Raw genomic sequence first — 67,483 nt, forward strand, 5'->3', positions numbered from 1 at the left:
ACACCTTGAGGATATGGAAGCTCTCTTGACGGAAGAACAAAAACAAGAACTTTTTGACATCCTCCGGAAATATGCAGATGTTTTTAGTTCCAAACCTGGTCATGCCAAAGTTGATGGACACTCCATCAAAGTTACAGAGAACTGTTCCCCTAAGAGACTCAAACCCTATAGGGTGCCAATCACTCTACAAAAGGAAGTAGATCGACAAGTCAAAGAACTGTTAGATATGGGTCTCATTGAGCCAAGTGTCAGTGAATGGGCTCATCCCGTTGTTTGTGTGGCTAAGAAAAATGGAAGTGTCAGACTATGCATTGACTTTAGATTGCTGAATAGTTTTACTATTCCAGATGCTTATCCAATGAAAATAGCTATTTATTATTTGAGGTAGGACAAGCAAGATTTATCACTGTAGTTGACCTCACCAAGGGATATTGGCAAATCCCTATGGAAAAGGAAGCAAAGCCCTTCACCGCATTCGTGACGCATTCTGGTCACTATCAATGGAATGTCTTACCGTTTGGAATGAAGAACGCTGGAAGCACATTCCAGAAATCATTAGATAAAGCACTAGCTCCTCATAAGGCATACTGCCGATCTTATATCGACGATTTGGCTATATTTTCTAAAACATGGTCTGAACATCTCACCCACATAGATGAAGTCTTCAAAACATTAAGAGAGGTGGGTTTAACAGTAAACCTAGAAAAATGCGAATTCGGGAAAAATCAAGTGAAGTTCCTAGGTCATTTGATTGGATCCGGTCAACATTCTCCAGACCCAGAGAAGGTCGAGGTTATAAAAGGTTTAGCGACACCAGCAACAAAGAAGGAAGTAAGAAGTCTACTTGGACTGGCTAGCTACTACCGTGACTACATACCACAATTCTCCCAAATTGTATTACCACTGACAAATCTGACTAAGAAAAGTGTCCCAAACAACATTCCTTGGACTACTGATGCTGATGAAGCTTTTACGAAACTCAAGGAAGAGCTTATAAAAATGCCTTCTTTGCATACTCCAGATCTCGACAAGCCGTTCCAGTTGTATACGGATGCATCAGCAACAGCAATTGGCGCATGTTTAGCTCAAAACAACGAACAAGGAAAAGAATTGCCCATTGCTTTCTTCAGTAAGAAACTAAATTCCTGTCAAATGAAATGGTCAACCATTGAAAGGGAAGCTTTTTGCGTCTTGGAGGCATTGAAAAAGTTTGACACATGGGTATTTGGTGCTGAAATACAGGTAATTTCAGATCATAACCCTCTGACCTATCTAACTAAAAGTGCCCCTCATGGTGCCAAGTTGTCCCGATGGGCTTTAGCCCTACAACGTTATAATCTGACTGTTACATATAGAAAGGGTAGTCGTCACGGTAACGCTGATGCCCTTTCCAGATTAAAAACTGATATAATTAATTAATGCTATTGGCTTGTTTCTTAATAATGATTATATATTTTCTTGATGTTTAGTTAATGATAATTATATAGTTTTTTTGTGTGTGTGTGGGAGCTGCATCGCACCATAAAGCTCTCACCTCATTTCTTGTATTTTAGAGTCAATTACTCGCCTGAGTTTTTTTTTTTAGATGCAACATCGACACTCCTGTGACGGATGTGCTTCCCCCAAAGGGAGCTGTAAAGATTTTTGTCACAAAGACTTGCGAATTCTCTTTAAAACTGTGTACTTTGGCGAGGAGGCGCTGCAGTCGTGACAGAAGCAGACGACGCTTAGGACTTGATTAGCAAAGTTTCCGCTGTGTGTGGTATCCATTTTTTTTAAATGTGCCCGAAGTGAAAGAATAAGTACAACATTAGTGTTTGAAGGCAAATTATAATGTTTTTGTAGTTTCAAGAATCTTGTAAAGCAAGTTTGTGTCAAGTTTTTCAGAAATAAATAACATCACTAGAGTTACATCAGTGAAATGCGTATGAATGTGTTCTAAAAGTATACGTATAAGCGAGCATTCATTCTGCGTAATGATCAAGACTTTCACCAGCTTTACCACTCATCACAAGTCCGAATTTTACTCAAGGTATGAAGGCTGTATAATTCACTTTTTTTTTCTTTTCTTTTTTTTAAATTCTGTATCGCTAAACTTTCTTTGTTCGAAAACCTCAAATGGAATATGGAAATTCCAGTGAAAAACTTATTTTTCTCATTCAAATATACTAACGGAGTCATCTTCATTATTGGATGTGCTCAATTTCATTAGGAAAAAAATAAAATTAAATAAATGAGTTTTTTCACGAACAATTATGCAGACCTCCTCGGGAGATGGACTTCTGTTTCTACTCTGAAAATGCTTCGATACTTTTAAAAACAAAATTATGCCTTAAAAAATAGCTATTTTTTATAGAATGCATATCAGATTAATTCATAAAGGAAATGATAAAGATTATATCTGAGGGATGTTTTCGACGCTTTCTTTTCTTCTTGAAGAAATAGAGAAACATTTCATAGACAAAACTGTACAACTTTATTCTGTTATATGAAGGTATCTGAAGTCACCAGTTACGTGTATCATGTGTATTAATGGAGTGTGTTCGATGGTAGGTTTGTCCGTTTTGTGAATACAAAAATCCGAATTTTCACTAGTAAATGCTGCCACCTCCGTATAAGACAGGTTCTTTTGAAAAAAAAGGAGGGTTCATCTGGATTCTTAATAGGACTGTGCACAACATTTTTTCAATTCTCATATCGGAGGAAGACAAACACAAAATGCATGCAATCTAATGCAAGTGTAAGCCTCACTAATTTATAAGACATCTAATCACTTAATAGAGGTCATTTCCAATCCGTACAGAACAAAGTAGTTCAGAATAGACTTTTAAAGGAAATAATTCGATAAACGCAAGAACTTATCGGGGGGGGGAGAGAGAGAGTTACTCATCACAGGATGCTCTTGGCTGTGTGATAAAAAAAGAGAAAAGACATTGACCTTTATCCCGGGAAGGAAGTTCCTTGTTCTTCGGAAACAAGGAAGCCAGGGATGGGTTATTAGCATAAACCAGTAGCTGTCGTAAGTTGCGTAAGATCACACACACACACACACACACACACACACACACACACATACACACCCGCACGCACACTCATACATGATACCTCATATCAGGTTCAGAATACTTAGGAATCATGGCCAGCATCAAGTACTTGATGAAAACAGTAGCTTTCACTAACATCATCCTATTATTTATTTATTATGAAGTTTATTTATTTACTTCTTTATTTTGGTCTGCGAGTTACACTTTTACCACATTTGATAGTCATTAAGTATGATTGTAGTTATTATATGTTCCCTTTCGAATTATCTGTGCTTTCATCTCATTATTCATGTGGGTTGATGGTGTGGTATTGACCTTCTCATTAAAAAAAAAAAAAAGAAATCAAGGTTGCGAGAATACCTCCATAGTCGAATTGGAAGGATACCTTGGAAAGAGTTCGATGACTTACAGAAGGTGTGTCATTGAAAAAAAAATTTTTTTTTTTTTCAACTGAAAATGAGTTAGGGTGTTATATGGACTGCCCATTGTAAACTGAATCGTTATACCTTTAACAGTATGTATGAAAAACTAAATTTATCAAGCTTAATACTGAGTTTAAGTAGGCTAGACAGTGAAGGTAAAAAAATGCTAATTACTCACATAATTATTGGATATTTTATAGTAATATTACTTTGTTTATTTCTATTGTTATTATTTATTAAGATTTATACTTTTATTTTTAAAATTACCTTTATACAGATATTTCGTAAAAAACACCTTTTATTTTTAGAAATATTTTTTATTTAATTAATGAAGACTTGCTAACCATTAGCATGAGGTTAGAGGGGGAGGAACAATCGACCGTGAGATGCGGTGATTGATTCATTCAATCCAATACCCTTGGAGGGTAATGGATGGCAATGCTGTAGCCAGTGAAGTTCTAACTGAGGCTCGGCTATTGCTGTTACCCTCCTGCCATGATCAGAGCTTTAATAGCTCAATAACACCTTATCCCTACACTGTCCTCTACAGATAACGGGGAATATGAAAAGCATTCTTGCTTCGCCCCTTTAAGCCAGTCCTTATAAGGACTATAAGGACCATTAGCATTTTGAGGAATGATGTAGAAACCCAGGGAGGGTAATGGATGCCAATGCTGTAGCCAATGAAGTTCTAACAGGCTCGGCTATTGCTGTTACCCCCTGCCATGATCAGAGCTTTAATAGCTCAATAACACCTTATCCCTACACTGTCCACTACAGATAACGGGGAAGATGAAAAGCATTCTTGCTTCGCCCCTTTAAGCCAGTCCTTATAAGGACTATAAGGATAAGGACCATTAGCATTTTACATTGAAAGGCGATGTAAAAGATGTTTTCAAGATCATTTCTTAAATGATTGTACACTTTTATTTTATACACCTTTAGTTATGACATGACGTTATAAAAAAGTCCAAATAATGAAGGTTTATAGCTATATTGATTATATATATATATATATATATATATATATATATATATATATATATATATATATATATATATATATATATATATATATATAAATATATATATATATATATATATATATATATATATATATATATATATATATATATAAATATATATATATATATATATATAAATATATATATATATATATATATAAATATATATATATATATATATATACTTCGGAGTAGACGATGGCATCACCTTCTTTGAAGTCATGAAGCAAGCCCAGGAACTAGAATCCAAAAGAATATCGGTGAGTTGCGGATATTTTTTATTTTTCTGGTGCTTAAGCTGAGGAGATGTTTAGAGTAACTCAATAGTCCCCCTTAAATTATGCTATGATAGTAAGAAAATTTAAAGGGGGTGGGCTCTAGTTAAAGAAAAGATCCTGCATCCACCTACAGTTTTGTAAAGATAGTCCATGTGTAATTTTATTTTTTATGATATATGACTTGGTTTTTCAACGATAACTGTGTTATATGCAAACAAACGCGTGGCGCCATGTCTTAATAGGAACACGAAACTATCCCACTTGATCATTGTACAAAAATGTCATAAACCAAATAAAAATAAAATTACACATGGACTATCTTTACAAAACTGCAAGTGGATGCGAGATCTTTTCTTTAACTGCACTGTAACCCATTTTTACAAGCAATAATATAACACAAACTGCTATAACCTGCATAATTCAGAAGGCCTTGTCAGAGGATCGAATTCCAAATGGTTGAAGCAACGTCCTCATAGTATTCATCTATAAAAAGAGAAATTCCCCGTTATTTGTAGAGGACAATGTAAGGATAGGGTGTGATTGAGCCAATAAAGCTCTGATCATGGCAGGAGGGTAACAGCAACAGCCCATCCTCGGTTAGAACTTCATTCGCTACAGCACTGCCATCCATTACCCTCCCTGGGTTCCCATTTTAGTCGCCTCGTACGACATGTATGGACTGCAGTAGAGCTATTCTTATCCCGGCCACCACAAGGGGAAAGTTGAGTGCATTGCCACAGCATGGTAGAAAAAGTCCTGATTTTCATAATATTAACTAATATTTATTTGTAGGTATTCATTTATGCTTTACCGTTGAAAACTGACCAATTATCAGACCCATAAATAAATGTCTTTTTTTCTTTCTTCTATCATGATTAACATCAAGTCATTCTTTGCTAATGCGTGTCTATTTATTGTTTAGGATGAAATAACTAAAAAGTTTGAATTGGAAATCATGAGACTTTTTCTAAAATAATATCCTTATAAGGACTGGCTTAAAGGGGCGAAGCATTAATGCTTTTCATATTCCGCGTTGTCTGAACAGGACGTTGAAGGATAAGATATTATCGAGCTATAAAGCTCTGATCATGGCAAGAAGGTAACAGCAATATATCAATTCAAAATTTATATAATACTTATTTTCAATCTGTAAAATGGTGTATTATTATATTATTAAATACTCTGGATCAAAGAAAGAAATTTTAATTATTATGTTATATTAATAAAGAATATTATAAATAACAGAAAATTATATTAATTTTCTCAAAAATTCAATCATTTATTCAATCCTTACCCAAAACAAATCGAAGGTTTGTTTGCTTTTTATCTTATATGGAGAGTATTTTTTTGATTGTCCAAAATGAGCGATGGGAAGTCTGCTGCTGTATATTACTTTATCAGAACCAAATCATTGATCAAAAAATAATCAAACATAACACGATAAACCTTTCCTTTTTTTTTCTGGGGATTTTTTTTTTTTTTCGATTTCATACGTTGTTCAGTTTGAATCAGCAAAAAAATGGCGACTACAGGGTTCTTTTGGAATTCGTACCAAAGTGATTTTTTTTTGTTTGGGGGGGAGGGAGAGGGGCATGTTCAAAAGTATCTTTGCTGAATTTCATTAAATGGTCCACATTAGTCTCTCAAAAATAAATAAATAAAATAAAAGAAAAAATATAATCTCATACACTTCTTAATCAAGCAACCATGGAAGGACTGTATTCTTATAATCAACAAAGTCTGCGTCCTTTTTTTTTTTTTAATCTGTACCGATAGATTTCCTTTATTGAAAGAAAATCTGCTATATGAGAATTCCATTGAAAAACCCATTTTTTCCCCCCTCATTTCCTAATTGAGAATTCTTCACGAACAATAATACAGAATCTGTAGGAGACAGATCACTGTCTCCGCACATATCTTTTTAAAAACAAAAGCATGCTTTTAAGAAATTGTCATATTTTTATAGGATACGTATCAGATTAATTTATAAAGAAATGTTTAACTTTATGTCTGAGGGATGCTTCGTAAGGTTAGGGTTTCGCACTGTACTGAAAAAAGTCATAGGAAAATATATGGCTAAAAAACAAGACAGTAGTTTTGCTAAACAGATCGCGGACCTTTCTTCCCTCCTGGAGAGAAAACAAGGCATACTTCATAAGACTCTCTTGATAATTTCATTCTTTTGTTCTTTATAATTATGGGAAGACAACTGAAGTCACCACTTATGTGTAGTGTGTCTGTTAATGGAGTGTCTTCTAAGGTATGTTTGTCCGTTTTATGAATAGAAAAACCTGAGTTTCCAAGGGGAAATGCTACAATGTCCGTACGAAGCAGCTTTTATGTGTTGGATTTACGGTCGAAGCGACTATCAGATCACTGTATTATGTATGTAAATTGTGTTCTGGCCAGTTTCCTGTTTTGCAATGAAAAACCGGAGTTTTCCACCCCATATGAGAACAGTTAACTCACCTTCAGTTGAAAAGCCGTTATAAAGATTCTTTGTACGTAGTAGTTTACTACAGAAAAGGAACACACAGTACGCGACAGAATGGAAGTCTGATTCTCACAGCTTTGTAGCATGCGGGAAAAAAAAATGCTGAGCTTGTTATAAAATGTAAATTGCATTTAGATTATTCATGTAATAGTAGAATTACCCCCCGCTTAAGGGGTGGTAATCAACACTAATCGCTTGATAAAAGTTAGTTCCCATCAGCAGCGAACAAACTAGCTGATAAGAGATTATTATGGGAAATAAATTAGATAAACAAAGTAAATCCTTATCGAAGAGAGAATTACTCATATCATGGGATGCTCTATTGGCTGTGACAATGAAGAATTTATGACTTCTTTTTCCCAGAAAAACATTTTTTTTGTTCTTTGGAAACAAGGAAATAGCGCATTGGATATATATATATATATATATATATATATATATATATATATATATATATATATATATATATATATATATATATACCAAGCAATTTTTAAACCTGGTTTTACTCCATTTTTCCCGAGTAAGCAAATAGACAAAAATGTCAAGTTTGCGCCTGCAAGTGATGCAAGACTAGCTGATCCTACAGGTAGTGCAAGACCAAGGCAACTCGTGGTAGAGGTGGAACAAGCTCCGATCACTAATCTTAATATTTACCCTTAATGCCAAAACACATCTCCAAGAAGGGGATGTATGATGTTTTGTATTAAAGGCAAGGGGCCACTACCCAGACCGGTTTCAACCTTTATTGAGGTCTCATCAGTGGGAGCTAGGCTAGAAATACCAAGATTTAGTAATACAGAGCTGTATTAAAAGCAAGGGGTAGTGGCCCCTTGCCTTTAATACAAAACATCATACATCCCCTTCTTGGAGATGTGTTTTGGCATTAAGGGTAAATATTAAGATTAGTGATCGGAGCTTGTTCCACCTCTACCACGAGTTGCCTTGGTCTTGCACTACCTGTAGGATCAGCTATGTGTTGGATTTATGTGTTGGATTTACGGTCGAAGCGACTATCAGATCACTGTATTATGTATGTAAATTGTGTTCTGGCCAGTTTCCTGTTTTGCAATGAAAAACCGGAGTTTTCCACCCCATATGAGAACAGTTAACTCACCTTCAGTTGAAAAGCCGTTATAAAGATTCTTTGTACGTAGTAGTTTACTACAGAAAAGGAACACACAGTACGCGACAGAATGGAAGTCTGATTCTCACAGCTTTGTAGCATGCGGGAAAAAAAAATGCTGAGTCTTGATTGCATACTTGAGAAAAATGGAGTAAAACCAGGTTTAAAATGCTTGGTATCTTTAACATAATTATACCCAAGGTAAAAATACTTTCTCTCTCTCTCTCTCTCTCTCTCTCTCTCTCTCTCTCTCTCTCTCTATATATATATATATATATATATAATAATAATAATATATATATACGTTGTCGGTGTCAGGTTATTTTGCGCCCTATTCAAAGTTTACAAGTGCTCCCCTTATTTCATAAACTAAAATGTTTCTAATTGACATTAAACAAAATAAAATTGTCTTTCAGGTTAAATTAATAGGTAAATTAATAGGGCTTTTTTATTTTCTTTTTTAATTAATTTGAAAATTCTCTGTTATAATGCATTTACAAAATAAAGTTATAAAATACAGAAATTTAATATTTTAAAATGTTAACGTTTTAAAATATTTATCTTAACTGAATTTTAGATTAAATAAGTTCAAATCATTTAGATGAGGAACAAAAAAGAACCAAGAGTTAAACAGTAAAATAGTGTGAGGGATAAGGAAAAAGAATCAATACCTAAATCATATATCACTATTTAATTTTGATATTTTAGTAAAGTATGAATTAAACATAGGTTGAAGTTTTGCGCCCCTTCATAGCTTGCGCCCTAGGCGGTTGCCTAGTTTGCCTAAATGGTAGCGCCGACCGTGTATATATATAATTAAGGGAGTAGGGGGTTGGGATTTATGGAATTGGAGGATGAAAAACAACTGGAATATAATCAGATCGTCAGAAATCTGTACCAAGAGGCAACAAGATAATTTAAAAAGGAGATTCCTGACGAAGGAACCTGCAGCTTGGGGGATAGCTGAGCATAAGGACTATATACATCACAACCATGACTCATACAGGTATATAAGGAAGTACACAGTCTTGCAATCGTCACAATCCAACATTAATAGTAAAATAGGATGTACTGAAAAGCTCAGTGACTTTCAACGTCACTATGATAGGATGCGATCTTTGGAACCACTCACTTCGGGAAATTTCTGCCCTGATCAACTGTAAGTGATGTTATTGTGAAGTGAAAACTCCTAGGAGCAACATTAGCATAATCGCAACCTGGTAGGCCACATAAAACAAATCGGGAGCACAAAGTACTGAAGTGCGTGGCGTGAAAAAATCGCCTGTCCTGGGTTGAGACACTCGTAACCGAGTTCCGAAATGCCTATGCAAGCAAGGCTAGCTGGAAAGATGGAAGAGATATACCTCAGTGACATACCAAAGTCAAGTGGGAGTTTCCAAACGATTGAAGGTCGTTATAGCAGCAAAGAGTTGGACCAACTCCGTATGAATGCCTTTCCTATTACACTGAGAGTTGGAATGAGCACAGTCCTATCGCTAATTATTATTTATTTTATTTATTTACTTCATTAAAAATAGAGTGTCGTCAAGTTCTCATTGATGTGTATTTTGGATCTATTACCATCAAGAGAAGTAGTTTAAAAGTAGAAGAAAAAAATAAAAAAAATATTATTTAAAAATATTTTGTGTTCGGAATGTTATGCTTTGTAATAGATGTTTATTATAGTGTATAACTGTTTCCACCAATCATCTGAACTAATTAAGAAACTTTGCTATTAAAACACCATTAAGTAAAATTGTGCTGATTAAAATTAATGAGTGCACGTGATCGCGAGCTGGTGATTAGTAGGAAATGGAAATTTAATTAAAAGTCTGTTGTGCAATTTCATTCTCGAATAAACCACGCGAATAACGATTAAATGAAGCAAGAAACTTCATCTCTCTCTCTCTCTCTCTCTCTCTCTCTCACACACACACACACACACACACACACACACACACACACACACACACACACACACACACACACACACACACACACACACACACACACAGAGTGTTTAATATAATGTTCTTTCCATGATAAAGGTCATAATAACTAATACAAAATACAGTAAAAATAAACGTTATTTTAAATATTAATATTAATATATCGTTTTTATAGAAAGAATCTTAAAAAACTATTAATATTTCACTAAAGCTTAATTAGCATTTTGATCTTATCGTATGAGGGCGCTAGTTCATCTCGAGGTTTAGCTAGCATTCTTAAGTTAAAAACATTATCCCCTTAAAAAATTACGAAAGATATTCAAATATTTAAGACGTAGATGATGAAATTGAAGTAGAATGTCAGTGTATGAATGCTGAGAGAGAGAGGGGGGAAAGGGATGTATACGTTTAAACATGACCCTTTCTAGACAAACGAATGCCACATGGCTCCCCCGTGCTATGAGTTATTTCTTTAATAGCACTACAAGAGGATAAAATTGAAGTGGTACAAACACATTCGGATCACTCTATAAATAGTTGTCAATACTCCTATTCACAGAATACGTCATTAACAAATTATGACGTACTTAAACAGAAGGAAACCAAAATACTGGGAAGGCCCCAAATGAAATTGAACACCAAATATCATAAAATTAGTAGTGTTCAATGCTACTAAGATTAACTTACGATATACTCTTAGAATTAATAATGACAAAGAGACTGCTCTCACTCACAGAGAGTAGCTAGAAGAATACGAGAGAGTTGCGGATAAATTTATTTACTTCATTCTCTTTTTTGTTTGGTTTTTTCAGTCCGAGAGATGCTTAGAAAACCGCTTTAAATTATAGTCTAATAGCGAAATTCAAGTCTTTCACAATTGTGTGTGTGAGGTGTGTGTGTGTGTGTGTGTGTGTGTGTGTGTGTGTGTGTGTGTGTGTGCGTGCATTTTCCTCCCAATAGTAACCCTACCAGGAGGTAATTTATTCCTACACGCTCCCTTCCAAGTACTGATTAACATTTACATTTCTAATTTTAAATCAATATTCATATTTACATTTATATTTTTATATATACATATATTTACACTATATAATTCATACAATATCAATAATTTATTAATGAAATAAAGAGCCAAAAGACTTCAATTCGGCAATTAAATATTCCCTTAATTTAAATAATCAATAATTTATGTTACTTTACAACGACTGGTAGTTGATCTTATTGGCAAATTTAATTAGTTCTGAGTAATACTTTTAAATAAGTCTCTGTTTTGACACCGGTCACTTGTCCCCAGAAGTGATGACGTGTTGCTTTAGGGACATCCGTATGGAGTCCAGTAGCTGACAGTCGTACAGTATGTGGTCAACAGTCTGTTGGAGTTGTGAACTGCAAATACATGATGGTGATTCCAGGATATGGAATCTGTGTAAGTATAGTGTCTTAGTTTTCCATGTCCCGTTAGTAGTGTGGTTAAACTTGAAGAAATGGCATGTTTTTTTCAGTCGGAGTCTGCTTCTGATGCTAGGAAAGAATTCTTTTGTTGATGATCCATTTATTGACGTTTTCCATTCTTCTTTCCACACAAGTCTAGGCTTCTTTCTTCTGCAAATGTTTTTATAGCAGATTTCGAGTACTTTTGGTAACTCGTTTTCTAGCCGCTTCTTTAGCCAACTGATCCGCTCTCTCGTTTCCTGCAATCCCTGTATGTGCGTTCACCCAGCAGAACTTGCTTTTCCATCCAGATAGATAGAGTGAGATTCCAAACCGGCTTTCTTGTCTGTTCTATTAACGCTATCTGTTTTTTTTTATGCCGTCTATAGTGCTTCTATAGACGCCAAATAAAGAGAGTTTTTCTCTTTATATATCTATAACTCAGGTTTAGATATATGCTATACCCCAATAGTCCTCATAATGTATATTGAAGGTCTCAATAGAGCCCATCTCAACAAAAAAAAAAAAAAAAAAAAAAAAAAAATATATATATATATATATATATTTTTTTTTTCTACCCAATATCGAATATATATATATATATATATATATATATATATATATATATATATATCTTCTCTCATTTCTGTAAAGTGGTCAAGTGAAATAGTTTATGCTTCTATTAAGAGATGGCGCCACACGTTTGTTTACATTTCATAACACCCCATCCATCCATCCTTAGATAAAGTACCTTAATTTTGGATTTTTAGGCGCTATTTCTCAGCCGGATTCATCATCTATATGGATCGCCTTATGAAAGAAAGTGGTATTAAATCTGACATCAGAATCTGGCATATCAAACTTACCTCTTTACTTTATGCAGCCCAATATTGTTATATAAATCCGGTACACGTCTGTCAAATTTCCTAACTAAATTGAATTACTAATATAAAGCGAAATTTTACATAAAAATAAGCAATAAAAATGCAAAAAGTCTATTTTTATATCTGCCATTCTATTGATGATTTTCACTGCAGAGAGGAGCATTGAAAACATCAATTGAATCCTCAGTAGAGAACCTGTAGGACAAGTAAAACATTTCAGCTATTTAGGCACAATTTTTAGTGAGGATAACAAATTAAATATGGAAATAGAAAACAGAATTAATAAACCTGGTATGGTAGGAAGTCAACTGAATAAATTTATGTGAAATAAGAAAGAAATTAGTCAAAACACTCAATTAGCTGCAATACAAGACAGTGTTCAAACCAATTTTAACATATGGATCTGAGAGCTGGGTTAGAAATAAAACTCTTGATCTTGATCTTGATTTACAGACAAAAAAATACTAGTTGTGGTGATGGGTAGTAGATGGCGTTGATGTAGATGATTGGTAGTTGAGGTTCGGTGTAGTGATGGAGACAGAGAGTTGTAAAATAGGTGCTCTCCCGCATTTTAGATGCGTAAATGTAGATGCATTTTATTTTCTTTACAACTATAATTATTTATACACACGAGTTAGTAATAATAAACTAAATCACGTAGTATTGTCATAGTATTTGTACACACACTCTTTGAGGATACATGCAAAGAAATTGAAAATGATGTGTATAAATAATTATAGTTGTGAAGAAAATAAAAGACATCTCTGTCATAACTTATTTTTGCTACTAGAAATCCCCCCTGTGTCTCGCTGTAGTGTGGAGGGGAACGGCCGAAATAGGAGATGCGAAATGAAAGGGTATAACCAGGATTCACTTTTAAATTCTTTTAAGGATTTAGAAGTATGTTTTATAATTCTGAGTATTAAAACAACTAATTTAAAAGAAATGGATACCATAAAAATCTCCCCTTAATTAAAAAAAAAAAAAATGCAAATATGAGAAACTGGCTAAAGGGGTGGGTAATCAACATAATCACTCGACCACGGCAGTTCCCATCAGCAGAGAACAAACTATTTGAGAAGAGATTATTATGGGAAATAAATTAGATAAAATGCTTACCAGAGAGAGAGAGAGAGAGAGAGAGAGAGAGAGAGAGAGAGAGAGAGAATTACTCCTATCATTGGATATTGTGTTGCAATGTGACAGCGAAACATGAAATAATTGATGACTTTTTTTTTTTTTCTGGAAAAACATTTTCTTGTTTTTCAGAAACAAGGTAGTAGATGATGGGATATTAACACACACCCAGCAGCTGTCGTAAGTTAAATAAGATCGGTGAAATTGTTTTGTTCCACGCCTGCGTGCGTATATGTATATATATACACACCTACAGCCATACATATTCTGCCAAGTTTATAACCGTTATCAAGTGTAGACTACGTTATATTGTTGGTAACGATGGCCAGCCCTATGAACGTCCTGTTTGTTGTAGTGTTCATTGCAATTTTCAACTATGGTGAGTTGATTTCTATAATATAGTGATGTTACCAGTTTTTTTTTATTTGTTTATTTTGGGCTAAGTATTCTTTTTCGATATGATTGGAATTCATCAAATATGAATGTCGTCATATGTTCTGGTTAGAATTTAATAATATCTATTTTTGTAATGAAAATTCTAAACCAATAAACAAATTGAAACATTTTTTTTTTGAATTATGTGTTGAAACAACCACGTGATATATGCTTTTGCTATGAGCATAGATATTTTGTTGCACTGCAATAGGAAATTTATATAATGCTACATAATTAATAAATATATATATATAATCTCATTACATAATTTATTCTTTTATTAGTAAATAGAATGTTTTAATTTTCTTTTATAACTTTCTTGATATAAAGTTTTTATAGTAAACACACCTTTTTATTATATTAATGTCTATTTTATTTGAAATGCGAAAATTAACTCCCAAGTTATTGGAGATCAGGAAGAATCGATCGACAGTGAGATGCCCATATAGGGTAAGGATGGCAATGCTGAACCAATGAAGTTTAACTGAGGTTCGCTGTTGCTGTTATCCTGGGTAAATGAGTTCGCTCTCTTAGGTTTTGCCCTAAGGGAGCACTTTGAGTCTCCGGGGAAAGTGTTCTCCGGCAGGGCCCGCTGAGGGGTTCTTGTCGGTGAATTATTTTCCTCGGAATTTGAGCGGTTCTGCTCAGGAGTCGGGGAGCCCATCGGGGTGCTAGGATGGGGCGGCCGACACTGAGTGGAGCCAACGCTGAGCGGTTCTGCTTAAACGGGGAGCCCGTCGGGGTGCTTGGACGGGGCGGCCGTCAATGAGTGGAACCAACGCTGAGAAATGGGCGGTCTTTCGCCCACTATGGCCCCCCCACCCCCCCCCCCCCCCACCCCCCCCCCCCCCCACCCCCCCCCCCCCCCACCCCCCCCCCCCCCCACCCCCCCCCCCCCCCACCCCCCCCCCCCCCCACCCCCCCCCCCCCCCACCCCCCCCCCCCCCCACCCCCCCCCCCCCCCACCCCCCCCCCCCCCCACCCCCCCCCCCCCCCACCCCCCCCCCCCCCCACCCCCCCCCCCCCCCACCCCCCCCCCCCCCCACCCCCCCCCCCCCCCACCCCCCCCCCCCCCCACCCCCCCCCCCCCCCACCCCCCCCCCCCCCCACCCCCCCCCCCCCCCACCCCCCCCCCCCCCCACCCCCCCCCCCCCCCACCCCCCCCCCCCCCCACCCCCCCCCCCCCCCACCCCCCCCCCCCCCCACCCCCCCCCCCCCCCACCCCCCCCCCCCCCCACCCCCCCCCCCCCCCACCCCCCCCCCCCCCCACCCCCCCCCCCCCCCACCCCCCCCCCCCCCCACCCCCCCCCCCCACTCTTTTTTTCCTCTCACTGTTCGCTTACCTTCTCTTCCTCCCCCCCCCATCCCATACTCACGCAATCCGACTGGCATTAGCCAATGAAAAAACATTTTTCGCTATTCAAACACTTCTCGCGCGTTATAAGATCCTTACAACAATGAAAACAAGTAGGAAAATTAAATATTTTAATATGAATAACCACCTTTTATTATGAACAGCGTAATTTGGACCCCATTATGTAAAAGGTTTGCTCCACATTTAAAACTTAGCACATAATAATGAAGCTGAAATTTAGATTACCAAGGCACTGAATAACGTCTTCATCTTCTTTCATCAGTAGGAGATAAAATGAAAATGATCATGAAATCTCAATATGTTACAAATACACCAATTGAAAAGATAAATCCAGCTGACAATGGTCAGTTTTTAGACATAGAAAATGTATATCTAGGGGCGAGCCCTTCTAATGTGTTTAGATATGAGTGAAGTTCCAGAAAGAGACATAAGACACTTCAAGGTGAAATGTTTGTCCTTCTGTGTTGAGTTCTGTAGCCAAGTTTTCAAACGAATAAATTTCAAAGATCCAGTATTAAAAGTTTAGCGATGCTGAATCCTGAAATGTGCAAATCAGACTGTTTTTACAGTATAATGCCACTTGCTGTAAATTTTTCTAACGTTATTGAAGAAAATGGTTATGAAGAGCTTGATAGAGAGTGGCAAATATTGAAGACTGTAGAAGCGTTGAAAAAGGTCAAGAATTCATCGTTTTTGGGGAATAAAGATTAGAAATGAAAAATGCTGTAGACGAACAAATGATTCCTAATTTAGCAACGTTAGTTAAAGCTGTACTAGGCCTCCCTCATTCATCGACAGCAACTGAAAGAAAATTTTCAGCAGGGAAAATAAGTTAGAATAAAATAAGAAATCAACTCCAAACTCCCTTGATGAATGGACTCCTTTTGACAAAAGAAAAATTGAAACATTCATCAGCTACAGATTTTACTATTTCTGAAGAGTTAATTAATTTAGCAAAATCTGCTAAAAATAATTAATAAATACTTCCAGTGTTGTTCTTGTGAGTGGTAACCCCTGTCTATATGTAAATAGCATATTAAATAACTGAAAATTTAATGTTACATAGAAATCTAGTACTCCCCCCCCCCCAGATTTAATACCTTTTTTTCCTGCATAAGTAATTAATAGAAAAATCCAGTAAAAAGAGGAAGAATAGTTGTTAACAATATTCAATATTAATGTATCGCTATCGAAGAAAGAATCTAGGCACTGGTAAGGTATTAATATTTTACTGTTGAATTGGCGTTTTTTTTTTTTTTTTTTTTTTTTTTGCTCTTCTCTTGTTACGGTGGTGAGCCAGTTCGCATTCCTAAATTTCACAGCCATTTATCATTCCTAAGTCGCAAACGTCCCTTAAAGGATCTTAAAATATTTCACACGTAGACGATGAAATTGAAGAATAGAGTGTGTGTCGAGGGAGGGTTGTGAGAACCCTTTCTAGACGAACAAATGCCACATGGCCCTCTACTGCGAGTTGTATCTTTGATAGCACCCAAGGGAACCAAAACAGAAATGCTCAAACACCCGCATTTGAATCCTTCTGGGATGAAACCCCATTCACAGAATACGTCATTAACAAATGATGACTTGTTTTTATTGAAAAAAAAATAACATAAATGAACATTTAATACTCAAATCACAAAATTCTCTAATTAAATGCAAAACTACACTATGATCAAAAATATCCGAAACTCTTGCGCATCTTAATTCTTATTCGGCTTTAATCGAGTCGACGTTCCAATTCACTCCACAGGAGTTCATGAGGTCGAAATCAGCGCTCTGTGTATGCCAGTCAAGTTCTTCGACATCCATCTCATTGAACCATTCTTGTGCAGACATCGCTTGGCAGACGGGCTGTTCCATAAAGTTGGAAGCACGGTGTTGCCTGGAATATTATAGGCTGCAGTGTTGGGAATCTCCATCAATGAGACTAAGGGATCTAGCCTGAACCATGAAAAACGTCACTGATCATTATGTCTCTTCTACCACCAAACCAACGGGCTGTCACATAGGACGCATGATTCATCACTTCAGAACGCTAAACACTGCTCCAGAATCCAATGGCGGCGAGCATTACACCACTCTACCCAACGCTTGGTGTTCTTGTTGATTAGACGGGTGTGACAGCGTAGTAATGAAAATCCCCTTTTTTTTTAGTTGAACAGAAGTGGTGCGCTTTAGTACTGCGACCCCCCTCTCTTATTTAACATGGCCACTAGGTCACGATTGTGCAGTTGTTGCTCCGATGTATTTCCACTTCACAGTATCATCACTTACTGTTGATCGGGGATGCTCAGCAGGGCAGACATTTCCCGAATTGAGCTGTTGTAAAGTTGGCATCTGTAGCAGCACTTCGGAAGGTACCGACTTCTTCCAATTTTATTGTTAATGTTTGTTAATGTATGAAGATTGCAAAACCATGTGCTTCCTTTAACAACCCCTGTATGAGCCATGGTTGTGATGTATACACTGAGTTAAGTTTGCGTTAGGAAATCCACTTCCTAATTTACATATTCTGACCGATAACGAAGTACCACGTGATATAATGTCACGTGTGGCTACTATAAATGGACCCACTTATCCTCTGTACGTAATCAGCAAACGTTTGCCGATAATGTGGAAATGAAAAGGATGTAAATAAATTTGGCCGCGGACAGAGCAGATGCCAGTATTTCGGAAACAGCCGCACTTATTCGTTGTCCCCGTATTGGATTAACAATGAACAGACATCCAGCAGAGGGGCTCACATTGGTCAGCTATGCATGGTTGATCCTACAGGTGAGCGTCGGGTGTCATGACTGATATCTCAGCAACGACGTGCAGCAGTTACCAAGCTCACCCACCAGTGCAACAGCGGGGAAGTTCGACTCATTTCCACATTATGCGTCGTTCCTTCCTTCTGCTGGTGTTCCACAGCCGGAGATAAACAATGGCATCCATGATGACGGCCAAGGAACGTGGACAATGGGTCCTTGACAGATGGAAGAAAATTGTCTCGAGTGACGAGTCCCATTTCCTGCTGCACCACGCTGATGGACTGGTTTGCATTTGGTACAAAGGGCATGGAACCCTGTCCCCCTGTTCCATATGGGGTTCAACAGGCCAGTGGATTTGGTGTTATAATCTGGGGAGCTTTTTCCTGACACGCCCTAGGTCCGTTGATCATCATTCCAAAAACACTGTATGGAGAACGCTGCAGGGACCAGTTAACCAACCATCTCCATCCAATCTGCAGGAGGTATGCGCCGACCACAGTGCCATCTTTCAATAGGACAACGGACCTTGTCATCAGGCTCGTACACCGAGTGGTTGGAGGAACACGACAACGAATTCGCCACACTGTCTTGACTCCCCCCCCCCCTAACTCCCCTGACCGTAACTTAATTGAACATGTGTGGGATATGAACGAATGAAAGATGTTGGACATCTTGAGGAATCTATTCCTAGACGTCTGCTGCGACCCGTGAGTGCACAGTTAGGTGGATCAACGCGTTATTAGGTGGGTGTTGCAAAGCTATCTCCGTGTACAGTCGTATCCACTACTACGAAAGCGCGAGCGTATATATTTTTGATCTGGTGGATGTATGCATTCTTTACATTATATGTGAATTGACTTTTTGAAAAATTTTAACAGGATTTGGTGTCACTAAGGTTAACGTACGATACACTATTAGAATTGGCGATGACAAAGAAACTGCTACTGGCTTATCGACGGTTTTCACGGTAGAGGATGGTACCACTTTCTTTAAAGTCATGGAACAAGCTCAGCAAGAGAATCCAACAGACTACGGGTGAGTAGCGGATAAATTTCATTATTTCTTTCTCTCTCTCTGTCTTGTATCTTTCTTAAGCGGAGATGCTTAGGATATCCCAATAGTCCTTTAAACTGTATTCTGATAATACAAAAAAATCGATTTAACTGTGAATGCGCGTGTCGCTTGTCTTTCATGGCGTCTGTATTATTTATATTTAAGAGCTTTTTCTTTGCCTCTTTCTAAACCAGGTTTAAGTACATTCAATACGACTTCGGAGCCTACATAACGGAAATTGGAGGCGTCAAAGAGGACCCTGTCAACCATAAATATTGGATGATTTACAAGGAGGATCCTGCCACTGGAAAAGAAAGCATGACACCTGTCGGTGAGTAGTAAGAACTAATCATTTGGTAATTAACAATTTCATTTTAAATTTTATTCTTATCTTATAATTATTCAAATGAAGTCTTTAATAATTTTTTTTTTAAAATCCCCCCAATGACTGAATAGGTAAAAATGTAATTTTTTTTTTTTTTTATTCGATTTTTGCAGGTGTTAGCCAAATCATCGTTCATGAAGGCGAACACTATATTTTCTGGTACCAAACTGTAAACATGTAATTTGAACTATTCCCTGATACCTTTATTTGTATAAACTACTGAAATAAATGGATTTTTACCTCCTCAACTCGTATTGGCTTAATATTATTATTGTACAATAGTCAAATCGGGTACTTCATGTTTTTATTAGGAGATGGCGCCACATGTTTGTTTACAAATACAAACCAATAGTAAAATCAAAAATACCAGCTTTTAAAGATACGGCTTTTACGAATGAAGTAAAAAGAAAGAATTAAGCATAGTACAAAATCTAATCCTAAAGGACCTAGGCGAGATCTTTTAGCTCTCTAGGAAGCTGAGGAGAGGGGGTGGGGCTGACAAACTTCATCTTCAACCAGTAACAGATAGCTGGCCCAAAATATCAACGATTTTGATTAGAATCCGGTAAGTTGGTATGGCAGACAGCTTCCGCCATCTGGTGGTTCCTAATGCTAACAATATATATTATCATCTGAAATATAATGCATTCTACGCAACGACCGATTTTCTTCCATTACGGGTTTAAAATCTGGAGGAACACTAACTGAGAGCACCACAGATTGACACACTCAGGAACTGGTCTAAGAAAGGTTTAGATAACGTTCTTGTATTCAACGATTAGAATCGAACTCAGAATGGTCTTTTCTTGGGACAGCTTTATGGCACTAACGGACACGTCGTTTCCACAAGGATAGACAGGCATTAAGTGAATAAGCAAAAAAGCTAAAATTAGAAATATAAAGGGGAGAACATATGGAGTGTGTGTGTGTGTGTGTGTGTGTGTGTGTGTGTGTGTGTGTGTGTGTGTGTGTGTGTGTGTGTGTACATGGAGTATTTTCATGACTAGGTTATCGAACAACCTATACATACAAGTAGCCTAGTTGGGAAGATAATTAAAGTGCAAATTTTGTTTTCTTACTCTATAATATTGATTAATCAAGTATATAATCTTTTTTTAATTTAGAGTAAGATTTTTTAAAACTGTGATATATAGTGATTTTTATAGAAAAAAACCAATACACCTTTTTGCTTCTTGTATATTGAATATATGATTTTTGAATTGATTTAAACTTCCGTGGCAACTGAAATGGTTAATCGACCGTGAGGTGCAGTGATTAATACCCTTGGAGGGTAATGCTGTAGCCAATGTAGCCAATGAAGTTCTGACTGAGGCTTAGCTATTGCTGTTACACTCTTGCCGTGATCAGAGTTTTAATAATAGCTCAATAGCACCTTGTCCACACACTGTCTTCTACAGATAACGGGGGAGATCAAAAGCATTCTTGCTTCGCCCCTTTAAGCCAGTCCTTATAAGGACTTCAATGACTGATGATGGGAGAAAAAAAGAATCCCTGGGAGGGTAATGGATGGCAATGCTGTAGCCAATGAAGTTCTCACTGAGGCTGGGCTATTGCTGTTACCCTCCTGCCATGATCAGAGCTTTATAGCTCAATAACACCTTATCTTTACACTGTCCTCTACCGATAACGGGGAAGATGAAAGCATTCTTGCTTCGCCCCTTTAAGCCAGTCCTTATAAGGACTTCAGTGACTGGAATGGCCTTCCCATTAGTTCAGTTGTTTAGTCTGAAAGCCCCCACTAAGGTTTCTACCTGATCTCGGAAAAGAAATGCAGGCCTGTCGTCCCTAGGGGGGGGGGGGGGTTGTTTGCCGACTCGCCGAAGGAAGGCCTAGGTCGGTGACAATATGACAGCATTTGCTTCTGGTTGTGCTGGGCTGAAGTTCCGGTTGGTGACTGGGCGGAGAGCAGAGATTCATAAGAGATCCAGTTTTTTTGAAGCTATTTCAAGAGTGATCTATATAGATGCGAGTTTGAATCCAGCCATGTTATCCACTGGCTGGCAAAAACCAAATTTGAATGTAAAAAAAACAAAACAAACTTTCTTTTCAATTCCCTAAAGATCTATCTGATTTTCAGATCTCACCACAAATATTAAAATTTCTTCTGCACAAAATCATTAGCACTTGGTTTTCTTTTATTAGAAGTGATATTGCCCAGGAACATTAAGCTGCACTAGTTTGTTTGTCTTTCAAGTTCACTCACTGGCAATACTTAATCCGAAAAAATAGGGAAAATTCTAAACAAGTAGATATAACGAAATTAAAAATACACACAGTTGATAAAATTTACTTTAGAAACCATAGCCACGAGATGAATGTTTTAGATACAAGTATAAATATTTGAAGATATTATTTATTCTTAATGAATATATTAAACTTTTGTATATAATTATTAGTTAATTTATTTCTTGAATTAAATTAAAAATGTATTATTTCTCTACTCTTATAATTTCCTTTATATAGAGTTTTTGTAATAGACACCCTTTCACTTTATTGATGTCTTCCTTTATTTAGCTAATGAATACGAGCTAACGCAACTAAGATAACGTTAGTTTATATAGACTGGCCTATATATTCTTGTGTGTGGGGTGGGGGAAGTATGACATTGTTTCATAAACAAATCCGGAAAAAATATGTCGGTTTTTTTGACGAACTTTTATAGCTATATTCACTATAAAAGCCAAAGGATTCTGTGTGTGAAGGAGCATTCTTTTCGTGACCTTAGCCTGTAGTATGCCGTAAATAGACTGGATTGAAATCTCCGTATAAAATAAAGGTGGGAGTCTAATAATTAGTACAAAAATATAATGGAAAGTACACAATTTTCGCATTCCTAAAATCCGAAAGTTTTCGGATTTTAGGAATGCAAAAATTTTAGGAATTTTCTGATTTTTAGCATTCCCAAGTTGAAAACATCATCCACTTAAAAGATTATGAAGGATCTTAAAATATTTCAGACGCTAGACGATGAAAGTGAAGTAGAATATCATATCAGTGTGTGTTTGTAGATGAGAGAGAGAGGATTGCGAGAGAATGTATGGGCTAAGCGTAACCCTTACAAGATAAATGAATGCCACATGGCCCTGCGTTATGAGTTATGTCTTTAATAGCGCCCAAGAGGATTAAAATTGAAGAGCTACAAACACACGCATTTGAATCACTATATATAGTAATGTTGTAAACATTCTGTTTGCAGAATACGTCATTAACAAATTATCACGAATAAAACATAAAAATACCGGAAAGGAGAATGATGTGAAAAACTGTCTTAAGTTTAAAATGACATTTCACGCAAAAATAAAATAAAATTTGACATCATAAATAGTCAAATGTGATAGTTCTGTTTCTGTCAAAAGATGGCGCCACACGTTTGTTTACATTTGATAACAACGTTAACATTCAATATTGTTCAAAAACTACTTTATTCATTTGTATCAACAACTGACACGTTAATGTAACATTATAAAAATAAATTTACACTTGGACGAACTTTACAAAACTGCAAGTAGACACGAAATCATTTGTTAACTACACTGCAACCCATTTTCACAAGCAATAAAATATAACAGAAATGAACTGAAGGCTGATTGAAGTTAGCACTACTTTTCACGAATCTGTTGCACCCGTCATCATTACAAAGGCGATGACAAACCACAATGTGAACACCTTCTTCCCCAACGCCTTCTTCACACTCTTCACTTGGAGTGTCCACTGAGCTACAGGTACGCATAAGACGAATGAGTTCACCTGATGAAATCGACAGAAAAAGGAGAGAAACGAAACAAAAAAAAAAAAAATTAATTAATTTTTAAAATTATTTTTAAAGATAATGTTGCATAAATAATTACAGGTGTAAATAGGATATTTATAAACGATATAATTTAATTTTTTGTCAAAAGATGGCAGCAGAATTGCATTTCATATCTTTTGTGAGACAACTGAATCTTTGAATATTTTAAATTACTAAAGATTTTAAATACAAATAATAATCTATTTCTTTATATAAAATAATATTCTTTGTTGTATGATACTGAAGAAATTAACTAATAAAAATGAAACAAAAATTAACGAATAGTAATAAAGAAACACCTGTTATTATTTTATATAATAATGTTCTTAAGTTTTCTGCTCGAAAAATTGTTGGTTATTGCAATCGAGCATGATAACCATTTGATGTTTCTACAAGTTTTTCTTATCCATGTAATTATACTGCCGTTAAAATAACATTAATGTAATCATGTTGATGATATTTTTAATGTTATAAACTATGATAACAAAATAGTTTAACATTCTTTCAAAAGATGGCATTACAAACTTTGTTCATCCATTTATCAGCTTAATGCAAAACATGGTAATCGAAAATTATAGAGGAAATCCACCTCTACAATGTAATTGTGGAGGTGAATTTCCTATATTTTGTAAGGAGAAAAAAAATATGTGAACACGGATTGAACTTTGCTGAAGATTCGGCAGCTAGTAACTGCACAGCTGCCATTATCTGGTTATGCATCGTGGTCTAGTTATGTAATCTAGTTCTCGCAAATGTTCACGGAACTTGTAAACCGTATGGCATTGTGCGGTATTCGGTTGTCCGTATGCTTTTATTGATATAAATAAATAAAATAAAGTATACTGTCAATTTATAAAACTCTCAATATATATAATTACCCATAAATATAAAAGTACTTATGGATGACATGGGAAATAAATCCTGCACTATCATTGGTCCATTTGATAATATGCCATGTCACGTGTTCTGTTAATTATTTTGTATTCGCGGTCAGTTTTTGTTTTTGTTAAAATGGTTGTCCTGTTGAAAAACAACTGGTTTTTCAACAAAAATTAGTCTTGATAACCTCCATTATAAGAAAAAACACAAGATTTTAATTTTTCAGAGAACTATTAGGCGATAGAATATTTTTAGACTATTTTCCAACTGATCACATGATATTTCTTTAGCACCATTTTTTTTCATTGAAGGAGAAAAAAAAACGCAACAACGGCCTGCAGATGGCTCCCTCTGTCATCAGACCTCATTTGGTTAGGTTAATTCTTACAGTCTTCTAAACAACACAACAATGTATAACAATAATGGTTTTCAGGGACGAATAAACACGTGTTTTTATTTTGTTTGTTGCTTGTTAGTCAATTGTGTTGATTATATTGTTTAAGAGATATTTCTCTTTATTTTAATATCTAACGTAGTTTTGAACTCTTTATTCAAATGTTGAGGCCAAAAGCTTTGGAAGGAAGTAGCGATGTGTCTATTTATCTTTTTTTCTTTCTTTCTTAATAATAAACTAAATCCCAAATGAACATCCTTGCAATAATTCTGACTGTGAGGATTTTAAGTTCTGAATTTCCTTGCGATAGTGAAGGAAGTGTTGAGACTGCCCACATTTCCTTGACAGAGGAAGCGATCCTGTTAAAAAGCGATATCTGATTTCATCACCTTAAACATGATAAACGTCAGTTTTTCTTCCGTAGAGTGAGCGGAAACGGGCGAGCCACGTGAGGTCAAAGACAGTAAAACACCCTAATTAGGACATGTGCGGTACATGAAAAGAAGAGAAAGAAAAAAAATCTGTTTTTTTTTTTGTTGTTGTTTTCTTTGAAAGGGATCTTATTTGGAGGACGCAAAACTAACCCCTTAACATCGTCATTGTAGTAACAGTCCTAAAAGTGACGTCATTTTGCGCATGCGTGCTAAGGACACAATCACAACTGTTGTTCGTATATACGTTGAGAAATGGAAATGTTGGCTTACCTTCAGACGTTTTTTCTTCGAGTACAAAACACGATCTCATGTCTGTCCCATTGCACATTTGAGGAGGAGGAGGCGTTTCCACACACAGTGGGGTTTCCTCGGAAAAACATTGGACACACCTGATGGCCAAAGCTAGTAAAAATAACAACAGAAATACAGAATTATAAACAATTAGTAAAGTCAATTGTTGTTGTTGGACAACAATGCTATGCAATCAGCAAAAGTTCAGAATAGCCACATTTATGAAAGCGTTACTATGACAACAAATGACGTCATCATGCGTACTCTATCTGCGTCTTGGGAATACTAGAATTTACAAAACAGGGTTGGTAAATATAATGATCCAAACTTAATGACTGCTGGTAGGGAGATGTCCCGAATAAGTAATTGTGCTTTTATCGCTGTTGAAGAGACGGCAACACCCGTTGGGAGTTTATAACGTGTAGCCTTGACTGGAATTGCTCAGAATCTCAGGGTTGCCAAAAATCCAACTCATGTAGTTGTTTACAGTAAGTGGAATTCCCTTTCCTATGGAATTTCCATCAATTAACACCATAAAACTTAAATGGATCTGCATCGGAAATATAAAGAATATTAAACAAAAAAAAAAAAAAAAAAAGAAAGACGGGTATACTACATTATAGAAACACAATTTATTTTTTTAATGGTTGATGAGAGAAAAGCTATACTTCAGCAATGAATTTAGCAACAATTTATGATAAATATAACCAAAGAATCCGATCACAGTGGATTGGATGCATAAGGACTTTTAAGTTGTCCGGTTTAATAAAAATCGGAATGTGTTGATCAATGGTAAACATCCAAATACCAAAATTTCACCGAAATTTGTCAAATGGTTAAATACATAAAATATGCCATATATGGACAAGATATGTCTCTAAGCCTGTCTTAATGGGATGTGCTCTTTATTATAAAGAAACATTGGGAAAGAAACGAATATAAATAATTAAAAAAAACCCAGATTGATTCCTCCTCTTTATATCTTCTAGTTGTTTACTTTGAAAACTTGTTTTCAAGTTTGTTGGACTATCCTTAACGCGCGCTATAAAAATAAGCGATTTAACGTGTAAATCATCAGGTACAAAGGTCCTTATTTTTTCTCCTATTCTTCTCCATGGACAACAAAGGAAAAAAACGAAACCTTAAATATAAATTGGAGCATCTTCTAATATCGATTTCTGTTCTACAAGGTGCTACTACCTTTAATAATGGAGACAAATACTATATAAGTCTTTTATATAGAATTTAAGATGTTAGAAACGGAGTATCCTAAACTACATTAAGATGTAGTGTAGGAATCTCCAGGATTCTGGCTAGTAAAATACAAAAAAAAAAAAAAAAAAAAACTATTATGAAAGCATTATAAATATATATATTAACAAGCTTCAATTACTAGTCTAATAAATAAAGAGACGTCACAAAACGAACACGCTAGTAGATCCACTCCATTAACTAATATTGGAAAACTGCTCAGGGGAGCTTAAAATTTAATTATTTGGGTCTCTCTGTGCTTGTATCTTAGTTCTGACTCAAAACTAGCTTCTGAAAAAAAGAAAAACAGATGTATATAATACTTTAGAGCCCTATACGGTCGGTCTTTAATAAATAAATGTAGAATAGGTAGCAATTGATAACTGCTAACAATTAAAATCGGTCTAGCAATTGTTAACATATAGAGTAAGCTTAGACAACAAATGGCTAGACCGATTTTAACAGCAGCCATTTGTTGTCTAAGCTTACTCTATATGTTAACAATTGCTAGACCGATTTTAATTGTTAGCAGTTATCAATTGCTACCTATTCTACACGATAGAAGCTATCAACTGACAAGTCTATTCTTCGTATTGGTTACATGCGTAATGGCTACAATAATAGCTGGATGTCTATACAATAAGTTTATAAAGAATCTAAATGACGTACTTTTAAAATCTTGGTAATTTTTCTTACCTTTATGTATGGTGAGGCACATCCAGGATACGAGCATCGACACAACTAGTTCTTGCTGATGAACCCGCATGATTCCTCATCCGAGCCTTTGCTGTCCGAAACGGGCCAATGCGAGCTACAACACTACAAAGAACGGCAAGTACGAAAGACTTCACCTGGAGAGAAATATCCCCGACTTGGACGGTCTAATCTTGGTTACATTGGTGACGTAAACGTCGAGGAAGAGTCAGAGGAGGAGGAGGAGGAGGGGGGGGGGGAGAACTGAGTGTCCGCACGTGCTGAACGCGAGCGTTGGTCTTGTGGCAAACCCAAGAAGCGCTACGTCAAATTTGCCAGACGGGGGGGGGGATTGTCGCCTTAATTAAGTGGGTAAACTCATTCAGAGAAAGGCTTGACCGAAATGCTACAGGTTTACTACGCGTATGTCACGTGGTTTTTTTAAACTCTGGGTCACGTGCTAATCTGCTAATTGAAGCTTCTTCACTCGCGCGGACACTGACAAGTTCCAGACAGGCACATGTGCTTTTTTTTTTTTTTTGGGCCGTATTCGACCGTTGCATGTGACACGCCACCCATCATGTGTGCCCACACAAAGCCTGCATTGTTGAAAGGACACTGGCAAACTGTTTGTTGTAAACACGTGGTTTGATTTGCGAGTGTTAAGTTGTAACTTAAAAAGGCGTCTTTTTGTAATAATTTACTTAAAGTTGGCAGGTTTTTTTTTTTGGGGGGGGGGGTTGGTCGCCACTATTGGTACAAAAACAGAGAATCATTTATTATCCATCGAATACTATATTTGAAATCAGACAAATGAAATCTTTTCTTTTGCACTTAACATCAACAAAATCGAGATGCAACGACTTGATGGCCTCTGTTCCCCTTAGATTGTACAATTATATCTTGATGAAAAAGGCTATTTTAGTTTTCCTACTCTGTAGTTACTAAATCTGTCATGTGCAGACAGGCAGATGTATTCTCTGCCTTTAAGGGAGTTTATATCTGGGAATGCATGTGCTACTGCTGCCATCTAGTGGAGAAAGGTTACTTACTAATCACTTCAAATATCTTTGCAGGGAACGAGATTGAAAAATAAAGAAATAATTTATTTATAACAAATAAACGACGAGTTGTCTTAGAAAACAAAATAGAAACAGACTAATAAAAATAATAAACTGATAATAAATGCTTTATTCGCTTCGAAACTATACAAATGACATGATTCAGAACGTTTGCATTGTTCGTATGTACATTTGTAATGCCGCAAACAAAGATGAGGATGAGAGTTGAATGGGGAAAACATGGATGCAAAATCATCTACTGTTCTGAGGGAAGGCGTATATACAAATGATTATAATGGTAGTTCTATAGGTTCATCGCAACCATTAAAACATTTCTACTATAATACATGAGCACATTAAAATTCCAGCTGAAAAAAAAAAAAAAAAAACTCAGTCAGATCCCCATAATAAATGTTAGGCAAACATTGTCCTATCTGTGACTCGATACGAGGATAAATCCGATAAAGAACATTTTCTGGAGGTTTGATCTGCAACTTATCTCCTATACCAGTCAGGAGAGCTAAACACGTAAGTTTTCCTTGGACATAACACCCTCTTTCTATTGGCCATGATGGCCACATTGACTATATCGTTAGCTAAGATAAAATCCGTGGCTACAATGTTGGCATCTTTCCACCAGTAGTCTCTAAACCACTCTGTGACATTTCTGGATGCCAGCTCAGTCAGATAACGAATACCTCTATCAGGATTCAGTAAGACAAAGGCAGAATTTGCAGTGAGTTCAGCCATTGAAGCTGTCAGTGCGTGGAAAGAAGACTTGCTATACATCTTGGAAAAGAACCAAAACAAGCTGTTGGGATTAAGTTTGTTTGCCCATAACTGTCGTATTCCTGTCCACAATAAGGGATGATTTTGCCCTTCTATGTTATTGTAGGCCACCAGGAGGCGTTTGTTCATTGCCCACATATCATAAGGTCTAATGTTATTACCCACTTGAGATGGAATCATATATTCCCCCAACACTTCATGGATAATACGGATTAACATCTCGTGGATCGTATCGCTGGTGAATCCTACCGGAAAACGATGAAAGTCAAGCACCACAATCTCTTTAGTAGCATTCAAGAAGTCTCGGACTTCATTTAGAACTTTAAGTAGGGAATTATTTGTGGGCATAAAGTTGTGATAAATCCAGAACTTAAGGGCGGGAGAGCTTACGTTATTGAAGCCGACTCTGATATCAAGATGTCGTACGCCGTAAGCTAGTTGGTTAAAGATGGATTCATCCTGAGTGACTACATAGCGATTGACGATAGTGTCACTTTGCCTGCCAAGGAAGTGCTCAAAACTTCCTGCGTCATGAGATCCTGGAATCATCAGACTTCGTAGTCGAATCCTCTCGATGTACTTCTTGTTCTCAATCATCCAATGAGGTTGGCCGCGTAAACAAGAAGTCGCTACCACCCTGTTGTTAATGAGATAGGCGGCCCAAAATCCTAGGCAATTGGAAGTAAGGTTTTCCTTGGTAAATTCTATGTATGGAAACTGGATATTGGTTCGGTAATATCCTGATGGATGCTGGGAAGGATTAACCATCTCAAGGGGATCTTTTGGTTGGAGAACGGGATCGTGGTCATAAAGAGCAACTCGGTCGCTATGGACGGTAGAGTTGGAATACCAGTTGAGATCAATCTGCCTTTGAATGACTCGGTTGTTGTTGGTCACGAATACCACGGGTGCGATTGTCAAGAAAGCTCCGAAGGTTCCATTTCTAGCTGTCCGACAACCTACGGGGAGAGAAAAAAAAAATGATGTTGAGTTTTGAGGAAATACAAAACAAAACAATGAATTAAGCAGTCAAAGAAATAACAGAAGGAAATGGTCCAATTGATTCCAATGATTATTCTAATTAAAAAATCACCCCAAAATGCTGTTAAATTTAAGGGTCATGACTTCATAACAAATAGTCGGAAGGATAGCGTTTCCCTTTGTTCGGAAGACTTGGTTAGAATCTCGTTGCTTCCATAAGGATCATTTTTTCTGAAATAAAAGGACCTTAATTAAGTTGCATGATTTTAGTTACATTCCCTTGACTTAACTTGTCAAATGAAGGGGGATCTAACTGATGTCATGCGAATGTGGTAGAGTTTTACTAAAACAAAGAGATCCGAGAACACAGAATGAAGAGTGCTCAACGAAGATGGCTGGCCAGAGCACAAGGACTAATTAGGGATAGAGTTCCATGATTATCATGCAAATAGAGAGAACAAGGTAACAGGATTCGAACATAAAATTTGAAAGCAGTATAATTAACAATAGTTTCCCACCCCATGTCACGCACCAAATATACTGTTATGTTATATACATTGGGACTAAGGAGCATTAGTGAAGCACTGCTTTACACTTGCTAACAACTATTACGATTTTTTTAAATAAATAAATAAATACATAGTGCTTTTTTATTCGTATAAGAAATCAGACTATTCCTTTAGCCCTAAGTGACTTTTGGAAATCGGTAAGCAGCTAGTATGTCCTCTGATTCATTACCAATAACTGAGTTCATGGCTTCCAATGATTTTTAAAGTCATCGGGGAAGGGAGTACAACAGGCGCCATCTGTGAACCTAAATTTCAACTTTATTGCTCTCTGAAATAGTGCGAGTTATACGATCAGTGTTTTTATGAAATGAATGTTTGCGGAAGAAAAAAATTCCTATATGTCTGCGCTAAAGATGGACTAACTTAGAAATCGCTAGAGAAAAAGAAGAAAGAATTGTCTCGAGATTTAGCATTATGAAACATTGCTACAAAGCCTTGTTTGGACATTAGCATGGTTTCGATTGTTATTAACTTTTAATTCATTGTTTCAGTTATTTGAACATAATTCGATATAAAATGTAAATCACTTTTATATCATTTTATAAATAATATAAACACTGATTTTTATGATTGTTCTTCGAGAAGTAGACAAAATCCATCTAGAGTGCCAATTGCGTAAAGCTGGTCGGATTATCAAAATTTTTACTTGAGGCCTTTACAGTGGAACATCCAACTGCGCCTTGTGACCAACCCGAACTCGGTATATAATTATATTCAGTTCAAATTTAGTTAAAAAAATTACATTTATGAAGCAACACAGTATTGTGAGAGTTTTTGCTGATTTGAGATATTCGGAGATTGCCAATATGTGAAGCTTTGGTTTAAGATTATTTTGAGTTATGGCTAAGGCTATGAGACCAGACTAATGTTCGTTCATTGGGTGTGCTGTGCTTTGGAGAGTTGGCCTGTTTTCAAGGATGAAAACCTCGCATTTCGGGAAGAAAAAAAAAAACGAACTCTTCCATCTCTCTAGGAGAGCAAATAACTTACTAACTTACCTTCAGCCGAAAAGTTCTATAAAAGTTCCTCGTGTCCTAGATTGAATTCAAACAAGGTTATCGAAAAATGCAATATTGAGTGATCGCTACTGTGGCTCCGAAACTGATACATACCATGAAATTCATCACTCATGTAAAGTTTGCCTTGTGTATATTCATTCAGCTTATCTTCTCCTTCATTTTTGCAACACTGCTAATCATTATTCACACTTACCAATATAGCCTTGTGGAAGTGGGGTTTGCATCCATAGCGCTAGGACAAATAAAGATCGTTGTAAGTTTGATTCAAGTCGCCGACTAGCGGAACTCTTTTCTAAGCCTTTCTTCTATAGGATCCACAGTTAGTCATTTCTGGCATGGGCAAATATATATATATATATATATATATATATATATATATACAGTTTCAAAAAATAGATTTAATGACTCCAAGACCGAGTAAAAACTAATCGCCACATATATATACAGTATATATATATATATATATATATATATATACATATATTGAGGTTAGGATCCAATGGCCACATTTGTCTACAGTACTTTCCTCCCAGATACCTATAAAGTCACTGATAGCCTTGGGCAACCTGTCGGTGATGGCTAAGGATGGAGTTTGCCTCCTCAAAAGCAAAAGTTACGGATAAACGGCCTCGGCTACTCCTTTTGAGAAATAAATAGCCTTAGCAGATGTATTTTATACATGATTTTAATTACTTATCTACGCTATTACAGCTGTTTAATTTTGTCTTAAAGATACACAAATTCATTGCTTCTACGAGGATGGTCTGAAAAGTTCTCGGCCTCGACCATAAATAGAAAGACTATCGGCACGATTTTTTTTTTCTAAGTTGATACATCGGTCACAAGCATTCATATGAAATTGTAAGTCATTCTATCAAGTAGTTTGTTTTATACAGCAGTCTGAAGCAAAAGTGTTGTCCGTATCCCTTTAAATGGATAAAATTGAGTATCGTGGGGTTCTAAAATTTTTTGTAAAAGAAGGTTTAACGCCGAAAGGAATTTATTCGAAGTTCATAAAAGCTAATGAGCACTCTTCTCCTTCGTTTTCGACAATTAAGAAATGGGCTGCCAAGTTTGAACGTGGCCATACCAGACTTGAAGATGATCCACGTGAAGGACGTTCAAAAAGTGTAACAACACCAGAAATCATTGATCAAGTGCACGATATGATATTGGATGATCGACGTGAAATTGCTGAAATTATAGCATTTCGAAAGAACGTGTAGGATATATTTTGCATGAAGAATTGCAAATGAAAACGCTTTGCACAAGATGGGTGCGGCGCTTGCTCATAGCAGATATCAAAAACGCACTCGCATGAAAATATCTGAACAGTATTTGGAGCGTTTTAACAAGGATAAAACTGGTTTTGTGCGTCGATTTATTACTGTGGATGAGACTTGGATTCACCATTACACACCAGAATCAAAACAGCAGCCAAAACAGTGGACAGAAGCCGGTTGTTCAGCACCAAAGAAGACAAAGTCGGTTCCATCAGCAGGAAAGGTCATGGCATCGATGTTTTTAAATGCTAAAGGCATTTTGTTTATTAATTATCTTGAAAAGGGTAAAACAATAACCGGGGAATATAATTCCGATCTTTTAACCAGACTAGACGAAAAAATTCGTGAGAAAAGTCCCGGTTTGCAGAAGAAAAAAATCATCTTTCATCAGGACAATGCCCACAAAGGTGTTTTGGCAATGGGAAAATTAAGGGATTAAGGGATCTGCACTATGAATTGTTGGAACATCCACCCTATTCCCCATATTTAGCTCCCTCTGACTTCTGTCTGTTCCCAAAACTAAACCTTTTCATCGCTGGTCAGCGTTTTTCTTCGAATCAAGAGGTGATTGCAGCAGCTGTAGAGGGGTGTTTTGCAAATCTTACAGAGACCACCACAGGGACGGGATAATGGCGCTGGAGCATTGCTAGAATAAATGTATTAGTCTTACGGGAGATTATGTTGAAAATAAAAATAATTTTGAAATTATAAATTCATTTTTTCATTGTTAGGTTCAGACCACCCTGGTATAAATTTTCTCTTTAGACCATAGGTTGCCAAACATTTTCGGGCCACCGCCCACTTTGCAAGACATAAATTTTGTAACGCCCCCATTATAACAGTTTGAATAAAACCATCTTTCAAATATTTGAGACTGAATAAAACCATATTTCAAATACTCAATACTGTACTATCGACATTTCTTCTTATATTCAGACATAATGAAGTAATAAAATTTGCAAAAATATTCACAAAATAAAAGATTTAATTTACACTTTGTATGACTCCATTTACCTATCACGCTTTCGACTGATGATTGTTGGCAAAGCACACAAAAAATAATGAAACTTATTCCTAAACCACTGGTATTTATAGATTTGAAATCTAGCCCGAATCGACTTGCGTGCATTGACTTGTTTGCGATACCATCGTACTTGTGCTTTGAACAAGTCACTGCAAGCACCCGTATTCCTGTCAAAACATGCTGAATTGAGTGAATTACCTACGTAATAGTTGACCGACATACTACTAGTTAAGACTCGTCTGCTGCGTGAATAGACTAAAGCCTGTATGCCACGATCAATTTTTACAATAGCAAAAAATGAATAAATTTTTTAAGTATATAAAAAATAGAAGTTAAAATATCCTGTATGACACGTCCAATTTTCTCATTGACATAGAAAATTGACATCTATTTCTATCTGACATAATAAATTTTCAAATGATTAAATAATTGAAATAGAAAATTGATAAAAAAAATTGATCGTCTAAGACGGGCATAAGATGAATTCAAATTCAATATTTAAATTTTAAATGATTATCTAATCGCAAAATCACGAAAATAATTAATTTTTAAATATATATTATTAATTTCTTCTAGACCGCCTGAACGCCTCCAAATGCTTCTGATCCCACTATACCCCCCCCCCCCCCCAGAAGGCTTCAGCGCCCACTGGGGGGCGGTACCGCCCACGTTGGGAACCTATGCTTTAGACCATTCCATATACTTTCAACCGGAACATTAAAGATGACGTTCGTGTATTTGTTCTGCTTTTTCACTATCTTTTTATTATGCCCTCTGGTATGAGTTTGGTCCAGCCAAATACAGGGCATCCATACTGTCTATCTCATATATCTCCTAAAGCTTTTCGCTTTATTAATAGATTTTTTCCCCAAACCAGGATTCTAACAGAGCATGCAGATCGGAAGTATGTTTTTTTTTTTTCCAAACAAATCATTGTAAACAAATATTAATACAAAAATAGCTCGTATTCAAATTAATCCAATCAGAATATTACTCAATTATTTTGCTTAAAATTCCACATCCACGAGACCAGTAAGTACGTGTTGTATAGTAATTTCTCAATTCTAATTCCAAATTACTTCCATGCTTCTGATTTTACCCAAAAAATATACATACATACATCAACCAAGACGGCTATAAACAACATTTAATGAATGAAATGTTATCTAGATGGCGCCACGTTGTGAATTCGAAAACATTTTGCGCAGTAAAATTCTAGGGATTTTAAATTATTGACGTCAACAAGATGAGATGATGGATCGCATAGCACGTGATGAATTGTAAATAAACAAACAAACGAAATAATTTAATTTAATTAGGAAAAAGTGGAAACCTGCATTCATTTGATTAAAAAAAGTTCTTTATTCATGAAATATCAAATCGATGCATGTAGGCGAAAAATCAAGAAAGAAAAATGCAAACAATCTGCAAACGTCACCACCAGCAATGATCCTCAGTAGCGCCCTCTAGTGATCTAATAAAAAGTTCTGAAAATTTAATATTTTTTTAAGCTGGTTATGAACAGTTACAAACTAATTAAGTAAATGTGTATAGTTAATTAATTACCTTAATTTAATTAATTAACTAAATGGTATACATATTTTAAATGAAACTAAAACTACTGCAAAAAATGAAGATCTTATTTTTTATTTTTAATTTATGTGAAATAAAATCAGCTGAATATTTATTTGAAATCAATTAAGAATGTTACCGATTCAGGTAGAAAAATGATTCCCGAAAAAAAAGCAGCCCAGAATTTCCATCCATTATCCGTTTTTTTTTTTTTTTTAAGAAAAAAGTAGTCCGCAAAGTCAAATTAAATTTGCTAAGACCAGAGAAAATAATATAACATTTATTTTTTAACAATGAATTATCATAACGTTCCTTGGGGATGAGCGAAGTATTACCCTTCCCCCAACCCCCTAAACAACAATAACAACAACTTAAGTCGCTGTTTTACTGGCGACAAGTTCCTATGCTCAATACATTCTTAGCCTTCTCTTTATAGTGTACAGCACGTCATTTCCGGTTTTCTTATACCAGGCCGGAAGTATTGATTGAGCGTAAAGAGTTTCTATCATTGCGTAAAAGTCATAAATTGCGTTGGTGTTGGGAGACCTCCGTCATCCTATTTAGGCTTGCTAACAATCTCGCTAATGGTGATGAGTGCTTCTGTTGGAAGTAATGAGTTCTGTTAATCACGCGATGTGTGCAAATTGCTAACAATATTGTAGGCGTCCTGCAAGTGTGCATATACATCATTTTGAAAGTAGCATAATCCACACTATTTGTATACGTACGGGTCCTAAATGAATTTATTATGGTAACCTTCTGAAACAAACATCGACTTTTATAAATATCTCATATAGTAAATGAGTTTCACAATGCTGTGAATCTTATAGAACTTACACGAGAAATACTATCGGCAAAACACATTTGATGTAACCAGCAAGGATTTGTTTTACGGATGACTTTCTAACTCGTCAGCTAATGTTCAATTGTATTGAGATCAGAACTCTAAATCTACGCCTTCCTTATTACCACATGTGTTCAAAGCACTATCGTATGTAGTTCTACCTTATCTAGGATGTCCCACTATGGAGTTTAAGGCTACGACGTCAATAAATACAACAAACACCACATAACCAATAAATACGCAACTTGCTGTATTATAGCTCTTTGTCACGTTTCGTAGTTGGGATAACTCGAAGGAAGGTAGTGGAATGAGAACAGAGTCTTGAATTTCCAGTTTGGGAAGAGGTTCGAGGACAAATGCTATTCTCCCCTACAGGTCCTCCCACTTCCTTATCAACTAATTCACCTAAGCTGAAAAAAAGGTCGTTATAAGCTTTCGCTATGTGCTAGCCAAGATTTGAGTCTAGGTTTTCTACTGAAGGGTTCAAACGGTGACGAAACAGAACACCCGAGGGCAAAATGCTTTTTGTTTACAAAAAACAACAACAAAAAAAAAGTTCGTACACATTTTCAAAATTATTTCAGATTTCTTTGTTTACTTATTGTTCTGGGATCTAATGATATTCATACTATAACTAATTAGTCTAGTTCCTGTTTAAATCATAACTACTTCATGGAAATAAAAAGACATACGTAGGAAATCTATGTTTAATCCCTAGGAATCCTTCCTGAAATCTTACAAACTGTGAGAACGCTAATGTACAGATTTGGTCGTAATTACACTTACAGAAAGTTGCCATAGAACGTCATCGTGAACATGTGACGATCAAAGCCATCTTAAAGAAAAAGATGGCTAGCGAGAAAGAAAAAAAATGCTTCAATTTAACAGAAAGAATCAAGTCCAGTTCTCTTGACTTTATCCCCTACCCAAGCAACCCACTTCTATTTATATTGTGAAATGTGATAAAAGACGTTCGATAGTCTATGAAACACAAATACTTGAATACAACCGCGGCTTTATTAGATAAAGGTGCTTAATTCGATTGATTAGATGGATATATAATTTTGGTATGTGGATAATACCAAGTTCCATTTATATAGTTCACTTATCAATCTTATTCTTTTTATATATAGGAATGCAAAAGGTGTATAATGGAAAATAAAATGGTAATGTCTTCGATCTCACTTCTAAAAGTTGCAACATTTTATAATTTCTTCTTATTTATTTATTTGTAACGGAGCAGAAACAATCTGCTCCAATCTGCTCGAGGTAGCCTTTATTTCTAGGTTCGCTGCTATAAACCTCCGGATAGGAATGCATAAACGTCTTGTCATAAACAGGACTGGAACATGGTTTCTTGCTTAACCCAATGACGCCTTGCTCAAACTGTTATATGTGTATGATTCATTCATTTTAATAAAGCGTGTCCTTTGTAACGCGCAGGCTGAAATATAAAAGCGTTGTATTTTCATTTTGAAAGAAACATAATTTCAAGACTACTTCGTTTTGCACAGTAAAAGAAAGTACTCATATATTCATAAAACTTTTTTTATTTCGACAAGAACTGGTATAAGTGTGAGTAGTTTTATTTTTTTCTTTCAGTTTTTTGTTGTCTGTTGAAGCTGGTTAAATATGATTTGCTTATGTAAAAAAAAAAAAAAAAAAAAAAAAAAAAAAAAAAAAAATACCCGTTTCTTAGTTAACGAAAATCTGTTTTCATATAAAATATTAATTTAAAATTATTATTATTATTATTAACAGTTTTCCTCTAAAGTCTATCCGGAATAGCAATGGCAAAAACTCCACGAATTATCCAAATTCGCATTTAATATCAAGATACACACGTACCTATTAACAATCTAGATTGAAGATCAATTTAATATTTGTGAAATTAAAACCGGAGCGCTCGGAGGAAAAAAAAAAACAAAGTTCGACAGCATTGCCCGAGACCAACTCACCCACACATACTCATACACCAAAATATAATAATACCAACAACAGACACTACACATTGTTGTTAGCAAAAACTTACAAACTGCTCCCTTTGTGGGCACAGTTCATTATATTGTTCTCAAATGAGGTAAAAGAGGTATTGGACCTCGAGAAATGTTTTCATTTATAACTAAAATTTATTCTGATAATCACTCTACATAAGTTTAACTATCTGCTTTAGTAATTGGCTATTTTAGTAGTTACTAAGACAAGTAATCAGTGGTTATCTGTGCGAATGTGTTAATGAATGTAGAAACACAAATATCCGAACGGTCTTAGATCAATAGATGTATCGAATTTCGTATTATTACAGTAAATAGTATAATATTTGAGTTTTGCAGGGTAGTGAAGCAATAATCTATCGAATCCTCTGTGAATACGCGAAAAAAGAACATCTTAAAATATTTTACTTTAGCATATAAAAATAACTAGTGGGATGACAAAAAAATCTAGAACTATCTGAACTGAATATCATATCGATTTTTGGCATTGTTATGGAACTCCGGTCTATGAGTACTATAACGATGGACTCATATCAACCACATTGAATATGCTGAACAGTAACTCCTCTTCTTCCTAAACATGAAAGAAGTAGGTTAGAAATACAAATACCGACAAGAAAGTCTCCCATACAAAGACCGCTATTTCTTCATTAATAAATTAAGTTCCACCTACCGGGTGCTTCCACTACGTTGAGCCAGTGACTGTTGAGATTCATGGACCATGTGCAAGATAGCAATTTTAACAGCATCAAATAGACGATGAACCGAGCCATCTTCGTTCAAGTTCTATAACAAAAATAAATTCATATGAGTCCACCGTGTTAGTTGAAATTGAATATTAGAATTTGAATGAGAAATATTAAATTTAAACACCCTCGATTTACAAATATAAATATATAATATACATTAATGGAAGGATTTGACAAGTGACATACAGTTATTTGCTGATGATGCAAAGATAGGTAAGGTGATCAGGAATGCTGCTGCTATGCAGTCTTTGCAGAATGATTTGAATAGGCTGGAACTGTGGGCATGGGAAAATGGATGTCAGTAAATGTAAAGTCATTCACTTCGGCATGATTAGATACCCAATGTCGTATTATATTGGTGGGATTAGACTAGAAGAAACTGATGAGGCTAGGGATCTTGGGGTGTTAATAGATAGGAAGTTCATATTTAGGGGCCATGTGGCAAAGATTGCAAATACAACTCAAAAGATAATTGCAATGCTGAAACGAACGTTCACATGTAAAGATAAGGATGTTATTTTGCCTGTTTACAAGGCCTTGATAAGACCTCATTTGGAGTATTATGAGCAGGTCTGGTCTCCTGGTTTCCATTGTAATGCTGATATATTGGAGAGAGTACAAAGAAGGGTGTTAAAAATGATTGTGGAATCAGGATTGTGGAATACTGAGTATGAAGACTGCAGACACTAGCAAACAGGAAAAGGAGGGTGATATGATTGAGACTTATAAACTTCTGAAAGGTTGATATAGAATTTTCGATGATGGAATTTTTCAGTTTATGGAGGGTGGGGAAAGGACGAGAAGGCATCCTTGGAAGCTGAGAATGAAGGCTGCCAAGAAGGGTATAAGCGCCAGATTTTTCTCTCAGAGGGTGGTGCGTGATTGGAATGGATTGCCATTGGATGTTGTGAGTGCAAGCAGTGTGAATGAATTCAAGAATTCATATCATGGCTGGTGTGTGTGTAATATGTGGCCTCCCTCGACGAGTCTCTGACTCCATGGAGGTCTCTCTTAATAATAATAATAATAATAATAATAATAATAATAATAATAATAATAATAAAGGGTAGTGTAATGTAAATAAGGAAAAAATTAAGTAAAATATTATATGTAAATATTCTCTTATTCTCTTAAAAAGGCGAATTATTAATTCCCATTTTTCAAACTTTTTATAAATGTACCATCTTAAAAATGTAGGGTTAACAAAATGTTCCATTGCTTGAAACGGATATGACATGAATATTTTAAACAAGTTTACCTTTAAACACTTCGAACAGTTTTAGTTATATTTTATTCGTTTGAAATAATTATGCAAGTTATATTTTAATTCTTATTTATGATTCAATTTTTAAATATTTAAATATTCTTTTCAAAAATTCTAAAAATCATAGATACACCTTTAACTTTTTTGTATCAAATTGTTATAGTATCAACTGTCAATATTCCTAGTAACTGTGGATTGAAGGATCCATTCAATCCAATACCCTTGGAGGGTAACAATTAGCAATGCTGAACCGAGGAAGTAAACTGAGGTTCGGCTGTTGCTGTTATCCTGGGTGTGAGTTTTTGAGTTTGCTCCCTTAGGGATTTTGCCTTAAGGGAGCACCTTGAGTCTCCGGGGAAGGTGTTCTCCGGCAGGGCCCGCTGAGGGGTTCTTGTCGGTGAATTATTTTCCTCGGAATTTGAGCGGTTCTGCTCAGGAGTCGGGGAGCCCGTTGGGGTGCTTGAACGGGGCGGCCGACACTGAGTGGAACCAACGCTGAGCGGTTCTGCTTAAACGGGGAGCCCGTCGGGGTGCTTGGACGGGGCGGCCGTCAATGAGTGGAACCAACGCTGAGACATGGACGGTCTTTCGCCCACTATGGAGTGGCCTAGAGATCGTCCGATTTTTTGAGATTTTACCCTTTACTTACTAATCAGGGTAACGAATGGCAATGCTGTAGCCAATGAAGTTCTAACTGAGGCTCCGCTATTGCTGTTACCCTCCTGCCATGATCAGAGCTTTAATAGCTCAATAACACCTTATCCCTACACTGTCCTCTACAGATAACGGGGAAGATGAAAAGCATTCTTGCTTCGCCCCTTTAAGCCAGTCCTTATAAGAAAAGGACCTAGTAACTGTAGAATCAATCAACCGTGAGATGCGGTGATTGATGATTCATTCAATCCAATATCCTTGGAGGGTAATGGATGGCAATGCTGTAGCTAATGAAGTTCTAACTGAGGCTCGGCTATTGCTGTTACCCTCCTGCCATGATCAGAGCTTTAATAGCTCAATAACACCTTATCCCTACACTGTCATCTACAGATAACGGGGAAGATGAAAAACATTCTTTCTTCGCCCCTTTAAGCCAGTCCTTATAAGGACTAGTAACTATAGATATAAACCCTATATAGTTATAAACGTGTGTTGTGCGGGCTAAATACCTGTTCAGCAGATTGTTTGTTCAGCAAATTCCTACTTAGAAACCTGCTTAATAATTAAATTTGTTAACGAAAAGGAATTTTAAAAATAGAAAATTTGTTAACGATGAATAACTTATAAAAAAGTGCAATCTCATTGGATGAATAACTTATGATATGATATCCTCCCTTAGTAACATATATCCAATCATTTTTAGTACATTCTCCCCTTTATATTTATTTTACTTCAAGTAATATAGTGACCGGGTCAGAACTAGTTTTTCAAGTTCTATTGTTATCTTCTGGTTTCACATGATTATGACCTCAGTGAACTGTTTTAGTTTCTGGGAGTGTTGGAATCTAAGGAAAGATTCCAGCAGTCCCAGAAACTAGAATCTTCACTCGATTTAAATCACGAAAAGGGACCCCCCCCCATAGTGAAATGTTTTTTTTTTTTTTATTTTTGCTATGCAAAAATAAGAGGTCAACGTTGCACTTCGATGTATGTCTGTAACCCATGCTTGTTGTAAGAGGCAACTAAAATGAACCCAGAGTTTCGCTCTCTTAGGTTTCTTCCGGAATTTTGCTCCCGGTGAGGGGGGGGAGGCTTTAGATTTCTGGGGTTTGCCCTGAGAGAGCATTTTGAGTCTTTGGGAAGGGTGTTCTCCGGCGTGGCCCATGTGGGACCTTGTCGGTGGACGCCTTTCCCTGGAATATGAGCGGCTCTGCTCGGTGGTAGGATGAGCCTGTCACTGAGTGGGCCAACGCTGAGTTGGACGATCTTTCGGCCACTATGGAGTGGTCTAGGGATCGTTCTAATTTTTATACAGGGCTTTACTTAAAAATCACTACTCTAACCCATGCAAGTCGTAAGACGCGACTAAAATGGGACGCAGAGTTTCGCTCTCAGGTTTCTTCCGGAATTTTACTCCCGGTGAGGGGGGAGCTTAGATTTCGGGGGGGGGGTTGCCCTGAGAGAACATTTTGAGTCTCTGGGGGAGGGTGTTCTCCGGCGTGGGCCGTGAGGGGCCTTGTCGGTGGATGCTTTCCCCTGGAATATGAGCGGTTCTGCTCAGTAGTGGTGGTGGTGGGGGGGCGTCACTGAGTGGAACCAACGCTGAGTTGGACGGTCTTTCGGCCACTCGTAAGGAGTGGTCCAGGGGGAATCGTCTTAATTTATAGACACAGCTTTACTTACATATAAGCCCATGCATGTACGAGGCAACTAAAATGCCATCCATTACCCAGGGAGGGTAATGGATGGCAGTGTGTAGTCAATGAAGTTTTAACTGAGGCTCGGCTATTGCTGTTAACCACCTGCCATGATCAGAGCTTACAGCACTATATTACTCCATCCATACGTTTTCTGCTACAGATAACGGGGAATATGAAAAGCATTCTTGCTTCGCACATCTAGCCAAAAAAAAAAAAAAAAAATCTACTAGCTGTAGGTTATTATTATAGGCTATATAGGTTATTTGTAAGGCAAAGTAAGAAAACATTTCAGTCGATTTGCACGGTGTACATCTGTAATCTGTTATATTATCTGTTGACTGTCCCTCCCCTCTTTCTTTCTTTTCTTCTTACCCATTCACCAATTCCATTAGAATATTCGATGGCTAGCGGTGAATCTTTCCTATTTTGTTATTTCATTTCGTCTTATGTACAAGTGGAAGTCCCCCTTCTCTCCTAGGCATTGGCTTCACCTTGTACGATGAAATTCAACCAACGTGGGATGAATTGGGACCTAAACCTCCCATATATGTGCAAAGGGCGTCTGCAACCCTGCCACTTTTTTTTTCTTGCAGTGACTTCATTCGAAAATGCTAATATGGCGCCTTATAATACATTTCATGCTACATGTGTTTGTCGCGCAGAATAATCAGAGCCGCGTTCAAGGCTTAGGCAGAGGGTCCTGTTCGTGAAGTATATTACAGTCTCCAACAAAAGTCAGTGATATTGTGAACGAGGAATACAAAAGGAATGGGATTAGTCTTAGAGAGGAACTTGACAGCACCCGGAATGTACGGGATCTACATATGGGTACTCTTGATTGTCTGTAAAGAGATGGATAGGTATAAAATTGACATCCTGGGAATTACAGAGACAATATGGAATGGAGAAGGTCACTTCAAAAGACAGGATGGTAAGCTATTATTCAGGAAATGACTCAAAGCACTGTGAAGTAGCTGTGATACTGAAGACAGTTCAAGCAAGAACCCTTCTTGGTTCTAATTCCATTAACGATAGGATACTTTGTGTTAAGCTTAAGGTTCATCCTACCAATGTGTCAATCTTGGGGTAGTTTATGCACCGCACAGATAGGCCTGATAAAGAGGGTGAGGAATTCTACGAACACAGAGATTGGTTTGGACTGCCTACCAAGGAGAGACGTATTATCTTAGGGGACGTTAATGTGGGAAAGAGTATGAGAATCAGGCCAGAGTGTGGCATGTTTGGTATGGGCGAACGTAACACCCGTGGTAAAAGACTGCTGGAATTTCTCCATGCTAAAAGATTAGTTATTACCAATACCTGCTTCTAGAAATGCCCACGACAGCCCTACATGTGGACACCTAACGTTAATAGGTCAAGGCACTAGATTGATTACATCCTGGCTCTCCAGCGGTGGAAGACAACCATCTCCGATTGCATACTTGATTGATTACATCAGTGTTGGATCAGACTGTGGTACACACCATTAGCTAGCAACAGCCAAAGTAAGACTAATACTCTGAAATCTTCCAAGTCAGGCATGTCCCACTAGACTGGATGTTAGAGTAATCTCAAGAGGGTTCACAGAAGAAACATCAACTCGGTTGGATGATCTTTTGAAGACTAGTGAGGAAAACTCACTTGAAATACTTTGGGAAGGACTTACAGTTATAATACAGGATAAACCCAAGAAGTATCTCGACCCAGTTAGAAAACCAAGAGACACATGGATATCAGATTTAACATGGATCCAATCGAAAAAACTATTAGTTAAATCTCTCATATAAGCAAGATTTTATTAAAGCTCTAAATAGGATTGAGTACAAAGTTGAGGCAAAGATGCCTGAGGAACATGCAAGTTTTAGGAAAGGTAAGGGCACCAGAGATCAGATCCTTTGCCTTAGACTGATCATAGAAAAGCATAAAGAATTTCGATTCCCTACACTAAAGGCTTCGACTGTGTTCAGTGAAACTGTGGGAAGTGATGAACATAACGGGTTTTCCTCAACACACTATCAGGTTGATAGCAAACATGTACAGGAAGCAAGAAGCCACGGTAAGAACAGGTGCTGGATAAGCTGATTGCCCTTGACGTCGGAAAGGTATTTAGGCAAGGGTGCCTACTTTCTTCTCACCTGTTTAGTACCTATGTTGAGGACATCATACATGCAGCATTGGATGAGCTTAAGACAGGAATTAGGATAGGTGGCAATCAGTAATCTGAAGTGTGCTGATGATACAGTACTTATTTTTAATGACAAGGAAGAACTAGGACAAATTCTTGACAAAGTTAATGAGATCAGTAAGAAGAGAGACCTTTAGATCAATCCTAACAAGACAAAGATTATGGTTCTCAAAGGAAATACAGACAGGGCAGTCCTGAGTAACAAGTGTACCTTAATGGAGAAAGAATTGAAGTTAGCAAGTTCCATTACATGGGATCCCTTATTAAATGTGAAGAATTGCTGTTCAGAAGACGTCAGAAGAAGATTATGAATGACTAAAACAACAGTCAGAGACTTGTCTAAAATCTGGAAGGATGGATCTGTCTCCACGGGAACAAAGCTGAGGATTTTGGATGCAGCTGTTTTTCCAACAGCGATGTATGGATGTGAGACTTGGAACTTAAAGAAATCTGACAGGAAAAGGATAGCAGCTTTTGAGATGTGGTGTTACAGAAGAACAAAAGATTGGGTGCTAGAAAGGATCGGAAGGATTTTAATGCTCTTTAAAGATACTGACAGAAGAAAGCTGAAATACTTCAATGACATTCAAAGGATGGAAGGAGGACTTCTCAATAGAAAGTAATATTCCCGGTAAAAGAGGAAGGGGTAGACCGTCAATGAGATGGATGGATGGTATATGTGGAATGATTGATCTTCAGAGAGTTGAAGCCGCTAGAAAAGCATACAACAGGATTACATGGCAAGGACTGGCGTGGTACATCACCGAGAATCTGAATGACGATGCAGCATCTGTTGATGTCCAATGGATAGATCGATGGATGCATTTTATGCGATGGCATTCCATGAAATCTGAGCCGACATTAATATTAATAAAACCGGTTGGTTGATATTCATAATATTAGAATACAATGATTTGCATTTATAATCAATTCAATGTTTTAGTTTCTAGAACAGGATTCCCGAATTATGGTGTTTTAATCACTATGAATATATGTTTTCAAACTTTCGTTTGTTAGGAAGGGGGGAAGACACAAAAATATCATGGTAAAGAAGTTAAAAAACACTTGAAATTAAAATTACCGCGCTCTGCTCATCGAAATATCCACTCAATAACACCTTAGTTTAAATACTGGATCTCTGGTAACATTTGATAACATTCCTGGACCAGCTAAGAATTATAATTTCGTATAATGAGTTTCTGGTCTAATCAATCAAAGGATGGAGAAGCATTTTCATGATTTTAGAACCCTCATATAAACTAATAAAATACGATAATATTACTTATGATGTGCTGAAACGAATGTTGTGTTTGTGGGTCTCTTAAAATTGAGAAATCAAAAGAAAAAGATCCTTCTGGTAGATGAGAAACACACGCAAAAAAAAAAAAAAACTAGGAGGGAACGAAAGTTAGCAAACTTCGTAAAAGAGAAAACGATGGTAAATTCTTAAAATGTAAAATGGGTGTAACGTGACGATATATATGGTCATATACAAGAACATTTTGTTGACAAATGTTGCCAATTGTTTCACCAAAATATAAACTTATATTTGGAAATTTTGTACCCACACGAAGCTATTTATTTATGGAAGTTCAACAACTTATCGCTGTTGCAATAGTTTATACAACAAGCAAGGAAATCGAAGCATAAATGTGGGATTTGATTTAGGCTTAGGAACACGTTTTTATAATATGGAACTCATAAACATACGAGTTCCATATTATACTATCAACATATTCACGTAATCAGTACAATATTGATGTCATTTATACAAAGTCACACTACCATCGCTCTGAGTACTTATTCTATTTTATTGCAGTACAGACGATACCTACCAGGTGGCGTGTAACGCAACACAAACCAGAGAATTTAAGAACATGACCCAATATCACGACTTTACAAGAGTCCGAATCTATCACTGCCTTCTCTGGTAAAAACATTCAGTGGTTTTCATTTCAAGGAAGCAGGTTATTTCTACGAAGCATTAATCTCACGCGGTCTTGGATGTGCTTCCGTAGTAAGGTACGGGTGGAAAAATACACACGCAGTAGCCACAACGTCCTAATATTGTGATTTGTGAGCAACTCGCACGAAACTGGTGGGTAACTGCAGGCGTATATAACTGGCTTTAACTATGGGGACATAACCTGCCTTGTCATCCTTAACATACCAGTTAAATTAACGCCATGTCTGTCCAAAAAGGGCTGTTTACGTTCTCAACTAAACACACTTCTTATACAGAAAATTTCAAACGAGCATTTTCACGAAGACATTAGGAAATAATAGAAAACGAACCGAGTAAGTCGTAGAATATTTTCGATCCTCACACGCAAGCAAACTCATTTTTGACTTTGGTAGGTTTGTTTCCCCCTCCCCCACAAAAAAAAACGACTGTGAGAGCACCACGAAACTAGATACTAAAACAGGATGACACCACAAACTTTTTTTTCCCAATATATTCGCATTAAACAACTCCTAATACATAATAATACGGAAACATTTCGTGTAGATACAAAATTCTACTTACTTTGTGGCTTCGAAAGTTATTCTGTCTTCCTCTTACAGAAACCAAAACACATGCGTCTCTTCACCACAAACGTTCATTTAGGGATAATCATTCCCTGCTTTTGTTTCTCTTTATATATCCGGCATTGGAATATCGGGAGGAGCTTGAAGAGAATTCGTTTGGAGGGCTTATCGGTGATATGCTGTATTGGTGAATCATCGACTTCCTACGAAGGTCTGTCGTTGACTAAAGATCGCGTGTACTGTGCTTTCCCCCCCACCCTCTTTCTCCACGCTTTGGACACACCTCATGCACGTGACAATCTATGCACAAGAGCAGGTCAATGTTTCTCTATAATGGACCTATATTGTTTTCGCTTTTAGTTGTACCAAGCGACGCAGTCGCTACACACCGAATAACAGACAGACGGTCACGTGTTCTGCTAACAGTACAATGAGGTTGATAATTACTGTATCAAATTAACAATTGTAATTAGCGTTGCTTCGATTGATCATTTGGTACCATGTTGTCTCACCCCCCCATGATGACAGTTAGCTACGGATTTTTACCCACATTATCCCAATAATTCAATTAATTCTCGTATATTTTCCATAATTTTTATATAATTGTAAGCGAATGAAGAAAGTTGATCACTCTAGCTGTCTTTTTCAGAAGGAAAAAAAACATGAATAGCATTTGCTGACCCTATCGATAGTATCAAGAACAGTATGCTAAGTCAATGTCAACCCTGCACTTCCTTCCTTCTACAGATAAGACGAGGATTTTGTAGATAATGTCTACTTTATAGATACTGGGTTTTCCCCAATGTTTGAGTAGAAATAAATCAGGTTATGTTAATATTGGCCTATTATAAAGTTCCTTAAAACATTTGTAACCATTACATGATGTTTCTAGGATTTTCTGTTTTATTATAACCTTGCTATATAACATGCTGTTTCCAAAATAGACTCACGAGCCAAAAAGGACCACCCGGCTTGTTTTCTGGCAACCAGAATGCATCCTTGGGCGAAAACATGCTGATGGTAGCGGTATCTTGGTTTGGGATTGTTCTCGTGGACATCACGGGGTCCTCGCGTTCCCATTGAACACACCTTGACGTTAATTCTTACCTGGGGATGTTACTAACTGAGTATTGTCCTACATGATGACAATGTGTGTCGATAGCAACACAACGCCCTGTGTCACCAGGTTTATGATGTACAAGCATAGATCGAAGACCATATCCAAACAATCCGCGTGCTTCAGAGACCGTGTAATTCTCGTGATTTAAATCCTATAGAACAATTGTGGGCTCATGTAGAATACATCATCTGCCAATTGATGCCTCGGGGACGTTATTTTGCCTAGCCGTTCCAGAATACCTCCGGACACCTTTGGTCCAGTAGAGTCAAAGCCAAGACGAGTGTAGGTGGTTATTAAACACTCTCCATTCCGAGTGTAACTTGTAATATGCACTATCATTTGGCACGGTCACTGAGCACAAGGTAGGTGATCATATGACTTGTGTTACGGGAAACATGAGTCACTTTAGACTGACTGTCGCATCTCTGAATCCGATAAACACATCTCACCATAACAGCAACGATCAATGCTGTTAGTAAAACAACATCTGACAAAAAAAAAAAAAAAAAAAAACTATGGCATTAAATATGCTATTGTGTGTTAGGTCTAATTCATTAACAAATATAAGCCAGAATTTATGTTTACTAATTAAAACTAAGATTAATTATTTTCTACGTGATCTCTGCTTCTTCTGACTTCTTTTCATTTTGATGTCTCTCAAATTATAAAGAAAGGAAATGCAGATACACTTTCTTACAAACAAAAAAAAAGATGCTACCTGTCTTATGTTATCACAAGTGGTGAAACATTTCTGTCTATTCCAAAGCGAAGTGTTTGTTTGTGTGTGTGTGTGTGTGTGTGTGTGTGTGTTATTGGACACCTGGTGCTTGAAGATAACTTTCGTTCGAGTTTCTCTCATCAGACGCGATGTGTCGGTTGTTTCAAACAAATCGCAAATCGATACGTCTGGAAGTGTTTCATTTGATTCTAATACTACAGTAGCGCAAGAGAGAGAAAGAGAAAGAGAGAGAGAGAGAGAGAGAGAGAGAGAGAGAGAATTCTGGGATTGGTTCATCGGCAAGAACAGAGCACACAAACCTGATGAAATACGAACCAGTAAAGTTGTTGGGTTTGTGTCGTTATGTTACTACTCGATTGCTATTAAATTTGCATTCTGCGATCTAAGCGAAATCCCAGAATTCTTGCAAGCATCCTTGGAAAGGATGTCGCAAATGTTGAATCTGACGAATACGAGTCTAGGAGTGACTACAGAAAAATTTCGCTTAAAGGGTAAAAATTACTCGTTAAAAGCTAAAATATTTGGCTTTAAAAAATTAAAAACGAATAGTCTTAAAGGCTAAAATTATAAAGGCAAAGTGAAGTTTATCAAAGGCTAAAATTATAAAGGCAAAGTGACGTTTCTCAAAGGCTAAATAGAAATACTTTATTAAAGACAAATGCCTAAAAGACAAAACTTTTAAAGGATAACCCGTGTTTTTTCTTACAGGATAAAACTTTTAAAGGATAACCCGCGTTTTTTCTTACAGGATAAAACTTTTTAAGGCAAAAACCGAATCTATTCGTTCAGGACAAAATTTTTTAAAAGCCAAGTCGAAGCTTTCTTAAAAGATAAAAAATTTTTAAATGCAAAAACTGCGTTTCTCGTAGGCATTTTTAAAGGCTAAACCGAAGCTTCCTTAAAGCATAAAACTTTCTAAAGGCAAAACAAAAAACAAAAATAGTTTCTTGGCGAAGTTTTTAACGGCTAAAAATTTATAATAGGCTGAAATTTTAGCCTATTTGAGAAACCAATTATGTTTTCACTGTCTTAAGTTAGGAGCAAAGTTTATTAAGTTCATTACCTTGGAATATTTTCCGAAAGGTCATAGACGAAACGCAATCTAGTACAATCCAGTTCGAACAGGCTTTCGGTATGTCAATGAAATCGACAATCATTCGAAAGTTATCGCTGAAGTCAAAGTTCGTATTGTGAACCGAAGCATCCAATCGGAATATTATTTGTCGGGGGGTGTTATCGACACCCACAACCATCGTATGTTGTTCACGTGAAAATGATCCGATGGGCATTTCGGATCGCTTCACAACAAAAATAATTGTTATCTTAAGGGAAAAACAAAATTTCTTAGCAAAGTAGAAGATGAGTGGATTTATCCCAAAATGCGAATTAAGAGAGGAATAAACATATTTGAAGGAATGGCTTGTCTTACTCTCTCTCTCTCTCTCACTAAAGAGAGAGATTTTTTATTAGAAGTTAGCGAGAGAAATGTCATTTTGCATATCTTTGCTCTGTTTCAAGCAACACACGCAACTAGTGCAGACAGCAGTTGTCAGTATCATAATTTAAATAGACACTCATAACGCTAACATTTGACTGGAACTAGACATAAACATAAAAAGATTAATCAAATGTTATATCTGGTCAAGTGTTCTCAACAACAGGGAAACATGGACGCTAAATAAAGAACCAGAGAAAAAAAATTAGAAGCTTTCGAAATATGGAACCATCAGAAGAATGTTGAAAACATCAAATGAAAAACGAAATGTTTTAAAGAAAGCAAAAATGGAAAGAACATTAATGAAAATAATTAAAAAAAACGAAAATTTAAATATTTTGGACATCTAACTAGACAAGAAGGCATTCAGAAATGAACATTAGAAGGGAAACTGGATGGAAAAAGAGGGAGAGGTAGACCCAGGAGAATGTGGTTTGAAGACATTAAGGACTGGACTGGCTTGAATTACCATAAATGTTCCAGAGCAGCAAAAGAAAGAAAAACATTCCGTGACATGGTTGTCGACGACCTTCTGGGGGGCGACACTTGAAAAAGACATAAATGTAGCTTTTTCCTGGGAAATAATTGCAGGTATATTTATATTTATTCATCTCAGTTAAATATATTGTTAACATCACTGAAGAAGAGTATATTGTTAAAACACGTATTGTTACCAATGTTAAAACACGTATTGGTAACAATACCTTATGGTAACATACCCATCCAAATCTGGCTGCAGCAAAGTAAGTTCGCTGTCTCTAATCGATCAGTTTATGACTACTAGTAGTCGTTAACAGGCCCGTTCGTATAATAACTTCTTTGCGTGTCTTACAGACGTAATTGATTCTGCATGCCCTTTTGAAGCCACGATACCGGCAGTTTTTTTTTTTTTTTTGGGGGGGGGGTAGCTTTAACTAATCATTTCTTCATTACAAGTTCTTAATGAACAAACCACTGATTTTAATAATCTTCAAGAGTAAGCGGAGTTCTTTGTACTATTTTAATGAAGATATTTGCCTCGCTTCTTATCACCAACTCAGTTGACTTTTTCCTAATAGAGATTTCGAAGGAAACCCGCCATGTGCTATTTAGGTCAACATATTTCTTGCACTTTAATTTCAGATTGTTCCTCCCGTGCGACGCACCATGTGGTCTTATCTATTTAGGTCTTAGGCAGCTTACTTAGCGCAAGAAAGATGTTCACAAGAATTTTATCCATTGGATCAAATGTAAGAATGCCTGCAACGTTTATCGCGAATATTCAGAGGCATTCTGTCAACACCAAACCCACAGCACTTCTAGTCTAATGAAAATTATGATTTCATGGGTTTAAATGAATAATTACCAATGTCATAGTAACCGTCTGTTGCCCATAAAAAAAAACTCCGCAAGGTTGCGCAGTCAATTAATTCTGTAGGACAAAACAGAATTAACTTACAACATCATTAACTTTAATAATATATTGCAACAATGCATTCTGATCTGTTTCATTCATAGCAGATCAGTTTAATAATACTTTATGGTAACAATGTTTTAATAATGTACTGTTCTTCAGTGAGGTTTCATGTTAACAATATATTTAACTAAATAATTATCCTGCATTTTACACAGATTATTATATTTTGAAAAAATGTATCCGGGGGACAAAACCAATGGGTTAACAGGATGTAAAACTATTCTGATGTATGTAATGACAAAAAAAAAGTATCTTTCAATTAAACATGCCATCTTTATTCATCCAGATCGAATCAAATGACTAATTTATGGACTATTTTTTTGGCTTTGGGAGATTAAAATCTCCGAGGAGGAGGATGGGAAAGTACAATCTACCTATCTAATAGCGTGTTAGGCCACTTTTGGCCAATCATACCACACGAGTGGCCAGAAACAGGGCGGGTGGTCAATGTTTAAAAAAAAAACGAATATGTATGAGGGTTCAGCTGAAAGAGTTCTTCGCATCTCAGGTGGCAGAACAACACCGGTTCTTTTAAACAAACGACATGATTATTCTAACTACAATAGGGGACCCACCAGTTAATGGTCTAATTAGATTTGATAACGAGCTGTGTTAGTGGGTGATCAATAATTCTCTCTCCTTGTTTTAATTAAAAAAATATTAAAATAAAAATGATGATTTCAATAATTATTAAAATCATATGCGAAACGCAAATATTTATTATTATTAGCAGGATTCAAACCCCAGCCTCTTGGCTGGAGAGTGGATACGCTAACCACACGGCCAACCAGGCCAGCAATAATTTAATAGCTGAATTCAAATAATTTTAAAATATTAATTATTTTACTTTTATCAAGATTACTATTATAATTTAAAATGCCTATTTACTAATAATTTATTATTACTGATTTAACACACACACACAAATATTTTTAATATCACGATGCTTATTAGGACAGCCATGTCAATTGTTTCATTTTTTTTTCTTATTTATTGATTATATGGCATTTGACATTAATGTTTGACATTATATTTGCATTAATATGTACAAATGTTTTCGGTAACTTCTAAATTAAATTTTACGTAAATCAATAAACAATAATATATGCACATTTTCCGGGTTAATGATTTTTCACTTTCGTTAGCCACTCCCTCTTTGGATTTACCCACCCTTATCTGTCCACATACTTCCTGTTCTTTAGCAGTTTCCTATTACAAACAAAGATTCCCTGACGAGTCAGAACAGTTCCCAAAGCTTTCACTATTAGCTCCGCATGGTAAATATTCTACCAAGTAATTATATGTTAATTGCGACATTATTCTACACCCTAAGTTTAAGTGATATAATTGATATTAACTGCAACAATACTGGTACGTATTAACCATTGTAATAATGAGTGGGAGGACAAGAATGAACCATCTCGTCTGTAGCATTAATAGTACTAACAATGAGTTGCCATTGTTGCTTATATTATACTGTTGACGATGTTATTGTTAAGAATAGTGAAAGATACATAACTAGAAATTACTTACAAAGTTTAGCAGATATGCACTTTTTACGTCTGCTACGAATAGAACGCTAACTGCAGGCTTAATAGAAATATATCAGCTATCACTAAAAATGGTTATTCACTGCTAGGAGCACTAGAAATCTGACACTGGAGGAATACCTGGGGAACATTTTTACTCATCAGGACGTCCATTTTGAAATTCTACACTAATCGGGGAGGAAGAAAGCTCAATTTACTTTAAGTAAATGCGTTTCTACCAGACAGTTTATCCCCACTCTTTCGTACTCATGTTGACCAACATATTTGCTTGCAGTCAGCAGATTTTTAAAGCAAGAAACCATAGGATTTCGTCACGTGACAGCAATCTACAAACTTGCATTTTCACTTCAATAGGCTCTTCTATTAACCGTCGTTGCTCCCTTTGTTCGAATTTCTATTTTTCTCCTTAGACCGTTCTTCTGCTAAATAAAATTAAAATGAAAAAAAAAAAAATTCGAAAGGTCAGACGGTCCCTATGCAGTCAATGCTGTTTTCCAACAACGTAATTCAATAAAACTAGAAGTATTTCTCCAGGGAAAGATTACTGAAAATTGCATCGCAAGTGTGTTCTTAGAATTGCTTACCTGGGTTCATTATAGTGGACTACACGAATTATTTATTGCAACAATTTCCTGCTTGCGGTCATTATCATTATATTCCTTCCTATTCAATATTGGAGACGAAAAAGCATTCCTCTGGTAATGAATAAATCAAGTCATCTGATCTCGTGATAATTCTAAATTTAATTCTGCTGTTGCTTACATTATGGAATAATACAAATCCTTAATGAAATAAATCTTTAAAAATTCACTTAAATAAACAATATAATTAATATTATTTGGTGTTAGAATGTTTTTACAATTATCCAAAACTTCTTTCGAAAATATAAAAATTGCTTTCAGATATATATTAATTCTTTTATTTCCAAATAAATTTATAATTATAATAACAATTAGATCCAGTGTTGTGATCACGTTTTTCATGTAGGTAGATAATTACAACATGCGAAGTTCACTTGATGAATAATTCTAACAATAGTTTCACGTAGTAGTAGTTATATCATTATCCAAAATTGCCAGAAATAATTCAACTCACAGAATAGCACTGATGTTAACAGCTACTTATAAGCACGTACATGAAGTTTAGAAAGCATCCATAATAATAAAAAAACACAGCATTTTGTTCTTATATTTCTATAATATGAAACTTATCGATTAATTATAGTAGATCAGTGCTGCTGCCATCTACGGATATTTTCAAGAACTAAACTAGTTCTTGAAAATATCCGGTCAAATAACTTCTACTTTTTTCGGAAATAGTGTGTTCTAAGGTCGATTTTACCAAAAATCGACTATTTAGGAATAGTCTAAAATTCCCTCGAATCAGCGACTAGAACAACCAGTAATAGCCTATCTTCAAGCATCTTAGAATTATGGCTCCTATAGACAACTTACGGAATTAATTTCGTTAATTTTCTTAGAAATACAAATACAATTTATACACTAATTAAAATTATTAAATTAATATTTGAAATAACATGAATTTTTAAATCCTTGAATACACCTTTAATTATTCTATATCATAAAATTACAAATATGATGTGGCAAAGAAGGATGCATTTGGGATTGATTCATTCAATCCAATACCCTTCGAGGGTAATGAATGGCAATGCTGTAGCTAATGAAGTTCTAACTGAGGCTCGGCTATTGCTGTTACTCTCCTGCCATGATCAGAGCTTTAATTACTTAATAACACCTTATCCATACACTGTCCTCTACAGATAACGGGGAATATGAAAAGCATTCTTGCTTCGCCCCTTTAAGCCAGTCCTTATATAAGGACTATAAGGATGCATTTGGGGGTAGAAGCATAATCGACCGTGAGATGCGGTGATTGATTCATTAATGCCCTTGGTGGTAACGGATGGCAACAATGCAATGCTCTACCAATGAAGTTTAACTGAGGTTCGGCTGTTGCTGTTACCCCCTTGGGCGATGAGCTTTTGAGTTCGCTCTCTTAAGGTTTCTGCCTTAAGGGAGCACTTTGAGTCTCCGGGGAAAGTGTTCTCCGGCACGGCCCGCTGAGGGGCTTTGTCGGTGAATTATTTTCCTCGGAATTTGAGCGGTTCTGCTCAATGGTCGGGGAGCCCGTCACTGAGTGGAACCAACGCTGAGATTAGGACGGTCTTTCGCCCACTATAGAGTGGCCTAGAGATCGTCCGTATTTTTGAGATTTCACCTTTACTTACATAGTCGGTGATTGATTTTATGAGATGCCCATATAGGGTAACGGATGGCAATGCTGAACCAATGAAGTTTAACTGAGGTTCGGCTGTTGCTGTTATCCTGGGTTAATGAGTTCGCTCTCTTAGGTTTTGCCCTAAGGGAGCAATTGAGTTACCGGGGAAAGTGTTCTCCGGCACGGCCCGCTGAGGGGTACTTGCCGGTGAATTATTTTCTTCGGAATGAGCGGTTCTGCTCGGTGGTCGAGTTTCACTGAGTAGAACCAACGCGGAGATTTGGACGGTCTTTCGCCCACGAATGAGTGGCCTAGAGATCGTCCGATATTTTTGAGATATCACCTTTACTTAAACATACGGTGATTGATTCATTAATGCCCTTGGAGGTAATGGATGGAAACAATGCAATGCTGTACCAATGAAGTTTAACTGAGGTTCGGCTGTTGCTGTTACCCCCTTGGGCGATGAGTTTTTGAGTTCGCTCTCTTAAGGTTTTTGCCTTAAGGGAGCACTTTGAGTCTCCGGGAAAAGTGTTCTCCGGCACGGCCCGCTCAGGGACTTTGTCGGTGAATTATTTTCTTCGGAATTTGAGGGGTTCTGCTCGGTGGTGGGGGAGCCCGTCACTGAGTGGAACCAACGCTGAGATATGGACGGTCTTTCGCCCACTATGGAGTGGCCTAGAGATCGTCCGATTTTTTGAGAGTTCACCTTTACTTAAACAGTCGGTGATTAATACCCTGGGAGGGTAATGGATGGCAATGCTGTAGCCAATGAATTTCTAACTGAGGCTCGGCTATTGCTGTTACCTTCTTGCCACGATCAGAGTTTTAATAGCTCAAAACACCTTATTCCTACACTGTCCTCTACAGATAACGGGGAAGATGAAAAACATTCTTGCTTCGCCCCTTTAAGCCAGTCCTTATAAGGACTATGTCCGCGCGGTTAGCCTAGTGGCTTTGCGCTTCGCAACCATATGCCTGGGGAAGGAGTGTCCTAGGTTCGATTCCCGTCGGAGACGTGAGGAGCTGAAGGATCTTCCTCAGCCATAGCCAAGTTAGCCGGTCTTGGGCGCGGGCAGTAGGGTTTTTTCCACCAGTTTATCTGGTGTTTTTCATCCCGCAAGCAGGCAAACCGGCCCCTTGAACACACAGGGATACAGCCAAGAATACCTTGAGGCATAGGAGTGACCATTCTATCCTCGTATTTCGGTTACGAAATCCAAGCATGCTTGGAAGGTTGTGGGCCTTAAAGGCCTGTTAAAACCAGTGGGATAGATTATAAGGACTATAATAAGGATGCATTTGTTGCTATTCAATACTAAAATTCCCTGGCAGACAGAAACAAATTACTTGGGTGTAATTCTCGACAAAAAGCTATCTTTCAACCAACACATCAAGTCTGCGTGCGCAAAGGCATCTAAAGCCTTAGCTCAGATCTATCCTCTAATTAACAGAAATAGCAAGCTCAGCAACAGAATCAAATTGCAACTATACCAGATGACGATTCGTCCTATAATCACCTATGCCTCTCCGGCCTGGAGCCACACCTCTAATGCTAACATTATCAAAATACAGCGAGTGCAGAACAAGTGCTTGAGAATGATTCTGAACGCCCCGTGGTATGTTAGAAACCATCAACTCCACAGAGACAAATATTCCCTATATTTTCTCTTTTCTACAATCCTTAGCATCCAAGTTTTTCCTAAAGACGTGCACACACCCCAACCATTTGGTTCAGCAAGCTGCAGAATACGAGGCAACGGACATATTCAAATATAGAAGACCAAAAGCTATATTAGTTCCTTTAGCGATGTATAATCTCCATGCCCATTCAGGGCGAGCAAACTTCTCATAAATTTTACCCTCAATGTAACCACAACAGATAGCGGGGAATATAAAAAGCATCTTGCTTCACCGCTAAAGACATAAATGTCAATTCTCAATTGAAGGATGCATCATATACAGAAGAACACAGAAATCAATTTTTTTATCGAATTTTTATATCCACTTCGTGAGTGAATCGTAAACGAATAAAATGAATACATATATATGCATATCATATACGATATATATGCGTATACGATATACGATAAAACCCATATATTACAATGTAAATTCGTGTGTATTCATGTGCGGTTTGTCTGTTTTACGAGATGAGAAATTCTGCCGTCTTCGTATTAAACTAGTTAAATAATAATAATAATATACAAGGACCACTAAGTTTGAGGCTCTGAACCGAAGTGTTTCCTTTATGTATTTATTTAATAAATTAAATATATTTATTAATATAAAAACTCTATTGATATACAGAGTACAGATAGCAGGTTTAATATTGGTTATGAAACGCGATGAATCTTTATAATATTCATCAAGGTAAATCCGATAACATTTCATTTTGAATTAACAAAATATATATGTATATATATATATATATTTTTTTTTCTCCTTACATAGATAGCTCTTTCATATTGCATACAATTATACATCCCTTCTATGAAAATAGACTTGTCCCGTTGCTGTGGTTCCTATGGAGCATGCGTAGATCATATTTTCATCCAATGTTATGAGAATAAGAATCTTGAAGATGGATCTTAACCTTATATAAAAATCAGAAATGGTTTATACATGAGTTCGGAAACTATGCAAATATTCTAGTGGCGACACCTACAAATATTTTCAGCAGACTGTCCCCACGACTGTTACTGCAGACACGCGGTTTCTATGATCACAGGAAGTCAGTCAACTTCTCTGCTTCGTAGCGTTCAAGCTACCTTCCGTTTTTTTTTTTTTTTTTCCGAAAATTCTTCGAGAGTTTAAAGAGCCTACGAGGTTCTCTTAAAATAACTAGTTAAACGAGTCTCTCCGATAGGAAGTCCGTTTTGCATGCTTTCTTCTACCTCCGTTTCTTTTCCCTCACGTGATACCCCAACACGAAAATAATTGTGGGGTAACTTTGTTGACATTTCACGCTCTTGAAGCCACCGAAATACTTTCACACTTCTTTGTGTGCTCTCAACATCTGCCAGTCAGTATCGTACGGTTCAAAGTTCAACATTTCTCTGTTAAAAAAATAAAATAAAATAAAAAAAAAAACGAGAATCAGAAAAGTCTGCTTCCTTTAGTGATTTCGCTATGACCCACACTGAAGTATGTTCCATTTACTATCGAAAAAAGGGTGTTGATTTTTTTCTTCTTCTATACAGGTCTTACAGTGTAAGGCTTCCACATAATCCCCTACTAGATAGTCCCTTTTCAAGCGGAATCTTTGATCCCCTCCTTTTTATTTTTCGAAGCCGCCGTTGAAGTAAAACCCTAACGTGACCCCAGTGGTGCATAGAAACAACAGAAACCTTTTAGTTTCGACTCAGCTCCATACATAATCCTCCATCGGACATATTTCACAACGGCAAGTTCAGTCGGACGCCAATATCGCCCACGTGACCGGCGTACTAACACCCAACCGATGGAAGTAGGATGATGTCACATTAAGTGATAGTTTAGCACGAAGATGAACATATCTGAAAATAAATTTTTTTCAGTACTTCTGTTTATTAATTCAATATTTAATCTAAAAAAATGATTTTTTTTTGTTATTTGACGTACTTGTCAAAGACATTTGTGAATGTACAGCATAAATTAAAGATGAATTTTCGGTGCGTTTTTTATGTTTTTATACCTGTTAGGTGGCGACACTGAATAAGCGGTTACGGCATTCCAAACATGGCGCCACTCCTGTCACCACAACAGACCTGAGTATATGCTGTACAAACATAAAAAAAAAAAAAATAATACCAATCGCCAGATGGCCTCTGTTTAGATGGGAAATGTAAAGCTGAATAAAAAAATGGTGATGCGAGTAAATCAAAGCAGGAATGAATTCGATTTGCTCAGCCAAAAACAACACGTCAACAGTGGATGTTGCCTATGTACACTGCCAACGATTCCATCCATCTAGTAGTAGGGAACCCCCCCCCCCATCGCCTCACACTAATCTACATAATGCCAAGGAAAAGGGACAATATGACATCTTTATGAGTTACAGTAAGTTATTCTGACTTGGAATATTCGAGTCACGATAGATGAGAATTCTTCATATTGACAACATGTCTGTGATTTTCCATTCTTGACCTCGAATTATTCTCCTGGCGTATTATAGCTACCTCGATCTTGTTTATACAGGTAGTTAGACACAGTTATCGGTAGGGGTGCACATGCGTGGCGTGCATCGGTAGGTATTAATATGCATCGAGTGTTACGATTATCGACATAAAGGTCTATGCATCGCTGGTTCATTGACTACCCCTCTATTAACGAAGAAACATATTAAAAACGATCGCTTAACTACCGAAATGACTGTTCCTTTTTGGTCCCCTCCACACACACTAACACAAAAGTGTACTTTAGACATTTAGAAAAGTCTTTGGCTAACGGACTTAAATCCAAATAGGAAGCTAGAGAGAGAGAGAGAGAGAGAGAGAGAGAGAGAGAGAGAGAGAGAGAGAGAGAGAAAAGTAAATGAAAAGAATTTGAAGTTTCGTGTACTCCGTAGTGCTTTAGAGCTTTCAAATCGATTTTGCATTTTCAATTCACTTTAATTTCCAAATACCCTTCATTTACGAAAGCAACAGTCCGTAAATAGCTGGGGGGCTGTCGTATTAGCGTCACGTACATTGATCGGAGGTCATGTATTTATTATAAACCGCTCGACATCAATTCTCAAATGGCCACACAAAATAACTCGAAATGTATCCGGACTGTGTGAATCACGTGATGGATATGTTGATGAGTCATTTACAAACTCGTAATATTACACAAAAATACACACAGAACGATTTCAAAATGTGACTGTTTAATATCTGGGGAATAGTTTATACACAGTTCTAATATCCAGGTGGCGTTTGAAGGAATGCAGTGGTAGTGTGATGTCTGTTGAGCATGCATCGCTTCAATTGTGCAGATGAGAAACTCATCACAAATATCATTTACGATTCCGTCTGTCCACCTACTCCTATCTGACTTTAATGTTCATTTTATTTATTAATTTTACCTACATTTCGTAAATAACACGGAAGCACTTATCAAGGCCGTGTTATGGTTTGCCCAAAATTAATAGGCTGGCAATTTAATATGCACCTTTTAACCTTGATTAAAATAGGTAACGTTTTAGCAAAATAAATGAAATGAATGAGTCCTGACAAACGTTTGATAAAATATAAAATATTTGATGGCAACAATGCTGTATTTTACAGAGGATTACAACAATGGTATTTGTCAACTGTTTGATTTATTGATGGCAACAATGTTGTATTTTTGAAAGGATTACAACAATGGTATTTGCCAACTGTTTGATTTCGTGTTTGTTTTATTGATTGCAACAATGCTGTATTTTAGAGAGGATTACAACAATGGTATTTGTCAACTGTTTGATTTAGTGTTCGTTTTATTGATTGCAACAATGCTGTATTTTAGAGAGGATTACAACAAAGGTATTTGTCAACTGTTCGATTTATTCATTGCAACAATGCTGTATTTTTGAAAGGATTCCAACAATGGTATTTGTCAACTATTTGATTTATGGATTGCAACAATACTGTATTTTAAAGAGGATTACAACAATGGCATTTATCAACTGTTTGATTTAGTGTTTGTTTTATTGATTGCAACAATGCTGTATTTTAGAGACGATTACAACAATGGTATTTGTCAACTATTTGATTTATGGATTGCAACAATAGTGTATTTTTGAAAGGATTCCAACAACGGTATTTGTCAATCGTTTGATTTATGGATTGTAACAATGCTGTATTTTAAAGAGAATTACAACAATAGTATTTGTCAACTGTTTGATTTATTGATGGCAACAATGCTGTATTTTAAAGAGGATTACAACAATGGTATTTGTCAATTGTTTGATTTATGGATTGCAACAATGCTGTATTTTAAAGAGAATTACAACAATGGTCTTTGTCAATTGTTTGATTTAGTGTTTGTTTTATTGATTGCAACAATGTTGTATTTTAGAGAGGATTACAACAATGGTATTTGTCAACTGTTGTATTTTAGAGAGGATTACAACAATGGTATTTGTCAACTGTTGGATTTATTGTTTGCAACAATGCTGTATATTAAAGAGGATTCCAACAATGGTATTTGTCAATTGTTTGATTTATGGATTGCAACAATGCTGTATTTTAAAGAGGATTACAACAGTGGTATTTGTCAATTGTTTGATTTATTGATAGCAACAATGCTGTATTTTAGAGAGGATTACAACAATGGTATTTTCAACTGTTGGATTTATTGATTGCAACAATCATGTATTTTTGAAAGGATTTTAACAATGGTATTTGTCAATTGTTTGATTTATGGATTGTAACAATGCTGTATTTTAAAGAGGATTACCATAATGGTATTTGTCAATTGTTTGATTTAGTGTTTGATTTATTGATTGCAACAATGCTGTATTTTAGAGAGGATTACAACAATGGCATTTATGAACTGTTTGATTTAGTGTTTGTTTTATTGATTGCAACAATGCTATATTTTAGAGAGGATTACAACAAAAGTATTTGTCAATTGTTTGATTTAGTGTTTGATTTATTGATTGCAACAATGCTGTATTTTAGAGAGGATTACAACAATGGCATTTATGAACTGTTTGATTTAGTGTTTGTTTTATTGATTGCAACAATGCTATATTTTAGAGAGGATTACAACAATGGCATTTGTCAACCGTTTGATTTACTGTTTGTTTTATTGACTGCAACAATACTGTATTTTAAAGAGGATTACAACAAAGGTATTTGTCAATTGTTTGATTTATTCATTGCAACAATGCTGTATTTTAGAGAGGATTACAAAAATGGTATTTATCAATTGTTTGATTTAGTGTTTGATTTATTGATTGCAACAATGCTGTATTTTAGAGAGGATTACAACAATGGCATTTATGAACTGTTTGATTTAGTGTTTGTTTTATTGACTGCAACAATGCTGTATTTTAGAGAGGATTCCAACAATTGTATTTGTCAATTGTTTGATTTATGGATTGCAACAATACTGTATTTTAAAGAGGATTTCAACAATGGTATTTGTCAATTGTTTTATTTATGGATTGCAACAATGCTGTATTTTAAAGAGGATTACCACAATGGTATTCGTCAACGGTTTGATTTAGTGTTTGTTTTATCGATTGAAACAATTTAGAGAGGATTCCAACAATGGTATTTGTCAATTGTTTGATTTATGGATGGTAACAATGCTGTATTTTAAAGAGGATTACAACAATAGTAATTTTTAACTGTTTGATTTATTGATGGCAACAATGCTTTATTTTAGAGAGCATTACACCAATGGTATTGTCAATTGTTACAATTGTTAGAATATGATTGCTACTGGATTGCTAACTTGCGCATCTATTGTTGAAATCTGCAATACAATTATTATTAGAACTATAAACTTAATAACAGAAAAAATACCTAATGTTTGCAGCTCAACAGTTCTTTATTCGTACTTTTTATCATTCACTCATCTTTCTACACGTATCATCTAATCAATTTCCTTTGCCGTTAAATAGAGGGAGTGACAAATGCTTTGCGTACATGTCAGACATAGTAAGATGACAAATTTCAGAAGATAAACGTACGCCAATATGTATTAATTACATTTGCTAATAGGACATTAATTATACATGTTAATGAGGAATTAATTATGTATTTTAATACGGTATTCATTATGAAAGGTACGAACAATACAAGTCTGTCGCTAATTATGAAAGAGATGAAGCCGAGAAATGCATCGCTCTAGCGGCTTTTGCACAGATAGGTCTTGCATTAATTAAAAGATAGTCCAAGACGCCGAAAATTAAACTCTTGCTCAAGAGATGGAGAGCAAGATGGAAAACGAAGACATACAGGATCTCGTAATCATCATTTGCGCATGTCACACTATTACAGAAACAGAATCATTCAGAAAATAGCAAGAAACTGAACTGTATTGTTTCTGTTACCATAGCAACCGGTGAATTTGATAGGTCGACTTTTAAGACGTGTAATAGACAGCAAAAAAAAAAAAAACTTGACTTGCCAAAGGAAGATTTGTTCTCTTATTTCCGTTTGCAGTTTATTGTTGTCGGAAAACCTGCACACGAGATTTTATTCCGTCGAACCAGCAGTTCCTCTCCGTGCGTTTACGACTCAAAGGGAGATGATTCGATTTTATGAATCCACTGCAGATATTGGAGTGAAATGGCTTGTGGGAATCCGCAAACAAAACAATTGAAGTATTCTGAGAAGTAGTGCGTCGCGTTCAAGTGGAGGTTGCAGCTGTGGACGAACAGAATTGGGTGTCGATGGTGTGTTGAAAAAAAAAAGAATTTATTGACTAAAGTGTCGGTGTATTGAGCACGTTGGTATATTACACACGACATCTCATGACCTTCCTTGTGATCCCCCAGATATAAAACCATTTTCTTGATTCAAAGAATTGAGCTTCATAGAAACATCGATAACCCTGATTGCTTTATATTGTGAACATGTTTACAATATGGATTATATCTACTTCATGTTTCTCTGTTTATAATTAAACTGACTGCTTTATATTGTAAACGAGAAACATGAGGTAGATATGACAACAATTAAGGCGATGAATGAGTCAACTGTATTATGTCTGTTAATTTCTTCTGTTCTGGGAGGTTTGTCTAGTTTGCGTGATGATAAAACTACAAGTTTCCAGAAGGAAAAATCTTGGTCCACTGCCTGAGACTGACCAACTCAGCTTTCAACTTTTGAAAAAAATCTTATAATGGATTTTCGGGTTCTATATGGGATTTGAACCCATTTTTTGTAACTAATGGACATTGTCGTTATTAATGATCACTTTATGTCACGTGTGTATGCAATATATAAAGAATATCTAAAAGAACCAAACAACCAAAGCTAGTTGCAAGAAAACATTATAGGTAAGAGCGTCAGGAATCTAACAAAATATGTCATCTTATAACAAAGAATAATCGTAGAAATTTAGGGTGGGGTGGGGGAAGGATTGGGGAATTAGAAACAAAAACATTTTGTCAGCACCAAAAGAGTGGTTTTGATATAAATAAGACACCGACTTATACGATAAAGAATGTTGAAAAGCTATGGGCAAGGATAAAGAAACCAAGAATGGAATAGGTCCGTAGCAACAGATCACGTGACAATAACCACCCAAACAAAAACAAACAAGGATGTTTGAAGAAGAAAAAAGACATAAACGGTAAAAGTAGGGTGTACAAATAGAACTGGAAATGAGAGAGAGAGAGAGAGAGAGAGAGAGATGAATTAAGAATGAAATGTTAGAAAGAACAAGACAACTAAAAAAAGTTCATTGCTTTAATTCTCTTTTATAGTTTCTGTAAAACTTCAATTTTCTTCGATAGAACAAAAAGACATTTTCTTGAGAGTTAAAATCTTTTACGGAAATTTATTTTGTTTTAAAAGAAACCTGAAGTTTTTAGTATTGTATTTTAAAATTTTAAAGATTGTAGAGAATTTTAAAAGTAATTTTTATTTTAAAAGAATACGAAAACAAATATTAAACATAAAATATCGTCTATGACAATTATAGAGGAATATCACTGCTCAATGAAGTACTACAAGACTTTCATGGACTTTCTCTAATATGTAGAAGAAATATTAGGCGGCCATTATTAATACGGCTTTAACAAGGAGTTAACAACAGACCCATATTTTAAAACTAGAACCAGAAAAACGCTATATTACAATGATGTTAATATTGGCATTGCGGAAAAAGTGTAGAGCAAAAGTGGGCATCGTTATGTGACAAATTTGTATCCACTAATTAAGTCTAGAACTTATTTTCTTTATTTGTGATTGTATATGTGGAAAGAATGAGGGAAGACGCCATTATAAGAAAATAATTTCACGTAGGATCAGAGCGAATATGGATAAAAAGATAATCGAGAAGATAGCTGGAAGATGTAGATGAAGATGCTGAAAACATGGAAATTAGAAGATGGTGAAGGAAGATGAGCGAAAAAGGATTAGTTGACTATGGTGAAGGAAGTTGAGGGTGTACGAATTAAATTGAGATCCCTTCTTGAGTTTATTAGAGGATCTCTTTATGTTACAGGTATTTGGATTCTACATTTTGATTTTTAATGGTAAACTAATTATAATTGGAGGGGGGGAGGGTAAGGCGTCTTTCCTGCAAATGAGATGACAGATTCTTATTAGCGTATACCCTGACCTCAAGCGGTTGAAAGAAAGTATGCGCACAAGATTCTCCATGACAAGGAATACTTAAAAGTAATATTACTATAAAATACGTCGCTGAGTTTATTAACGTAGTGGCGATGATGGAGCTACTTTGAAACGTAGTGAGCTTGTGACATTTTAGAATTAAAATGAGATCGATTAGCGGGTTTGTTCAGTGTGTGTGTGTTTTCCTTTGAAATTGTGAATAGGTTGGAATAGTTTCGAGCTTAAAACAAAGAAATCTTTGAAACCTGGCTGGTTATTTGAATTACTGACGAAACAATTGACTATGAAGATGGTGTAATACGTAGTATGTCTGTAAATGGTGTGATTTCTCTGGCTTGTTTGCCTGTTATGCGAAGGTAAAAAAGAGCCACGTTTCCCGGGGCATAAACCTATTACTTGTATATGCGACGACAGGATTTTAACCCACTGACTTTCCCACCAGAGAGTGTCATCTACATGCATTAGCCTCTCCACCCTGTGGTCCTTTGTACGAAAAAAAAAAAACGATTTTTTTTTATGCGTTGGATATGTTCATAAACTTCAGGTATTCTTAAAGTGAAACTGTCTTTCTTTGCAATGTTCAAGTCAGGTTAAGAAAGTACTATCATCTTACGATCCTAGTCAAATGATGATTCGAAGGATTTTTTGATGATCAAAATAAATGGTCTGACAGCCAGAACTCAGACGCTAATGTTTGATGTAATTCAGTAGTTTGGTGTTAATATGGGAGAGAGAAAAGCTACGTTGTCATGTAACAAAACACCACCTGGTGGCAGCACCGTCCTAAATTTTCCTTCCCCATCCTGACTCTTGTTTATCATGTAGCATCTCACTATAATGTGAATTGTTCGCTTTTGAA

At 36.4% G+C, this 67,483-nt stretch overlaps 3 protein-coding genes across 3 annotated transcripts; 1 reads left to right on the forward strand and 2 right to left on the reverse strand.

Moving 5' to 3' along the window:
• Nucleotides 1–13,943: 13,943 nt before the first annotated feature.
• On the forward strand, nucleotides 13,944–20,042 carry LOC150096332 (uncharacterized protein CG3556-like). The gene is made up of 4 exons (XM_090409531.1): nucleotides 13,944–14,169; nucleotides 19,235–19,391; nucleotides 19,604–19,740; nucleotides 19,908–20,042. The coding sequence occupies exons 1-4, from the start codon at nucleotides 14,112–14,114 to the stop codon at nucleotides 19,973–19,975; spliced, it is 420 nt and encodes a 139-aa protein (XP_090265657.1). The 5' UTR covers nucleotides 13,944–14,111; the 3' UTR covers nucleotides 19,976–20,042.
• Nucleotides 20,043–23,232: 3,190 nt separating this feature from the next.
• LOC150096333 (uncharacterized) lies at nucleotides 23,233–27,760 on the reverse strand. The gene is made up of 3 exons (XM_090409465.1): nucleotides 27,551–27,760; nucleotides 25,583–25,714; nucleotides 23,233–23,562 (listed from the first exon to the last, which is right to left on the reverse strand). The coding sequence occupies exons 1-3, from the start codon at nucleotides 27,618–27,620 to the stop codon at nucleotides 23,333–23,335; spliced, it is 432 nt and encodes a 143-aa protein (XP_090265591.1). The 5' UTR covers nucleotides 27,621–27,760; the 3' UTR covers nucleotides 23,233–23,332.
• A 797-nt stretch (nucleotides 27,761–28,557) lies between these two features.
• On the reverse strand, nucleotides 28,558–47,856 carry LOC150096334 (PI-PLC X domain-containing protein 3-like). Its single transcript, XM_090409332.1, has 3 exons — nucleotides 47,763–47,856; nucleotides 39,357–39,469; nucleotides 28,558–30,356 (listed from the first exon to the last, which is right to left on the reverse strand). The coding sequence occupies exons 2-3, from the start codon at nucleotides 39,454–39,456 to the stop codon at nucleotides 29,104–29,106; spliced, it is 1,353 nt and encodes a 450-aa protein (XP_090265458.1). The 5' UTR covers nucleotides 39,457–39,469; nucleotides 47,763–47,856; the 3' UTR covers nucleotides 28,558–29,103.
• Nucleotides 47,857–67,483: the final 19,627 nt, after the last annotated feature.

Source organism: Typopeltis vanoorti, chromosome 19 (assembly GCF_054136105.1).
Source record: "Typopeltis vanoorti isolate ZY-2024b chromosome 19, IOZ_Tvanoo_1.0, whole genome shotgun sequence".
In the NCBI taxonomy this organism is placed as follows: Eukaryota; Metazoa; Arthropoda; class Arachnida; order Uropygi; family Thelyphonidae; genus Typopeltis; species Typopeltis vanoorti.

What these genes read in the sequence shown, in the direction of transcription:
- LOC150096332 (XM_090409531.1), top strand. Translation starts at nt 14,112, where the DNA reads ATGGCCAGCCCTATGAACGTCCTGTTTGTTGTAGTGTTCATTGCAATT. An exon ending in CATTGCAATTTTCAACTATG is followed by an intron (nt 14,170 to 19,234) that starts GTGAGTTGATTT and finishes AAATTTTAACAG; the next exon opens with GATTTGGTGTCACTAAGGTT. An exon ending in AGAAAGCATGACACCTGTCG is followed by an intron (nt 19,741 to 19,907) that starts GTGAGTAGTAAG and finishes CGATTTTTGCAG; the next exon opens with GTGTTAGCCAAATCATCGTT.
- LOC150096333 (XM_090409465.1), bottom strand. Translation starts at nt 27,620, where the DNA reads ATGCGGGTTCATCAGCAAGAACTAGTTGTGTCGATGCTCGTATCCTGG. An exon ending in GTGCCTCACCATACATAAAG is followed by an intron (nt 25,715 to 27,550) that starts GTAAGAAAAATT and finishes TATTTTTACTAG; the next exon opens with CTTTGGCCATCAGGTGTGTC. An exon ending in CGAAGAAAAAACGTCTGAAG is followed by an intron (nt 23,563 to 25,582) that starts GTAAGCCAACAT and finishes CGATTTCATCAG; the next exon opens with GTGAACTCATTCGTCTTATG.
- LOC150096334 (XM_090409332.1), bottom strand. Translation starts at nt 39,456, where the DNA reads ATGGCTCGGTTCATCGTCTATTTGATGCTGTTAAAATTGCTATCTTGC. An exon ending in CAACGTAGTGGAAGCACCCG is followed by an intron (nt 30,357 to 39,356) that starts GTAGGTGGAACT and finishes CTCTCCCCGTAG; the next exon opens with GTTGTCGGACAGCTAGAAAT.